Raw genomic sequence first — 72,089 nt, forward strand, 5'->3', positions numbered from 1 at the left:
GGGTGGCTTTGTCTGACAGTCTGCCAGGGATACCCAGGGCAAACACAAAGAAAATGGAAGCATCCTGGGAAACCAAACAAAGCAAAGCTTGTATTTTCTGTTATTTCACTTCCTGGATGGTTTCTTATGCTTGGCAAAGCCTGAGCCAGAAATGGGAGTGTTGGGTGGAGGGGAGGGGGGCAGCGACATCCATAGGGAGATCAGAAAAAACATTACTTAAGCAATTAAGAATTTTAAGTGTCACGCTACAAATGATCACGACAGAAACACTGCGACCGCCGACGCCAGCGGCTGACTCACTGATAGCCGAGGCTGTAAACTACCGTCAGCGTGAGAAGCCGATCAATCTGGAAAACTCCTAAAGCAGAGGCTTTTCCACCGAAGGTGTTTGTGCTGCTGTGGTCTGACCTCAGTCCAGCATGTGTAACCAGCTGGGGGGTTTTATGCTGGCTTCACAGCCTTGCATGGAAAACACACCCGTGGGAAAATCATGACTCCTGTCAGCACAAAATTACAAATGCTAATTTCACTCTTTCAAAAACATAACAGCATAGTTACGCCGCCTTTTTCTTTCTTTTACTTCCCCCCTGAGAGAAATACCTGGTACGCTCCAAAGCGGTCTCAAAGCTGATCACCGTTCACCTCGGAGACGTTGTTTTTGGCTCGGCTGGAACCATGTTTGTCACGCTTCATTTCAGTCAAATCAAAACCCACAGAATCCAAGACATGAGTTGAAACTTTTCCGTGTTCTGCACATCGCTGTGAGCGATGCTGCAGCTAAATGCAGCAAAACGCTGGGAGAACTCACCTCTATGGGCCGATGTGGAGTCGTGGACAGGTCTACCTGCAGGAGGAAACAGGGGGGAGGTTAGAGATGACAAATGACCGGTCCCTCTAAAAGCAAAGGCGTTGAGACGGAGAGAAACTTCAGGAACGCTATCAGCAGGTTCATGTGTGTGAGAAAGAGTGGGAGTTAAATCATTTGCAGCATGTTTTTCCAGATTCCACTGCAAGAAGCAAAAGTCGAACTGATGTTTTCTGTGAAGCGGCCGTGCATGCGGATGCAACAAAGCAGCATTTATCACACCTGTTCAGATTCATCACGGCACTGATTTGCATTCCTGCTTCTCACTAATTCTGTATATTCTGGGGGTGTAAAATGGCCCAGATACGTCTAGAACACGGCCAACATCTGCTGACTCACGGTCAAGAAAGTAAACATGTGCATCAGGGCAAAAACTCAGAGCAGGAGCTTTGGTTGTCCTGTCCTCTGTCTTCTTAAAGTGATTTATGTTATGTTTCATCTGGCTCCCATTCAGGACATAGCAAGCTGCCACTACATGTTTCTGCCAAAGAAATTTAACACGCAAAGCTGCTGATGGAGGCCCTGACAGAGGAAGAGATGCTCCCCCAGGTGAACTCTGAGCATCCTGAGGGTACGGACATGCGGTCTGCTCTCTTGGCTTGTTCAAACACGACAATTATTCACCTGAAAAAAAGGCCACCATAAAGTAAGGAAAACAATACGTGCAGAATGTAAATGTTATTTCACAAGTGAAGGGAAATGCAGTCCAGAAAGAGACAAACATGAGCTGAGGAGAGATTGTTCCAACAGGAGCAACAAGTTCTTGAACTTTGCCAGACCTCTCTGCTGAAAACAGATCTGCTTATGCTCCAGAAGTTTACAACTTGTGACTCATATAAATTACAAATACAAGCCTCAGATGGCATGTAAACACGCGCATGAAAAAGTGCAGCCTCGCAGCCTGAAGTGAAAACATCTGTAAGCTGCAGGCACGTCGCGCGCGCCTGACATTTGTCTCCGAAGAGGAGATGTTATCTCTGCAGAGCTGCGCTTTGATTCCAGCTCCTGGAAAAAGAAGAAAGATGGCAGAAAAAGCTTGAAGGCTTGCTGTGATGCTATCAGTGCTGTTCTGCGCCTGAGCGCGCGGATGCGCCGCGTCTTCAAAGCCTTTGGCGCGCCGCGCACTGCACAAGCTCTCCGTCACATCACACCGATTGCTCAACTTCCACTTGCATAAAGCGCGAGCTGGCTAACTTATCTGGCGCTTTATGACGTTATAAAGTTGCGCAAATAATGTCGGAGAACCTGCACGCGCTCAGCCTGGGAACGTGGACTGGTTGGAAGGAGAACACTCAGCCAGAAGCAAAGTTTGGCTCAAACTTCACACAGAAGAGAAGTGAACGAGCCCGCGCGCGCTGCGCTTACCTCCTGCAGATAACCTGTAAGGTGCAATAAGATGGCCACGCTGGAGGCCACCTGAAGCAATCCCATAACAGCCAGGGTCCCGAATACCAGCGGCCGGTACGTGGACTCCGAGCTGGGCACCGGCTGGAAGCGGTGCTGGCCGGCCTCCATGTCCACCGTGTTCCGCAGGTAGGCTCTGTACTCGCTGTGCGTAGCTGCCATGGCGCGCGCTCTGTGTGCTGTACCGCCCCGGGGCCAGGTCCAAGACTCAATGCAAGGAAGGAAACTGAGTCTGCAAGACTCCCTAAGATCAGTGGGTGGGCTGAGAGAGAGAGAGAGAGAGAGAGAGCTCTGCAGCCAATCACAGCGATCGTCCGGCAGCCGGACTGGAAAGACTGAAGCGGGACCGTCAGAGTGTCGGGTCGACCTGAGAGCCTGGCAGGTGAAGCAGAGCTCTTTATGGCCTCCGATGCTAAAGTGATCAACAGGCGATCCACGCCTCCTGCGCGTCCACACCCCGCGATGACACACACTGCCACGGAGCCGCGGCGGCAGGAGCCGCGCCGCGGGGAGCCTGGAGGGAGGTCACACCTCCGCCTGCAAGCAGGGGGAGAAAATCTGCATCAGGCGGGATAAAAACAACAATAAAGGTTTAATGGGGATTTTAATCCAGTGTTTATTCGTGTTAGGGCTGTGAGATACGCTTTTGTCCTGATTTGATTCCGATTTTTTTGGGTGCCGATTCGATTTAAATTGCGATTCTCACAATTCTTTGATATTGCTGATTTTTGTAGATTAAAAACAAAATAAATCAATCAAACTTTCTCTTTGCTCATCATTTTTCTTGATTTCAATGAGGAAAAAAAACAACACAGCAGCCAGATCATCATTCTGCTGCTATAACGCCCAAGAAGACAAGTTAAAAGATAAATGAAAGCAATAAAAATGACAAAAATTTTATAATGGATTATTTTGATTTATTTGAAAAAAAAAAATCGATTTTCTTTAAACAAAATCTGTTTGAAAATTGTGAAGCAAAAAAATCCTGATTTTTTTATTTTTCAATTAGATTTTCCCACCCCTACTGACTATACACCCCACCCACCACCAGGGTCACATAACCAGGTATTAAAGGAGCATTTCAGAGAAGCAGAGCCTCTCAGATGTAAACATGTTCACCAGTCTCAGACAAACTGGGTCTGAAAACGATGAAACAGTTTTGGAAAATGTTCCCTGAGACATTGTAGATTCTGTCATTTACAGTGTGTCTTACTTTCAAAAGAATCAGAGAATCAGGAGAAATCTCTGTATGATTGGGACAAGGGTGGAGATCTTGGGGCCTTCGGGCAGCACTGCACTAAAACCAAACAGGATACTTTTTTAGAAGTCACTGCGAACACAGTTCAGTATGAAATCCACAACTCCACGTTAAAGGTCAAGCATGCAAAGAAGAAGCCATATGTAATAATGATAATAATATATGGCACTCAAGGTCACCTTACAGTAACACAATGAAGCACAATCAGTTGAGATGCATTAAAACGGGACATTTAGTCCGAACAACATGCAGGGTGATTGATCAGACGGGGTCACTGAGTTTAAACAGATGGGTTTTGATTTAAAAGGTGGGAATGAATCTGTGTTGGATGAATTCCATGACAGAGTGGCTGAATGCTGCTGAGGTGAGCTGAGGGGGAAAGCAAGACAGAAGGAAGAAGAGGCTCTAGAAGGTCTGGAAATGTGGAGGAGGCCAGAGAGGAAAGGAGGGAGGAGGTTGTGGAAAACCTTGTAGATTCTGAAATGAACACGGTGTTTGATACGGAGACCGTGGAGCAGGACGTTAACCACTGCTGTTTTCTCTGGACCAGAAATCGTTTCTAATGGTATGAGGGAAAGTGGAATCCTGCATCAGACCAGAATGGGACAACATTCCTCTCCAAACACTCCAGCAGCTGCTCTCCTCCCTTCCAGATGTTTAAAAGAGGAGATGCTGATGATGCTAAACATCATCCTGGAACGACTTTTCACAGACGTGTCGCTGCACCAGATTCACAATGAGTTCATATTTCTCATTAAAGATCATTTGGATTTTATATGACTTTTCTGTCCATCCATCCATCTATCCATCCATCCATCATCTATCAACCTATCATCCATCCATCCATCCATCGTCTATCACTATCATCCATCCATCCATCGTCTATCAACCTATCATCCATCCATCCATCCATCCATCGTCTATCACTATCATCCATCCATCCATCCATCCATCATCTATCAACCTATCATCCATCCATCCATCCATCCATTCAATCCATCCATTGACCATAATCCATCCATCCATCCATCCATCCATCCATCCATCCATCCATCCATCCATCCATCCATTCAATCCATCCATTGACCATAATCCATCCATCCATCCATCCATCCATCCATCCATCCATCCATCCATCCATCCATCCATCCATCCATCCATTCAATCCATCCATTGACCATAATCCATCCATCCATCCATCCATCCATCCATCCATCCATCCATCCATCCATCCATCCATCCATCCATCCATTCAATCCATCCATTGACCATAATCCATCCATCCATCCATCCATCCATCCATCCATTCATTCATCTGCTAACACTTCAGTGGGTTTTATTAATCCAAAACAAATAAAATAAACCAGACGTTTGTTTGTCCTGTTCTGAGTTGGTGATGGTGGTGTTGGGTGTTGAGATGGTCAGCTGTCAGGGTTCAAACTGGACAGGATGTGGTGGGAATAGAAAGAGGATAAATGGATGTTTTTGTATTTATCTTGTTGAGTCCAAGAGTCTCGGACTCGACCACCATCACCGTACACTGATGTGGTTTCTGATAGGGTTTTCCCTCACACACAGGACATGGCTTGGAGATGAAAACTATCTGTTATATATGTGGAATAACATGCGTGTGTCACATCCCATTTCACAAAAACTGACAAAAAAAAAGTCCCTGGAAGACTTCCAGCTCATTTAAAATGCAACAGCTGGGAGGTAAGGTGGAGTAGGAATGCAAGCATCCGCCCACTCACTGTATTCATAATCCCGATCTAGATAGGATACTCTCACCCAACATGAGATATGTCCATATATGCTTAATGAACAGCTGTTTCCTGACCATTACTAACGCATCAGAATCCACTGAACTCCTTAAAAACCACATGCTTCAAATGATCTAATGCTGATTGTACCCAAGCCATGAAGCTGGAATTTCTGTCAGTTTCTGTTTGCTTATAAAAGGTCATATTTCTTTTTTAATGGTCTTAATGGGATTTCCTACAATCACTATACTTCCTTTATTTGTTTGTATACGAGGAAGTGGTTTGACATGCGAAGAAGCATGATCAAAACTCTGTCAAGACTGTCATATCTCAGATTTAAGAGTGGAAATGATTTTGTGTGCACATATCTTATCTCGTTTCTTTAATCTGGGAAAAATAAATCAAAGTATGAACATGAAAAGTTGTAACAAGCAGGCAGCCGGTAAATACATGGGAGGCTTTTTTTTCTGCATGCTTCCCGGCTGCATGTTTCTGTTTATTCCTTTGTCACAAGAGATATTCATTTCTTCAGCACAAATTTTCCTTAGGAATAATTTTGTTAATGTCAAAAATCTTTTTAAAGTTCATTTTTTACATTTTCATTCACTGCTGCTTAATGTGGTTTATAATTTACGCAGGTTGAAGTAAAGTGTGAGACTCCAGACAAAGAGAAGAAAGCAAAGACAAGCATAGATTTCCACTGTTACAACATGTGAAGAAAATAATGAAAAACCCAACGTCATTGTGTTGTGACTCATGACTCTGGCCACAAATGTCCGTTAAAGGCCCTTCTGCAAGAGCAAGCAGATTTAGAGCTTCCTCTAAACCCTAACTGAATCAGTCTTTTGTCATGTAAAACAGTTGAATGCAGACGGTGATGTAAACGCAGCAGGTTGCATTCCAGGTGGTCCTTTAGCTGCCTCTTCAGTGAGTCTGCCCAGCCAAGGTGTCAGGAGTGACCAAGCACGGATGTTTCATGCAATGCCATTTCACCTCTCTTACAGCTGCTACTGCAACAGTAAACATCATGGACTGACAATGGAACACGCAGCAGAACTGATGGTTTGATGTGAAAATGGATCTTTGTCACAAGGAAATATGGTGTGGCGAGTTTGGAGGCTGCCTGGGAGACTTTGGTGATGACATGTATCAGCAGCCAATGTCACGGTTTGCAGAGATGTGGACCCAAATCCATCCAAAGGAGATGCAGGAGGCAGAGGGAATGCTGAGAATTGTCTTTAATAAAAACGACAGGGAAGAACTAGAAACACTGAAACTAAGAGGTGTAGTCAGTCATTTTCTGAAACGCTTAGTCCGATTATACGGGCCCCGGGAAGCTGGAGCCTATCCCAGGCCGAGAGGCTGGTACACCCTGGACATGTCGCCAGTCCATCGCAGGTGGACCAAAGTGGTATAAATGCAGAGAAAACACAACAAGACACACGTGAAATGGATAAGCTAAATGAATCCACACGTAGCAGGTGTCTCACATAACAAATATTTTTCTCACATTTGGCCTGTCGTCCACATGAAAAGGCAGATTTCTGCAACCAAAAACGATTCTTTAAAAAATCCTCTGACCAAAGTGAAGATGTCTGAAAACTCAGTTTGCACGTCAGCATGAGGCTGAGAAAATGCACTTCACAACTTTTCTTCCAGCCCGGAGAATCAGATTACAGCTGCATTTTGCTATACGGCACAGCGTCGCTAAAGCAGCTGAATGTCGACACACAGGATGCTTTCAGTGTGCACCATGGCTGATTCAGCAAAGAAGTACAAGAGGACGTTGTCAGAGGAAAAGAAAAAAGGAAGGGATCAGGTCACCTTTGGACTGACTTTTAGTGGCTAAAGAGAACTCAGAGAAGAGACAGGAAGCAAGACGGATGCCAAATTAGCCGTCATTAGAGGATGCAAAAGTTCAGTAGTGCTACTTTAAACATTTTTGTTCAGTTGTGCTGCTTTTTAAATGTTCTTTTACAATTTTTGGTTTGAATTTACCATCTCTGTGTGTGATGCTACAAACTGAGCTTTAGATGTTGGTGTTTGCTGACAAAGCCTTTTCTTCTTAGCTGCTTTTACCAGTTAAAAATGTTTGATACCTTTTTATTTTATGAATTTATGTTTTTATTATTATTATTTTTCTATAAATTGTATCAAATGTTTTTTTTTATTTCTAAGGTATTCCTATGTTTATAACTAGTTAATGGTTGCTGCTGTGAAGTTGGCTTGACTTTATATTCCAGAGTAATGAAAAAAAAGAAAAAAATAACATTTACTTAAAGATTAAATGTGTAAGATGCAACGAAAAAAACTGAAAACTGCAACAAAAACTGGCTGTACTACTCAAGTCGTTTTTATGGTCCCTAATGGGAAAGTTGGTGTACAGGCAGGTCCTCCAAACATCACACAGTAAAATACAGTCACACACATCAGCCATGATTGTTCACAGAAACTTTGAATAATAAAACACAGGTTTAAATAAAACCACTAAAAACCTCCAAAATGAAAAACAAACAGGCACAAGGCACCAGATGACCCTTAAATAAGTTGTAAAGCTCAAGATAAAACACTAAAAGGAATAAAAACACTTCAAAAATTATCATTTACTGGAAAACCACAAAAGGAATAAATTAATCAGTAGAGGTTTAAAAACGCTGTGTTGTGTGTTCATCTGTAGTTCGACGTGATTAAATGGGTTCAAGCATGAAATTTCAATGACTTATTCTTTATTTCTGAACATTTTAACACAGTCATCGTTTTGGGACTTTCCTTTAACCCTTTATCGGCACTGAATTACACAGAAAAGTCACATTTCTACCACAAAGAAGAGTCATATTTTGATATTAAGACTTCAAAACCTTTTTTTCTAACATAACGAAACCTCTGCTGGAGGATGTGGCCAGTACTGACAGATTTTTCTAGTATCTGGTACGTAGCCTGATGTTCGATGTACTTCTACGACTTCATAGCATTTTAGAAGTTCAACAAAGAAACCAAACATGGTTCCTCGTCCAGGAGTGGGCTGTTGTCCACCTGTCACATTCACGCTCTGCTTCTTATCCTGTAGCATACACACACTCACACACTGCATCACTAGTTCAGTAAATTACCCAAGGACACTTTGATTTATAGACTGGAGAAGATAAAACCGACTGAATCACCAGCCTTCTGATTGGTGGAAGACTTCTTTACCTCCTGAACCTCTCAGCCTCCCACAGCTGTTGTTTTGGTAAATCCGTTTGCAGGAATGACCTTAATACATATTCAGCGGAGATATACAAACATTAAGATTTATTTCTGGCTGTGTTTTTAACCACTTGATGAATCTAAGTCTAAGGTTAGCCCTTGTTTCTGTCTCAAATAAGCCCCGAGGGACATATCTGGCTCTGGAGACGGTAAGCGTTGCTCTAAATTCATCAGCTAGTTGCTAACTTTGTCTGGTGTTGATGCACGCAGTTTAAAAACGGAGAGGGAAAGGGGTTGAATTGTTCTGCTCTGCTGTATGAAATGGTGATTAATGCAGCTTGAAATGCTACACAGGAAGGTTTAGGTTTGTGTAGTCTGTATCCGTGGAAGCAAGTAACGTCACCACAACTATGTGCCCTAAAAAAGGCTAAAAACAAACACACGATGATGCTATTAATTCCTTCACATTTTCCATCGCAATCCGCGCACATACACGTTCTCTGAGCACATGCATAATGAGGTATTGTTACAGGAGATGGTGCAGGCGGACCACCTCATTAAGGCTGAGTGTCCACAGACGGGCCAGCGGTCGCACATGGTGTCTGTTGCAGCATCTAAACATGGCAGCGGCTCCTGTTGGCCCAGGCACTGACCTCCTTCACCTCTCCAGTTTTTCCCACTGCCAGCAGAACAACGGCGTAGTATTTGAAAAGCCAGCAGAAAACGAGGCTCCTGTAGGAGCTGGAGTTATTTTAGGCCGGACCAGTGACAATGGGAAAGAGGGGTGGTTGTAGTAGGCCGGGTGAGTTTGCGAAATCCAAGTGAATTTCTCGGTGCCAGAGGAGTTCATGGGAGAAAGTTGTCTTTTTATATGTGCCCTCCTCCCCATCTCCTCTAACCATCAAACCTCATGGCGCTGCAATCATTTAATACTCCATCATTATGGGCTTTCTAACTTCATAAAACCGCACACATGATTTTGGTTATGTTGTAGTAGCACCACATCCCCCCCCTCCCCTCTCTCTCTCTGGATTTTACAACGCTTGCGTAGAACTGTTGATGTTTTGCTTCTGAAACGCAGCTCGGGGAGGGGAGGTTCTCTGTGAGGGTGCAGACCTTCTGAACCCTCCTGCGCTTGGCTGAATGTGGGGTCTGGGCGCTGGTTGTGGCTGCAGCTCTGTGAAGTGCTCCTCTCTTGGTCAGGGGTTCTGGTAATACAGCGTGAGAACCTGTGTTTAGCTGCGGGTTTCCTGCGCCCTCTGCCATTTCCTCCAGGAGCCAGGAGCTCGGCGCTGCGGCAGGGAAGAGGCGGCCTTCAGGTTGACTTCTGTTTGTTTAGGTTGTATCACACTTTATTTCGTGTGTGTGCGTGGAAGCGATAGATGTGTGGAAAAACGTGTGTGTCTGCATGCCCTTTGTGTTTCTGTTCCAGAAAGTGGAATCTGAAGCCCTTGCAAACGATGACAAACAGCCAGAAGCCCTGCAGCTGAGCAGAGAAGTGAGCATGAATGAGACATGAGGGGTGAGGAGAGGTAAAGTGGAAGGCAAGTGTTCGTATAATTGCATGCAAAGATTAAACTTGAGACGGCGTGTTTACCCTGCCACAGCCCAACTCCTGCATTGTTATAAGTAATCTATTATCTCTAGTTTAAACAGCATTCCTAGTTAACTATGGCCTTCCTTTCACCCTTTTTGTTAAACTTAGCAACCTCACACTCGGCCGTGGAGTCTGACGCCAGCGTTTTATCCCATCTGAGGTCTCGGAGGGTCAAGGGTGAGGGTTCAGGGTTCACACACAGACTGTGGAGTCACAGTGAGCAGGAGGAGTCCGGTCAGTCTGGTTCTGCCCGGGGCTATTTCAGCTTCAAAGCAACCAGCATGATTCCACTGGATTCAGCCAGTTCTGAAACCGAGAGAGGGAGAGATGCATAAATTAGAGAGGCCAGATAGGAGGAAATGGCTGAGCTGCTGCCTGGCATGTAAATATTTGCATTTGAACGCAGATGTTGCATTAGTATTTGATTAAAGGAGTAATCCAAAACGGACACATCTTCACGAGGCTCCTCTGGGCTCCGAGTCCTGAAGGTAGAACCAGCCTGGAGTTTTCCACTGTTTGTTATTGGTCTCTTTTATCTGACTGCTTTCAGGACTCATGAAGAGCAGAGAATTGTCTCTTTCCCCTCGCTCCCACATCCTCTGCGGTAAGAGGGTCATTCCAAGTCTGCAATGAGACACACACACTGACTGCCGCCTCCATAGCAACCCCAATGTTTACGCCCCGCTCCCCACCTCCACCTCTCCGTCACATCACACCAACCTGCGGTTTTATCAAAACTACACATTTGAAAAGAAAATTGGAGTGATGATCAGCCCGAGCGGGGATATTCCAGACCATTAGGCAGATCCTGTTTCAGCTGATGTGTGTGTGGGTTGCAGAGTGTGGGAGAGTGGAGTGAAGACAATCAAAGCCGGCGTTTCTGGACTGCGTGGAGGGAAACTGTGAAATGACAAGTGACACAGACACAATTGGGCCGCAGAGTCTCGTAAAATCTCAATGCATCATTTATTTCTGAGTACATATCTTCATTTTCAGGCGTTACTGGGGCGAGGAGGTGTCTGGGAACGAGCTGCGGGAGGGGCGTGAGGAGGAGGATGTCCTGTTAGCAGCTGCAGAGAACAGAGCAGCAGCAGCAAAGACATAAATCTGATGTTTATCTGTGTTGAATTATCACAATAATGAGAAAGTTTGGAGGAAATTATAACTACAGGAGTAAGTTATATGGACTGATTTAACCCCTGAGATTACTTAAAATGTCTACAACAGAAAAAACAATGATAAGCTAAATGTATAACATGGTAAAGCAGTGGAGTGACATTTATGTTTATTTAATGTTACATTATATATATATTATGTTATGTTATATTATATATATTATGCATTATATTTTATGTTTATTATATTTATTTCATGTGTATTCCTGGAGCCGCTGTTGTCCAGCAGCATCCCGAAGCTGAGAAACCACCCCTGCCTGGATGCTGCGTCACGTTACAGCAGCATTATGCCACATGGTACCGCTAGCAACTGGATATCAACACACAAGCATGCGAGACTAGATTACCTGAAAAGAAAGAGAGAAAGTTACATGTCAAATCAAATCAAATCAAAGTTTTTTGGTATTGCACCTTTCATATGAGAGCAGCTCAAAGTGCTTTACATTTATTAAAACAACAAGTACAACAAATAGACACATCATGATTCACACACACACGTACTAACACACCCCCAATCACCTGTTGCCTGATAAAGCTTCTAAAATAGTCTTCTGTCTCTTTAATCAACAATAATAATAATAGTAAAAGAATAAACATAAAAGAGATAACATCTGGCTTGGCAAACTGTGAGGAAATGATATCCTTGGATCCCCTCACACCAGGGGCCATCCCACCCAGAACCATAGGGTTCTGGAACGGCGGTACTGGAACGGCCACGTACCGCAGCCAAAAGGCTGCAATGCAGGGGCCAACCTGTCAGATGCCATCCCCATGGCAACGACCCGGCAAAGTGAAAAGGCAAGGCCCCCAGCGTGGTGGATCCCCATGATATATATAACAACATTCATAACTTCTATAAACTGCTTCCTATTCAGATGCATAAGCTTCTGATTGCAACTGTGCCAGGAACATGCGGGCTTCAGACTCAGGGCTGCAGCAGTCCTCCAACTATCATAAGGTTGAGGGTTCGATGGCTCCTCAGCATCTACAAAGCTGAGCCGTATGTTGCACACATTGCTTTCTTATTGGTTTAAGTGTAAAATAAACACTAAATTAAGAATTCATCCCCAAGCATCGAAGGGAAACTACAGTAATCCATGAATGCCTGCAGGTGAGCACGCACAACTGTGAAAAATGGCTCTCAGTCAGCAGCAGAAGAGCTTTTCTTGCTTGAAACATGTGTGAACACACGTTTCTGCCACACACAGAGCTACAACACGGCAGTAAAACAAGCCATCAGTAGCCCTGCAGAGCCCCCCTTCATCTTTTCCCCCCTCTTCTCCTCTTCCTCTCATGTCTCTTTATGACATCAGATAGCCGAGTTCTTTATCTGAACAGGAGATTTTATTTCAGATTCACCACAACGTTGGGAATCAGGAGCGCTGCTGGATCAATGGTTTACATCAAGGTCAGGCTCTGTTTGAGTGTGTGTGTGTGTGTGTGTGAGAAAAGTTTCCATACAAACGTGTAAGGAATGTTGAACATAAATGGTTTATTTAAAGCAATGAAACCTGGAGCGATGACTGAAGGAGTCCAGCAAAATAAAGATTAAAACAGGAAGCGAATAAGTCGAGCATGTCGTGTCAGTCTGACGTCTTTACCGACCTTTCCTCATCTCCAAACCACATCCCTCCTGTGAGGCATTCATTCGTACAATACTAAATGTTTTGCCAATTTCCCTGCCATCAGCGAGGGTGGGGGAGGAAGAAGAGGAGGAGGAGGATGGAGCAAGAGGAAAAGCAGGGCAGGACCAATCAGCAGGAGACATCTTCTATTCATTAAGCCATGTCAGGATCTCCCAGACCTGACCTCCACTTCCTCTCTGCGGTCACATCAAAGTGGTCCAGTCCCAGCCTGAAAACCCAGACCACACTGTCATCTCCAAGGTGGGTGTGGATGTGGAGGAAGTGCTCTGAGGTCACTGAAAAAAAAAAAGAAGCAATGAGTTGCCAAGATGTTTCCTCATTCGTGTGCCGTCTATCAAAGCCAAACTTACGCACACACCTGAATCAACACAGCAGTGGGTGTAAAATGACCAAAGATGAGCAGAGACACAACAAATGATGAGGCAACCTGTCTCAGATCAGGGAGTGAAAGCCTATCCCCCCGCTGTTCTCTCTTCGCCCTGGGTGGGGACAATGCACCGTTCGAGGGGTGTTTGTTACTTTTATGAGTCAGACCGGATCGCTACTCATGTTCACAGATGACACCTAATATTATTTACCACGTTTCCAGGTCCACGCCAAGCGCCGACTGCTGTTTTCAATCTCCAAAGAGTCAAAACACGGTTGTCAGTTTGGGAAACACCGGCAGCCCCTCCTGACAGAGATATTCCCCTTCTGCTCAGATTCCACTCTTGCACTTCGTTTTCAGATAAACACTTATAATTTCAACATGACTCAGCTGTTCCCTCTGACATAAACTCTTATCTCTAGCTAACCCCCACCACCCCCTTTTCTCTGTCTTTCATAACTGCCTCCATCCCTTCGCTCCCACGCTGATAGCTTTCATGGTGCCAGGGTCCGGGTCACCCTGGGAGTTTGAAGTGCCATGACTTATTGTCCGGCTTTCACGCACACACTCACGGCTCAGCTTGGCTGTGTGGTTGTGTGGTCACTCATGGAAACAAGCAGACAAAAGGCTTGTAAATGTTGTGGGTAGCGTTCGCCTGACAAGTTTGAAAGATGAGTGTTTTCCCACTCCACTCTCTGCCGGTGACTCTGTGGGATCTTTCATTTAGCCCTGACCTCACTCGTAAAGTCAAACCAATTAAGGATGTCCATCACAGCCTCTGTTACCGTGACAACGGTAAAAACATTACAGGATCCATTTGGAGAGTCAAACAAGGTGTGTGACACGTGGGGAATAATGAGTTTTTAAAACAGAATCACTGCAGAGAGAGTTGGTGGGAAGAAAACGTGGCGGTCAGAAAAATGTCTTTGACATAACCTGATATTTTAATCCACCGTTCTTTTCACTGTTTCTAGCATCATAAATACAAATCTTGGTTTGGAGGATTTAGTCTGACTTTTCTATCAGCTGTTTGATTCAGTAAAGAATATGCAGTCATAGGCCACTTTATCAGGTACAAGTGTTCCACAGATGTAGCTAATTTTCTGTCATCCATCAACAGAAAACAGTCGGAATTCACACAGACTCACCAGAACTGGACAATAGAAGATGGAGAAACGTTGCTGCTCTGATGAGTCTCCAGTTCAGCTCCACATTCACATGGTAGGATCAGATTTCAGTAGAAACATTGTAAAAACATGGATCCATCCTGCCTCGGATCAATGCTTCAGGCTGCTGTTGATGTGATGGAGAGAGATTTAATTCTCCCACTTTGCACCTCTTGGTACCAACATGACCTGGTTTAACCTCCACAGCCTACCTGAGTCCTGCTGCTGACCATGTCCATCCCTTTCTGAGCACAGTGTAGCATCTTCTGATGGAAACTTCCAGCAGGATGATGCACCATGTCACAAAGCTCACATCATCTCCACCATGACGATGAGTTCACTGTCCTCCAACGGCTCCACAGTCACCAGATCTACATCCAGCAGAGCAGCTTTGGGAGATTCTCATCATGATGAGGTGGAACGGGAGATTCTCATCATGATGAGGTGGAACGGGAGATTCTCATGGTGATGAGGTGGAACGGGAGATTCTCATCATGATGTGGTGGAACGGGAGATTCTCATGGTGATGTGGTGGAACGGGAGATTCTCATGGTGATGTGGTGGAACGGGAGATTCTCATGGTGATGTGGTGGAACGGGAGGTTCTCATGGTGATGAGGTGGAACGGGAGATTCTCATCATGATGTGGTGGAACGGGAGATTCTCATGGTGATGAGGTGGAACGGGAGATTCTCATGGTGATGAGGTGGAACGGGAGATTCTCATCATGATGTGGTGGAACGGGAGATTCTCATGGTGATGAGGTGGAACGGGAGATTCTCATGGTGATGTGGTGGAACGGGAGATTCTCATGGTAATGAGGTGGAACGGGAGATTCTCATCACGATGAGGTGGAACAGGAAGTTCTCATGGTGATGTGGTGGAACGGAAGATTCTCATGGTGATGAGGTGGAACGGGAGATTCTCATGGTGATGAGGTGGAACGGGAGATTCTCATCATGATGAGGTGGAACGGGAGATTCTCATGGTGATGAGGTGGAATGGGAGATTCTCATGGTGATGTGGTGGAACGGGAGATTCTCATCATGATGAGGTGGAACGGGAGATTCTCATGGTGATGAGGTGGAACGGGAGATTCTCATCATGATGAGGTGGAACGGGAGATTCTCATCATGATGAGGTGGAACGGGAGATTCTCATGGTGATGAGGTGGAACGGGAGATTCTCATGGTGATGTGGTGGAACGGGAGATTCTCATCATGATGAGGTGGAACGGGAGATTCTCATGGTGATGAGGTGGAACGGGAGATTCTCATGGTGATGAGGTGGAACGGGAGATTCTCATCATGATGAGGTGGAACGGGAGATTCTCATGGTGATGAGGTGGAACGGGAGATTCTCATCATGATGAGGTGGAACGGGAGATTCTCATGGTGATGTGGTGGAACGGGAGATTCTCATCATGATGAGGTGGAACGGGAGATTCTCATCATGATGAGGTGGAACGGGAGATTCTCATGGTGATGAGGTGGAACGGGAGATTCTCATGGTGATGAGGTGGAACGGGAGATTCTCATCATGATGAGGTGGAACGGGAGATTCTCATGGTGATGAGGTGGAACGGGAGATTCTCATCATGATGAGGTGGAACGGGAGATTCTCATGGTGATGAGGTGGAACGGGAGATTCTCATGGTGATGAGGTGGAACGGGAGATTCTCATCATGATGAGGTGGAACGGGAGATTCTCATGGTGATGTGGTGGAACGGGAGATTCTCATCATGATGAGGTGGAACGGGAGATTCTCATGGTGATGAGGTGGAACGGGAGATTCTCATCATGATGAGGTGGAACGGGAGATTCTCATGGTGATGAGGTGGAACGGGAGATTCTCATCATGATGAGGTGGAACGGGAGATTCTCATGGTGATGTGGTGGAACGGGAGATTCTCATCATGATGAGGTGGAACGGGAGATTCTCATCATGATGAGGTGGAACGGGAGATTCTCATGGTGATGTGGTGGAACGGGAGATTCTCATCATGATGAGGTGGAACGGGAGATTCTCATGGTGATGAGGTGGAACGGGAGATTCTCATCATGATGAGGTGGAATGGGAGATTCTCATCATGATGAGGTGGAATGGGAGATTCTCATGGTGATGAGGTGGAACAGGAGATTCTCATCATGATGAGGTGGAACGGGAGATTCTCATCATGATGTGGTGGAACGGGAGATTCTCATCATGATGAGGTGGAACGGGAGATTCTCATGGTGATGAGGTGGAACGGGAGATTCTCATCATGATGAGGTGGAACGGGAGATTCTCATCATGATGTGGTGGAACGGGAGATTCTCATCATGATGAGGTGGAACGGGAGATTCTCATCATGATGAGGTGGAACGGGAGATTCTCATCATGATGTGGTGGAACGGGAGATTCTCATCATGATGAGGTGGAACGGGAGATTCTCATCATGATGAGGTGGAACGGGAGATTCTCAATCTGAGTCTGCAGCAACTGCGTGAAGCTTAAAGTCAAAATGGAGCTGAATCTCTGAGGAACGTTTCCAGCACCTTGCTGAATCTATCACACCAAGAATTAAGCCAGTTCTGAAGGGTACATTTCCAAGGTGAACAGACATTATACATGTGTATATTGAATACAGCATTGCATTTATTATTTTGAGTTTCATGCAGACTTTTACACTTGAATGATTTTTATTGCACCATCGAGATACTTGTAGTGCATGTAATTTAACTTTGCCATGCATGCACTTTCAGTATGCAGCAACATGTAAATATAATGTGAATTTCTTCAAAATGCTTGTGGTGCATCTCCATCATGCTTTATTTACACAATGGAGATGCAACAAGCACTATTTTTAATAAAACCTGACAGAGGTTTTATCAGGGAAAATGACTGTTTCATCCCAGTTGGATTTTTAGATCACCAAATCCTGCAAAAATGCATTTTCAGTCATCATCTGTGTATGCACGCTAAAGTACATTTGGTCAGCAAGTATGCCCTCAGAGCCAAATCAGTGATTCAGCCCCCTCGGCTAATTAACTGCTCACACCTATTAGTGCACGGTGACGACAGAAAGAGCGCATGGATCAACAAAAGGAACACAACAAAGGACATGTTCTTCTGGCCGGAGTAAACAAAAGACTTGCAGGGATGATGTAGCTGGTTTTCCCCTCTCTCACACAAAGCCCGGTACAGTTTATCATAGATTCCAAGCGCTTGACTCAAACACACACACACACCCCCTATTCTCTTTTCTCATCAAGTGGACTCTTCCTAACAACCCAGCCGTTTGTTGCTGTTGGGAGGGAAGTGATGTTGGGGGAGGTAGCGGGAGGATGCATCAAGCTGGGGCCCGGCCTGTGTGACATCAGAGTCAGTGTGTGTGCGGCGGAGTCATCAGCAACACACACCACTGTGGAGAACACTGAGGGTGGTATGGGGCCGGGCTCCTCTCTGTCTCCTTGTGCTGCACACTGATGATGGTCTGCATCATGCAATCGACTGCTTGTTGTCCTGACAAAGTGCACCTTTGTGTCCGTGTGTCTGTCTGGACAGATTAATGAAAGTGTCTGATTTCATGTGAGCTGCTGTTGTGTTTCAGTGACATTCCTGTGGCTCCACTTCTGCAAAGCTGTTGCAGTCTTCCATTCAGGTTGCTGCGGTCTTGTCTTAGTATGAGTGTTATCCCTGGACGAGTTTCATCCTGACTACTCGCTCTGATGTGGCCAAAGAAAGTATCAGCTGACATGCTTGACCTTTGGTTTGGTCTGCATAACTCAGCCACCTGATCAGGAGGCCACATGAACCGACAACATTCCTACAACTCCTAAAAAGAAAAAGAGTTGAAATGGCTTTAGCCATAAAATTACTCACCCTCAATGCGTTAGAAGTTAGTTATGTGTTCATAAAATCATCTGTTTTGACATTTCCTGTTTCAGGATGACTTATACTCAAAAAATCCCACACGTTGTTTGGTATGTCTCAACCTATGGTCTCAACACACCAGCCTCCCCAATACCTGCTTAGAACAGTTAAATTGACAGTTTTTGCGATATTAAATGGTTTAATGGGAGAAACATTATTCTTAAAGTATCTGTTTATGTTCAAAACCGTTTTAAGTAATTTGAAAAGGACTTTTTGAAAAACAAATACATTTACATTATCTACAACATTATATATTTTGAGGTTTAAAGTATGCAAGTACATAGAAAGCAAAAATAGCTAAATGCTTTAAATGATCAAACTGCTGCTAAACAGTATTAAAATTACTTAAAGAGTAGGAAAAAACCATTTAAATATGTGAAAGTACTAAAGAAACAGCAAGTAGTTTCCTCATTCAAGTAAGCTTACACTAGCAAAATTGTAAAGTGAATTAACTTTAATGGAAATAAGTTTAAATGGTCGAAATATGAGAGACAACTCAATATGAACAACTTAAGAAATAGTTTAAACGTTTGGAAATACAGAACAAATTTCTGAAGTAGCCTAAAGTAAGGGTGGCTAGCTAAGCTAGTTATCTAGCAGTTAGCCAAAAGTTGGCAGTTAAAGTAAACACAAGTAAAACGGTTTAAAAAGATTAAAGTAATGTATAAATGTCCCATTGTACGAGAAGCAGACTAACTAAAAACATTTTTTTTTAAAAACACAAAAGTCTAAAGAAAATACCCAATTTTTAATGGTAATATTTTAATAGTACATATTTGTGGTAAAAATCAACCTGAACTAATGACAAGATTTTCTTTGTTGTCAGCTAATGTGGAAAAATGGCCAAATATAACCAAAACAAGCTTCTTTGAAAATATAAAAGATAAAAGTGAGTTTATGTACGGGATTAAACTTTATCTATTGATTTAATAAAGCATAAGGTAAATTGCACTCTTATGCATCAGCATAAGCAACTGACAAGCCAGAAGTATTTTATTTTTTTAATTTTATTTCCTTGTTTTCTCTTAGGCTACGTCAGCTTCTTGTCGAAGGGATTTTCACAATGTATTCCCTTATATAAATAGTACAGGAAAAGTCATGTCTTTTTTTTAAGTGCTTCTCTCTTCCTGGTAATTTCTTTGAAGCCTATGAATTTACTAGAGATTACAGGAACTAGACGTTCTGTCTCAGTTTAGATCCTAGCTACCCTCCACCCTGACAAATCTGCTGGAAATGACTTCATTCAGTCAGGCCACTTGCTAAGGTGACTGTGTCCTTGCATGGCCAATCTGAGAGCTTTTGTCAGCACTCAAACGATGAAAGATATGCTTGTCAGACACATTCCTTGCCTCCTGTCTCACTGTACAGCCTGCAATTAGGTTTTCCCACCTTCACCTCCTTTTCTCTTTCTTCTTTTCCCCCTCCCTGTAAGTCAGACAGATACCTCCATTCATCTGCCGCACAGAGCTGCATGCTGGCAGGCACCGGCCATTCCATCCATCCATCCATCCATCTTCTGCCGCTTATCCGGGGTCGGGTCGCGGGGGCAGCAGCCTAAGCAGGGAAGCCCAGACTTCCCTCTCCCCAGCCACATTTGCCAACTCTGCGGGGGGATCCCGAGGCGTTCCCAGGCCAGCCGAGAGATGTAATCCCTCCAGCGTGTCCTGGGTCTTCCCCGGGGTCTCCTCCCAGAGGGACGTGCCTGGAACACCTCACCAGGGAGGCGTCCAAGAGGCATCCTGACCAGATGCCCGAGCCACCTCAACTGGTTCCTCTCGATGCGAAGGAGCAGCGGCTCTACTCTGAGCCCCTCCCGGATGACCGAGCTCCTCACCCTATCTCTAAGGGAGAGCCCGGCCACCCTGCAGAGGAAACTCATTTCAGCCGCCTGTATATGAGATCTCGTTCTTTCGGTCACGACCCACAGCTCATGACCATAGGTGAGGGTAGGAACGTAGATCGACTGATAAATCGAGAGCTTCGCCTTCTGGCTCAGCTCCTTCACCACGACAGACCGGCGCAGAGCCCGCATTACTGCAGACGCCGCACCGATCCGTCTGTCGATCTCACGCTCCATCCTTCCCTCACTCGTGAACAAGACCCCGAGATATTTAAACTCCTCCACTTGAGGCAGGACCTCACTCCCGACCCGGAGAGGGCAATCCACCCTATTCCGGCTGAGGACCATGGTCTCAGATTTTGAGGTGCTGATTCTCATCCCAGCCGCTTCACACTCGGCCGCGAATCGCTCAAGTGAGAGCTGGAGATCACGACCAGACGAAGCCAACAGGACCACGTCATCCGCAAAAAGCAGGGACCCAATCCTGAGGCCACCAAGTCGGATCCCCTCAACCCCTCGGCTGCGCCTAGAAATTCTGTCCATATAAGTTATGAACAGAATCGGTGATAAAGGGCAGCCTTGGAGGAGTCCAACCCTCACCGGAAACGAATCCGACTTACTACCGGCAATGCGGACCAAGCTCTGACACCTGTTATACAGGGACCGGACAGCTCGTACAAGGGGGTCCGGTACCCCATACTCCCGGAGTACCCCCCACAGGAGCCCCCGGGGGACACGGTCGAATGCCTTCTCCAGGTCCACAAAGCACATGTAGACTGGTTGGGCAAACTCCCATGCCCCCTCCAGGACCCCAAAGAGGGTATAGAGCTGGTCCACTGTTCCGCGACCAGGACGAAAACCACACTGCTCCTCCTCAATCCTGGATTCGACTATCCGGCGGACCCTCCTCTCCAGGACCCCTGAATAGACCTTACCAGGGAGGCTGAGGAGTGTGATTCCCCTGTAATTGGAACACACCCTCCGGTCCCCCTTCTTAAAAAGGGGGACCACCACCCCAGTCTGCCAATCCAGCGGTACTGCCCCCGATGTCCACGCGATGCTGCAGAGGCGTGTCAGCCAGGACAGCCCCATAGCATCCAGAGCCTTAAGGAACTCCGGGCGGATCTCATCCACCCCCGGGGCCTTGCCGCCAAGGAGCTTTTTGACCACCTCAGCGACTTCAGCCCCAGAGATAGGAAAGTCCACCCCTGAGTCCGCCAGCTCTGCTCCCTCATGGGAAGCCGTGTTGGTAGGATTGAGGAGGTCTTCGAAGTATTCCCTCCACCGACCCACAACGTCCCGAGTTGAGGTCAGCAGCTCCCCATCTCCACTGTACACAGTATTGACGGAGCACTGCTTCCCCCCCCCTGAGCCGCCGGATGGTGGACCAGAATCTCCTCGAAGCCGTCCGGAAGTCTTTCTCCATGGCCTCGCCGAACTCCTCCCATGCCCGAGTTTTTGCCTCGGCAACGGCCGAAGCCGCATGCCGCTTAGCCCGTCGGTACCCATCAGCTGCCTCCAGAGTCCCACAGGCCAAGAAGGCCCGATAGGACTCCTTCTTCAGCTTGACGGCATCCCTCACTACTGGTGTCCACCAACGAGTCCTGGGATTACCGCCACGACAGGCACCAACGACCTTGCAGCCACAGCTCCAGCTGGCCGCCTCAGCAATAGAGGCACGGAACACAGCCCATTCGGACTCAATGTCCCCCGCCTCACCCGGGACATGTTCGAAGCTCTGCTGAAGGTGGGAGTTGAAGCTCGCTCTGACAGGGGACTCAGCCAGACGTTCCCAGCAGACCCTCACAACACGTTTGGGCCTGCCAGCTCTGACCGGCTTCCTCCCCCACCATCTGAGCCAACTCACCACCAGGTGGTGATCAGTTGACAGCTCCGCCCCCCTCTTCACCCGAGTGTCCAAGGCATGTGGCCGCAGGTCCGACGATACGACTACAAAGTCGATCATTGAACTGCGGCCCAGGGAATCCTGATGCCAGGTGTACATATGGACATTCTTATGCTGGAACATGGTGTTCGTTATAGACAATCCATGACGAGCACAGAAGTCCAATAACAAAACACCATTTGGGTTCAGAGGGGGGGGACCATGCCTCCCAATCACTCCCCTCCAGGTCTCACTGTCATTGCCCACGTGAGCATTGAAGTCCCCCAGCAGAACAATGGAGTCCCCAGAAGGAGCACCCTCCAGCACTCCCTCCAAGGACCCCAGAAAGGGTGGGTACTCTGAACTGCTGTTCGGTGCATAAGCACAGACAACAGTCAGGACCCGTCCCCCCACCCGGAGGCGGAGGGAAACTACCCTTTCATCCACCGGGGTAAACCCCAACGTGCAGGCACCAAGCTGGGGGCTGATGAGAATGCCCACACCTGCTCGGCGCCTCTCACCATGAGCAACTCCAGAGTGGAAGAAGGTCCAGCCCCTCTCGAGGGTACTGGTTCCAGAGCCCAAGCCATGCGTCGAGGTGAGTCCAACTATATCTAGTCGGAACCGCTCAACCTCGCGCACAAGCTCAGGCTCCTTCCCCACCAGAGAGGTGACGTTCCACGTCCCTAGAGCCAGCTTCTGCAGCCGGGGATTGGACCGCCAGGGTCCCCGCCCCTTGCTGCCGCCCAGCTCACATTGCACCGGCCATTCCAGCAAACATTATCTAATTATTATACAAATGTGCTTGTGTGGTACGGTCTAATCACACAGCAACAAAGGCTGTTTTGTTCTGCAGTTTCCAGGCATAAGGATTGAAATACTGCTTTTGAAGGCAATCTTAAATAGACAGTGTGTGATATTTTCTGGCACCTGCAGCACAGGTAACACAGACAAGGAGTGGACAAGCTTTGCCTGGTGCAGTGAAAGCTTGTTAAAGAGGAATCTTTGAAACTGTAGCTGTTATCAGCAGGAAATCAGTTTTATAAGTGATCCTATATCAAAGAGAGATACGTTGCTGAGGTGCATTGCTGACATTCAGCCTGGTTTTAATGTAGCTGAGCTCATATTTGTAGTGTAGTTAATGATTACTCCCACTATTGTTCAAACTGGAGCAATTTATTATTTCTATCACAACTTTAGTTTGTGAGCTTAACAACTAAAGTGTTTGAAGAAGTGCAGAGTTTGATATGAAAATATTAGTACAATTTAATTTTTTATCAGAATTCGGATACATTTGTAGGCTTTACTGTAAGGGTTTAATGTCAGGGTTGGAGAACTGAAGGTTCAGGTAGGTTTCTGACACCGGTTCAATGGCACAAATATCTCACCAGCCAATCAGATGGCAGATAAGGTCCATTCAGTCATGTAAACATGGTGAAGACGACTTGCTGAAGTTCAATCTGAGCATCAGAATCAGAAGACAAGGGGGACTTGAGTGACTTTGAACAGACAACTTCTGGGATTTTCCCACACAAGCACCTGCAGGGTTTCACGAGGTCTGAAGAGGAGAAAACATCCAGCAAGCAGCAGTTGTCTGGAACAGAATGACTTCCTGATGCCAGAGGTCAGAGGGGAATGGACAGACTGGTTGGAGAGGATGGAAAGGCAACATGAAGCTCGTTGGTCAGAGAACGGAGCTAAAGATCCGGCTGTTAGTTTGCAAAGTACAGGAAAGGTTCGGGGCCAAAATAGATTTAAGGATCATCAGGTTTATCGTGAAAGTTGAATCTATTGCCAAGATTTAATTCAGTTCCAAAGAAAAAAAGTGGTCCAACCTAGTTCTACTGGTTTTCTTTAATCCCTCTAAAACCTGGAGTGTTATATTAGACAGTTTGAGACATTATGGATAAAAACTTTGCTCAAAATCCTAAACAGCACTTGACTGTCTTCAGGAAGCTGTGGAAACATCACATGGTAATTAATGCTAAATGTACCAAAAAACCTTTATTTACTTTTGTGGCATTTTGTTAGAGGGTCAAATAAATGTTGCACATTTAAAAATGTGCTTTTATTTAACATTTATTCATAGGCTGGACCTTAAAGTGTTAAAATAATCTGAATTAAATAAGGTGTGCATGCAGATCCTTTCACATGCAGGTGACTATATACATGGAAATGAATTAAAAACTTGCAGGCAAATCTTTTTCATTTTGCTGTTTGTGGGCAAATATATAAATAACTTTTAAATGACTACTTTCTGCTATTTATTTTACTAATTCATGTGAGAATAAAATTAAACTGAACAGGATTATTCTAAAATGAAAATTAAAATGCAACTGAACTGATGAGTTTACGTCTAAACGGACAAAACTACAAAAAAAATTCAACATTTCGGTTCGGAAGTTTCACAAACACAAAACATCAGAGCACATAAAAAGCTTTATTGTCACATCAAGCTTCAACATAAACAAAGTTAGAGCTCAGGCGCAGGATGTGGAAACTATTCAGCGATGCCACTAAGGAGAATAAGTCACTCTTATATAAGTTAACATAATTTAATAAATATTTTCATTTGGCAGGATTTTACATGGAAGCAGGAAGTTACACACGAGGAGGGGGAGGGGGGTGAGGTACTTTTCTGTTTGCCTTCCTGTGGCTGGATAGAGGCAGAAAGCAACACTGGGAACAACAGTAGCAAAACAGATTTACAGTAGCTCTGCCGGCGGAGTCTTGGTCCGGGCGGCTTCGTAACACATTCAGCGTTCACTAAAACAACAACGTAGCGCTGCAGCTCATCTGGGATGCAGAGGAATGTGGAGAAAGAAAAGAAACAGGAGGAGCGGGTGCAAGAGAAAACCTGGACAAGTCCTCCTTCACTGACTACAAATACCAGCAGAAAGTTGGACATTTTTTACACCGAGATGCCCCCCCCCACCCCCCCCCCCACCCCAACCCCCACCCCCCCCCCCCACCCACCACCCCCCCCCCACCCCAACCCTTGTGTGCCCTTGACTCTTAATACATTCCTGTAATGTAAACCAATATACTCACACTTTCAGCTTAATACTTCAGTTTCTTCATTTCTGATCCTACTTCTGATGATAACTGGGGCGTCACTCAGGACTTTATTTTATTCAATATATTTCTATATAAATGTCTGTAAACAAATCATACAGAACAAACATTATAAGACCATTTGGCAGCCTAGATATTAAGCAGGAACAAACAAGGCATCTGCAGAGGCCTGAATCATACCAAGAGGCGGCGGGAACTCGTTACCGCAGGCCGGCGCATAAAACACGAGCGTCTGATCGAGCCATGCAGGCGAACACCAGCAACAACCAGTAAAGTTACTGGTGAGAAATGTGAGGCGGTGGTATAGGACAGTGTTTTAACTCAGGAAAACGCAGCATCACGTTAATCCCTCGCCGGTGGAAAAGGAACAAACACGGCGAGGATAAACAGAAACGTGTCCATGGGGGGGTTTTGTGGGTACGGCGGGGTGAAGTCAGACGCAGAAAGGTCCAGAAACACTCCGGACCCCTTCGGCCCCAATCAGACCAATAAAAAACCAAAAAGTGCATGTCAGCGAGTGGCTGGTCGTGCTGTGAGTAATGTGGGTGTGTGGAAGCTGTGGTGTTCGGACCCCCTGATCCCACTAGGTGACTGGGAGCGTGGGTGAGTCCTGGCTTCAGCTATGCAGATGCTGCTAGTTTGTGGTTTTCTTCCTGAATTAGCGTTCGCTGTCTGCGTCACTGGATCTTCCCGACATGTACGTAACCCCCCCTGACCCTCCCCCCAAACACAGCAGCAAATCACCGGAGTGGCCTATCGGCTACATTTGGCAAATTTAAACCAGAACAACAAGCAGCTTTTCACGTTGAAAAAAAATACTTTTTCTTCCTCAGTAAACATCATCCCCTCTTAATATCTTACTAAGTTGGACAACTGTAGCAACTGTTGCTAAGCAAGGAGATAAAAGTAACTCTTCATCCGTCGGCAGACAGCCGGGTTTCCATCTCTCCATGTGCACCGCTCAGAAATCTTACTTCTGCTTTGACACAATAACAGGAGAATTGTTTTCTTACATTGGGAGTGGTAGTGCAAGGGTGTGGTGGTGTGTGTGTGAGTGTGTGTGTGCACAGTTGATCTCTTAACATGTGGAAACACCACCGCAGAGGTGAGCTGTTGATGTGATGACATCATGCAGCCAGCAGCTGTGGGGATTCCCTGACAAAAAGAAAAAAAAACAAAACACACACACACACACATTCTCTTCCTCTCACTTCATTTGTGTGTCTGGAAACACACGGGTTGGGTGTCTCCCCGTCTCCCAGCAGCTGCAGGAGGCTGCAGGAGACGCAGCGTGATATAAGCTGCTGGATAATCTGCAACAACAAAACCGAAGGGAGAAACAAAAACAACAACAAAACAAAAAAAAAGTCAGTACTTGTTGGTCACAGCATGCAATGCAGAACACACACGCCGCCCACATTCATGAGTAAGATGGAGAGGCTGAGCAGTGTGGCGCCCCCTGGGGGCGGTGGACTTCGCAAAAGTGAGGAGAGAAGAAGAAAGCCCTAAGCCCGATCCAGCAGCCACTGGAAGAGAGGGATGCGGTGAGGTTGTCTCCCCGCCTGCAGCGCCTCCTCCCTGGACGGGGGGTGACTGTGGGTCTGGTTCTCCTCACAGTAGCGCAGCAGTGTGTGAAGCAGATCGCCCACCCTCCACCTCCTGTCACGGAGCCTCTGCACCACCACCGGCAGCTGAAACACAAAATGTGTGTCAATAAAGAAAAGCTAATGAAAAACACACACATTTACACTAAATCATTAATTCTTATTATTAATAATAATAATAATAATAATAATGATAGATCATTTATTTACATTTATACAAAAACAAAACAGAAAAAAATCTGAAAAAAATAACACTGGAATAAAATACAGAACAAATAAACATTAAATGCATTAATAAATAAAAAATTACAAATAATTAATAATGAATATGTAAAAACATAAAAAATAAATACGTTGAGTGGAAAAAAAAACATCAGTAAATGAAATGAAATAATTTACTCAATATAACTTACATATAATCATTTTAACAATCGTCTCTCATTTTAAGGATCTTCTGGTTAATGTTTGTTATAAAAACAAATTTCTGATTTATAAATACAAACCAGCTTTACTATATCCATACAGGAAGATGTTTTTATTAGTTTGGTTAGATTTATTTCCCTCCAACATGAGAATCACCAGCAGTTTTCTGGTAATGAAGAGCCTTACATGAACGTTCAGGCAGCTTAGGGAAAAGTTTCTAGAAGCACGAAGAGACAAACCACACAGATATGAAGAGGAATGGAAGAATAACAGTCGGCGATGTTTACACATGCAGCTGAAACTGAACCAATAAACACGACATCAAGTGTGTTTATGTCCACATTTTTATCCCAGTTTTGGATCTTTTCCAACATTTGTTCATTTTCTGGATGTGGTGTTTATATGGAGCAGGACGAACGTGCTTTCCACGTGCACGCGTTCTGGAAGCGGTTACTCTGATCCTTCCCCGCAGGTAACGTTCAGAGACACGTTGCAGGTGTTTACATACCGCAGCATCCTGGAGTCTGTCACACGCATGGCAAGTTGTCCAACAGCCAGAATCAGACCTGATCCAGGGTCAAGGCTCAGTGTGTGTGTGTGTGTGTGTGTGTGTGTGTGTGTGTCTTTTTGCTGCAGACCAGCTACCACCAGCATCAGTAATGACTTTGGTAACATTGTAAACACAAACTAACTTCAACTTAGTTTAAAAAGCAGCTGGAAGGATCTGAGGAGGAAATCAGCTGCTAAATACCGACACACTTCATTACTTTGAGCCTTTCCGACGACATCATCAGATTCAGGCAGGTGACTTTTTTATACCTGGCTCGCAGGAAGTCACAGAGCACACCTGTGTCTATAAGACATCCCCCTAGTGGTAAACGCCAGTATTACAGCATCAGGAAAAAGCTGGAGACCGATGTGAACTTCTGGCAGGGATGTGTGCCTGTAGAACATTCCACATCTTACTTTATTTAATCACTTCACCCGCTGCTGGTTTCCTAACATCTGCCTCCATGACGGGGTTAACTGGTGGAAATCAGACCAGCTGCTGGTTTCCTAACATCTGCCTCCATGACGGGGTTAACTGGTGGAAATCAGGGGTATATAAGCTGTCAAACCAACATGGACGAGCTGAAGATGTTTCTCATCACCTGCTGCAGCTCTCTGTCGGGACTCAGCTGGATCACAGGGATGTCGGCCATGGAGGCCGCCGCCCACTGCAGCATGCTCCTGAGCTGGGGGTCGAAGGTCACGTGTTGAGGGCTGCGGCCGAACTCTCTGACGTCCGAGTTGGCGATGAGCAGCAGGGTCCGGGGGGGCTGCATCGGAGTCCTGTCCACGCAGAGCGTCCCTGCAGCACAGAGACACGTCATTAATCATCCTCGGCACTTACTGAAGCACCGCTGGGGGAAAGATGTGGAACAAGCCTGTTCTGGGTTCCCACCGCTCCACAGACCCAATTAGTCGCCCCCCCCCCCACGCCCTAAACGCTGGGGCCGACACATACTGGTGTGGCTGAGTCTGGGGGTGGTAAAAATCCCCTGCAACAACAGCTCCAGTCTCGCAGCACTAAGAAGAAAGGACATCTTTAATCCATTTCCATGTGTTTAACTGGTTTTTCTTTGCCATAATCCAGCATCACCACAGACGAGACAGTACTGGGAAAGTCTTGACCCAGCCCTCGTTTCTTTACATCTCTACCAAGCAGCCAGACTTGCTCTTTGGACATGTTCAGTATTTCCAGTCCCAGTACATCACTGTTTTCATCACTTTGAATCATTTGAGCATAAAAAAAGGCTCCTAACTCGAGACAAGCAGTGTGGCGGCATTAACAAGACAACTTCTGCAGAGGAGGTTTTAGCTGAATCTTTAGGCTCCTTTATGGCAGACCGCCACAAACAGGCATCATTTCTTCTCATTTTTTTAAGTGGATGAAGCCTGACAGACAGAAAACGAGGATTTTCAAAGCCTCCATAAGAGCTGTGGGACATTTCTCAGCATGGCGGTGGAAACTGAACGCGTGGAGGACAAAAGAAGAAGAATCAGGACTGAATGGCTACAGTTACATGGTGTTTTTTAATTCAGAATCAATAATTCGGAACTAAATAAGTCGGAATTGATTTATTCTTACGAGTTTACATGGAAATAATAATTCCGAATGAAGGTTTACATGAAACACATCTTTACTTAATTCCTCTTCAGAGCGGCGGGTTGGGAAGGGTTCTGATTGGACAGAGGGTGCACGTGACGTATGATGTATACCGGAAATAAACAAAGTTGGCTCCCTGCTTCTCGTCTTTTCAGTCATAACTTGTAAAAACTACACAATAAGTACCACTCTCCACTATTTTTATTATAAATATGAAGTAGCAGCTCAACACCAGCATACTACTTCACTTTCTGCAGCAACTGAGAAGGAGAAGAAAGATAGACCACCGAACACGGGAGGCAAAACAACATCGGGACAGGACAAGGTAACGAGCATGCTCAGAACGACCAAATTAACTTAGAGCGGAATGAAGGTTTACATGACAGAGGAATTAAATAGATCGGAAATAAAATGAGAATAAACCAGACACTTACATCAGAGTTAAGTTTAATTCCGAACAGAAATTAGCATTAGGAATTAAGTGTTTACATGGTCGTTTTTCATCACTTTAAAGCAGAATTAACTTTTATTCGGAATTAAACAGGAATTAAAACTCCCATGTAAACACACGGACTGAGAATCTAGAGCAGATAAACATGATCTGAAAGGGATGTCCTGAAGAAATGGGAACAAATCCAGTGAAGAAACGAACCAGGATGTAAAAAGATTTAGATCTGGACTTACCACTGGACTCCTCCTTCACTTCAGTGTCCTTCTCTTCTGTATTGTCACTGTTGGATGAAACATATCACACAGGTTAGTGAGAAAGGGAAGAGTGGGTTAGATGCAAAGACGTCCACGCGACAGTTAACATGCGCGAAGCCAGCAGCCTTTCACATCATCACAAACACAGCAGTGGAAGCAAACCCAATAAAAAGCTGCTACTGGAAGCATGCTGCAGATTTTCTACATTCCACTTCATTTACTTTTCTGCTTTAATGTCTTTTGTCAGTTAAGTCACAATGACGAAGGAGCATCTTCATTGCAGTGAAAGTTCATTTTTCCCTTCTGAAAAATCATCTCCATATCCTTTTTGTCAATTCTGCAAATATTTGCAGTGTGACGTGCCAACAGGTAAACAGTCATTTCTCCGTTAGAAGACTGTTAATCACAGTCTTGTTGACACAGCCTGCAGCTACAGACAGTCAGACTCTGCTGCTTTTTGCTACAAAGATATCGTGTTCTTTTCAGAGGAAAAATATATGAGGCGGCTTCCCACATTTATCATTCAGGGTCACGAAGCAGTCAGGACAGCAGAGGTACTCAGTAACATGACACACTAACGATACAGAATCCACGCACAACGTTCAAGTTTGATTTATTCTTGCAGAACACAAGCTGGTTAAACGGTTTTCTACCGTTTTATTTCTTCTTGCAGAACACAAGCCGGTTAAATGGTTTTCTACCGTTTTATTTCTTCTTGCAGAACACAAGCCGGTTAAACGGTTTTCTACAGTTTTATTTCTTCCTGCAGAACACAAGCCGGTTAAACGGTTTTCTACCGTTTTATTTCTTCTTGCAGAACACAAGCCGGTTAAACGGTTTTCTACAGTTTTATTTCTTCCTGCAGAACACAAGCCGGTTAAACGGTTTTCTACCGTTTTATTTCTTCTTGCAGAACACAAGCCGGTTAAACGGTTTTCTACAGTTTTATTTCTTCTTGCAGAACACAAGCCGGTTAAACGGTTTTCTACAGTTTTATTTCTTCCTGCAGAACACAAGCCGGTTAAACGGTTTTCTACCGTTTTATTTCTTCTTGCAGAACACAAGCCGGTTAAACGGTTTTCTACAGTTTTATTTCTTCTTGCAGAACACAAGCCGGTTAAACGGTTTTCTACAGTTTTATTTCTTCCTGCAGAACACAAGCCGGTTAAACGGTTTTCTACCGTTTTATTTCTTCTTGCAGAACACAAGCCGGTTAAACGGTTTTCTACAGTTTTATTTCTTCCTGCAGAACACAAGCCGGTTAAACGGTTTTCTACCGTTTTATTTCTTCTTGCAGAACACAAGCCGGTTAAATGGTTTTCTACCGTTTTATTTCTTCCTGCAGAACACAAGCCGGTTAAACGGTTTTCTACAGTTTTATTTCTTCTTGCAGAACACAAGCCGGTTAAACGGTTTTCTACAGTTTTATTTCTTCCTGCAGAACACAAGCCGGTTAAACGGTTTTCTACAGTTTTATTTCTTCTTGCAGAACACAAGCCGGTTAAACGGTTTTCTACCGTTTTATTTCTTCTTGCAGAACACAAGCCGGTTAAACGGTTTTCTACAGTTTTATTTCTTCTTGCAGAACACAAGCCGGTTAAATGGTTTTCTACCGTTTTATTTCTTCCTGCAGAACACAAGCCGGTTAAACAGTTTTCTACAGTTTTATTTCTTCCTGCAGAACACAAGCCGGTTAAACGGTTTTCTACAGTTTTATTTCTTCTTGCAGAACACAAGCCGGTTAAACGGTTTTCTACAGTTTTATTTCTTCTTGCAGAACACAAGCCGGTTAAACGGTTTTCTACAGTTTTATTTCTTCCTGCAGAACACAAGCCGGTTAAACGGTTTTCTACAGTTTTATTTCTTCTTGCAGAACACAAGCTGGTTAAACGGTTTTCTACCGTTTTATTTCTTCCTGCAGAACACAAGCCGGTTAAACGGTTTTCTACAGTTTTATTTCTTCTTGCAGAACACAAGCCGGTTAAATGGTTTTCTACCGTTTTATTTCTTCCTGCAGAACACAAGCCGGTTAAACGGTTTTCTACAGTTTTATTTCTTCTTGCAGAACACAAGCCGGTTAAACAGTTTTCTACCGTTTTATTTCTTCTTGCAGAACACAAGCCGGTTAAACGGTTTTCTACAGTTTTATTTCTTCCTGCAGAACACAAGCTGGTTAAACGGTTTTCTACAGTTTTATTTCTTCTTGCAGAACACAAGCCGGTTAAACAGTTTTCTACCGTTTTATTTCTTCCTGCAGAACACAAGCTGGTTAAACGGTTTTCTACAGTTTTATTTCTTCTTGCATTACACAAGCCGGTTAAACAGTTTTCTACCGTTTTATTTCTTCTTGCAGAACACAAGCCGGTTAAACAGTTTTCTACAGTTTTATTTCTTCCTGCAGAACACAAGCCGGTTAAACGGTTTTCTACAGTTTTATTTCTTCTTGCAGAACACAAGCCGGTTAAACGGTTTTCTACCGTTTTATTTCTTCCTGCAGAACACAAGCCGGTTAAACGGTTTTCTATTTTTTGGTGACAAAAAATATTGAACTTTTTTATAATATTCTAATTTTCTGAGATGTACCTGAACATGTCCAAAGCATAGACTGTATATAAAAAGATGGGCGGAGCCTCCGTGACGTCACCCGTAGGTTTCTGAAGAGCTGAATTAAAGCTCGGTGGGCGGTTCCTACCATCACCATCTTGGCAGAGGCATGCGTCTTGTCTCGCCCGGAAAATACAAATATGGGCAAAGAGGTGGAGCTGAGAGGGGGGCTGTGAGCGTCATGGTGGATGATTGACATCGAGCAAACTCCGAGCTTTCTGTAGCTAATAGCTAACCGAGCTAACCCGGAGATAACAGGAGCTAACCAGCTAACGGAGGTAAGCGGGCTAAAGCTAAGTCACGTTGTTAACCGGCTAAAAACTGCGGTTGTTCTACGTTCTTCTGACGTGAAGCGGGAGATCGGTACCTGTCAATCAAAAGGACACGCCCCTAAATATGCCGAACTTCGAGATTAAATTACTTTTTAACTGGCGAGTTAGAAAAAAAATCACTCCCTCCACAGTTGTCATGAAGGTAAACCTGACCTTATAAATCTAAAATGGATTTTAGAACCAGGCTGTAAACATGTTTATTTCTGCTGTGAAGTTGGTCTGTTTAACATGGGAGTCTATGGGGATTTGCTCTGTTTTGCAGCCCCTAGTGGATGAAGGGGGAACTGCAGTTTTATGCACTTCCACATAGGAAGTGCATAAACCGCCGTAGGCTCCGTCCATCTTTCATATACGGTCTATGGTCCAGACGTGCAAACGGAGCTTTCACACGTCTTCACTTTGGTCAAAGAAGCAGATAGCTTCCTGTCCTGTCGTTCTGCTGAAGGCTCTTAACCTCTTTATTACCACCGCGTCGCTGGCGGGTTTGTAGCACACCTTATCACCATCTGGTGGTAATGAAAAGGGGAGTAGACAGATTTTAAAGACCAGAGTGGTTTATTAAGTGACACTGGGGTTATCAGATAAAACAATATGATGAAGGCTGAGTCTATAGCAGCAGGTACTGAGGACTCCACCACTCGCTTGCCTCAGTCTCCTCCAGCTGGTTATCTGTGAGACGCAGGTACTCGTTCAACGCTGCTTGGATTTAGAGATTAATCAGGCGGGTTAAGGCGTCTGTGTCAGTTTCCACAGAGAGAGAGAGTCCACAGCATCTGCTGCTGTAGACCCAGACTGAGTAATAACACCTTATCACATCAGTGTGGCACACAGCAAACCACAACATTATTGTCTTTAGATTCTATCTACTCCCTTTAAGAGCCTTTTTCACCGTGTCTAAATGTGTTTCCCAAATACAAACTGCAATTATTTGCAAACATTCATTTACATCTGCAAAAATGGCTTCATCTGGAGCCCAAATATCTACGACTAAAAAAAACCCTGCTAATAAACAAGACAATGTGCAGAAAAGAGAAGATTTAAGCAGCAAACTGCATGCAGACGTTAGCATTAACAAGCATTTACCGTGTTCACGCCTGGAACTACTGTGGTCATGCAAGAGGCTGGCGGTTTCTAGCGTGAGACAAAGAACACATTGAGATCCATTTGCACAATTTGCTGAGTCATTTTAATATGATGAAGCAATTCTCCATTTCTGCGCTAGTTTTTGCTCTGACGGATTCTTTTCACCGTGAATTCGACTCATTCTTTGTCCCATTCTAGAAGAACCCCGCCGTAGTTAAAAACCAGTAGCGGACCAACCTGTCAGAGGGGGAGAATGACAAGCGCTCCTCACACACCTCCCCCTCCAGGCCCAGACTGCTCCAGCTACTGCTGTTCCCATTGCTGCTGAGGAGAGAAAGCAGGTAATGCACCACCAGAAAGGTTTACACAGTTCTGTTAAAATGCATGCAGTCCTCAAACCACTTTCCCACCTTTCATGTGACCCAAAACCTGCACAGTTCAGTGGAGAAACAACCAAATATGTCAGGGAAATATATATATATATATATATATATATATATAAAAAGAAAAAGTTCACTAATATGCTGCAGAAGCATTTTACACATCTGTTACACATCTCAACACATCAACTAAACCGACATTGATCAGCTACCAATAAACACCAGCTCACAGGGAGTTTAAAAACATCAGACATCAGTCAGAAATGTACAAAATCTATGTTCACTATGTTGAATACTGCACCAACACAGCTATCGAGTGTTGCCCTGATACTATGCATGTACTCGTACCGTGTTCCGACGCGACACTGCCTGATATTAATGTAGAAATATCTGAATTTAGCACAGTCTTGGAGAGTAAAGTTGACTTGGCAGATGTAAAAAGACTAAATAAATCAGATATATGGAGCTACATGCAAGAAGACATCCGAGCTTTGGAGATAAAAATTTATGTTTGCAAATCTAATTAGACAATGGCAGTTATCTGATGACGGATTTCAGATTTTACGTGAGCAGTTGAATCGACTGAGATTTCCAGAAATCAGGATCAGATTTTTGGTGTGGATGTATAAGAGGCTGCAGGAGTTTCTGGTAGTGCTGGTTGTGTCCTACATGAGCTCCCGTAGTCTCCATACGTCTGCGCCATGAGGTGGGGCGCAAGTGGAAAACGTTTCTGATGAAAAAGATTTAAGACTGTTTACAATTTGTACAAAAAAACAAACAAAAATACATCAAGTCTCCAGAAAATGTGAGGGAAAACGTGTTCTGTTCCCATGGTGCCAAGGCTGAACTTTTTGGTCATGATTCCAAAAGTAAAAAGAAGCCCATGCCCACTGTGAAGCAAGGCGGTGACAGCATCATGCTGTGGGGTTGCTTTTTGTTTTCAGCAGGCACTAAAGGTTGTAGACATGGAGGGGGGGTGGGGGGGGGTTCTAAACAGCTCCAAATATCAGTCACTTTTGTCCTGAAAATTTTCAGACATTGAGTCATTTTTAACTTTCAACATGACAGTGACCCCAATCAAACACCTGTTGCCATGGCAAAGGGGTGTGCGCCATCTTGGAGTTTACGGCCAGTTTTTACGCCATTTTTTTCCACACGCGCATTCTGTTTGAACGAACTAGTCCGAGGGGATTCGTGAGATTAACTCCAAATTTGGCAGGAAGCTTTGTGGCAAGTTGGGGACCAAATGATAAAAAAAAAAAAAAAATAAAAAAAAAAAATCTTTTTAATAGGAGAAACCGTGTTACCGTGGCAACCCATGGAAAAAAGCCTTCTCGCCATTTCTTCATGTCTCCATAGAAATACATGCGATCTGCACCAAAACTGACAGCATTCATATTTTTTATGTCCTTAACATGTTACACCTGGCATTGTGGGGGGTGGGGGGCATGAGGATCAGATCCGAAGATGCCGCTTGCTACTTTAATTGTATTTTCTTCCCCATAATTTCTGCTCCTAATCCATTTGTTCTTTACTGATCAGGATAAAAGGAAATGTTCCTGTTTTCCTGTGATGCCACAAGCCGGAGTGGGAGATTCTTCAAATGATGAAGGTTTTTTTCCACTGCACAGTATATCCCAATGAATCATCCATAATGTTGATGGAGACAATTTGCTGCTAAAAGCCCGAGATGTGAGATCATTGCATTCTTGTCTTCACATAACCGTGTTAATCCCGTGGGATCTGCCAGGAGAACCCGCTGGCAACAGAGGCACAACATACACTATCTCTGTAATTAGTCAATGATTGGCCTGCTGGCTGGGACCTGCAACAAACTCACCGAGTCTGAAGACAAGAACATTTCTGATATCTAAAAATACCTCCATTAATCTGCACTGACTCAGCTTTCTCCCTGCGGTTTCACTGACTGACAAGCCAAGGGCTGATTCAGTCAGTCATCCTTTATCCTCGGCGTCTTAATAAGCTCATGGAGGTGTTTTTCTTTCCTCTGCTCAGCGGAAATGTTTACATCATTGAAGTGTCTAATGAAATACACATGATGGACTTTGTTCATGTCGGAACAGAAAACAGAACAGAGGGGAGTTCTCAAAGACACACCTTTAGAAAATATTATGACAGATGAACTCAGTCCTGATGGCCAATTTAAAAAGGTCCCAGCATGGTGTTGCTGTGGTATGTTGGGAAATGTTGTCAGCTTTGCTTCCATAGAGATAGCAAGCAGAAAGGTAAAGCCAAATGAGAAACAACCTGAGGCTCTAGTTGTTGCTGTTTTTGGTCTTTTCTTTGCCAGAAGTCACAGTGGACATTAGCTGCGATCTCCCAGTGAAGCCATAAAGCAGGTTTCCATCGCTGTTGAAGTTGGAACTGCAGCAAATGTCTGATTATGCAATAAAACCATAACAGACAAGGCTTGCTTATATTGAGTTTGCACTTCTCCTGAGATGTTTTGTGTTTCTGTGGAGCTACCATAGACTGTATATAAAGAAATGGACGGAGCCTCTGTGACGTCACCCGCAGGTTTCTGAAGAGCTGAGTTGAAGCTCGGTGGGCGGTTCCTACCATCACCATCTTGGCAGAGACATGCATGTCATCTCTCCCAGAAAATACAAATATGAGCAAAGAGGTGGAGCTGAGAGGGGGGCTGTGAGCGTCATGGTGGATGATTGACATCGAGCGAACTCTGCGCTTTCTTTAGCTAAAAGCTAACCGAGCTAACCTGGAGTTAACAGGACCTAACCAGCTAACAGAGGTAAGCGGGCTAAAGCTAAAGCTAACTTTGGGGGAGAATGTGACCTATTCTAAACATGAAGCTGGAATGTAACAGGATACTTTTAGTCATATATCTTCAGTGCAATTTCTCTAAAAACTGTGGCTGAATAAAAGCGTGTGTATTCCTGCTGCCTCTGACTGAAACATTAAACCCCTGTGAACACCATCCCCTGATAATTCACCAAGTACACAACTCAGATCCTTGCATGATACTTTGTGAATTGTACATAAAAAGATTCCCTACTTTCTAAAAACAAATCAAGTTTAGACACAATCCTGAGCGATGACTAATCGCAGATGTAATAAAAAAATGTCACTGAATACTTTCTGGGAAAAAACTGGGACTACTTATAAAAATAGCCCAAGGCTGATTCTAATATTTCAAACACTTTAGGACCTCTTTGCTGCATCTAATCACGCTGTCAAGCGTCTGCAGAAACCAACAACGGGACCTCAGGCAACAACTGCTGAGGCTGAAATGATTTAAGGCGACAGATTGAGTAAAAATACTTTGTCTGACTAAAAGTCAGGGGGATGAAGCTTTCACAACATTATTTAAATCCAGATTATCCTGAAGAAGTTTATGTGATTGATGAGTATTTTTTGTTTGCTACTTCAGGGACAGTCAGGAGATCCAGGTTTTGCCTTCCAGCAGGCAAACTGGGTGTCTGTGAAGTGGTTTCTACCTGTCGCTGAGATGGAGGAAGCTGCTGTTGTCGTCTGGGTGATCATCTTCAAAGCTCAGGTTAGACCAGCTGCCCAGACTGTCGTCTCCAACACTCAGCTGCTGGGATACGGTGGACTCGGTGGCTTCCCTGCCCGATGCACTAGAAGAGGTTTCAAAAGAAAACACAGAAAGACAAAAAAATTATGCAAACAGTCGCACTTACAGATACATGACAGCAATAATATGTTGCAGTAAAATGGTAAACCAGCATCTTTTGTGATTATCAAACAAAGCTGCTGTAATGTGACAGAATTCACGCATGGTCTTTGAGATGAGCTAAATCAGGGATCTGCAACTCATCTATCTTCAATTCTTTTGTCCCGGCCGGAGGAGAAGAGTGAGGAATTCTGCAGAAACAAGTTAATTTATGTTCATTGCCAGCGATTCTAACTCACCTGGACACTTTATTTGTGATAAGGAAAATGTAAACAAAAGTTGCTGAAAGACATTTTCAGAACAAATGCAAAGGATCTGCTAACTAAAGCAGAAAAATGTGACCAGACTAGATTATGACAATAATGAAATGTTTGGGAGCTTCTGTGGAAAGTTGAGAAGTGCAAACTCATTAGAAGTAGATCAAACTTCATAAGAGCTCCAGGTTTTGTAACAATGCAACAGATAATGTGGTGCAGAAAGCTGAGGTGTACACATACAGAAGCGTACAGCTGTCATTCTCATAGAGAAAGTTGAGGCCTTATCACGTTATAATGTGATAAGTTTATTGTAAAAATGTATATATAACCACTTGAACGCTGGAGGGATTATATCTCTCGGCTGGCCTGGGAACACCTTGGGATCCCCCGCAGAGGGAAGAGGGAAGTCTGGGCTTCCCTGCTTAGGCTGCTGCCCCCGCGATCACACCCCGGATAAGCGGTAGAAGAGGGATGGATGGATGGATGGATGGATGGATGGATGGATGGCACTTGAATGCAGCTAAGGTGATGTAGTTTGTATTCATAGCTATTCTCGTCCCGCTCAAGTTTCAATCAGAAATGATGCCATGTCAAGAGGACTGGACTCATTCTTCCTTCTGTACAGACCCATGCCTTTTACAACTGTCCAATTTCCTCATCTGAAGTGGAAAATGAACAAGTTCACGTTTTCACAAATGTGATATGTTTCATCTTTTTACAATAAAATATCAAGTTATAACATGAGTTTATTGTAAAAACATACAATAAACTATCCTTCGATGAAACTATCACATTAAAATGTGATATGTTTATTGTAAAAACATGAAACTATCATGTTTTAACATGATAAGGCCCAAACTTTCTTCATTAGGATGACAGCTCTATGCCTCCGCATACACGAAAGATAAATGATCTTGGACTTGAATAAGAAATGAGTAACAGCTGCTAAAGTAGAGACATGTCTATCTGCAAAGGCCACGTTAGACGGATCATAGAAATGACAACATACATCATGACTCAGCAAATTAATTAAGCTCCAGCTGATTCAGCAAGCAGTGATGAGTCAAGCAATGCAAGTGATACTGAGCAGACAATGCAGTTGTGTAAATATATGATCTCTGATGGTGTGCAACTTGGTTATCTTGTGTCAAATAAAAATCATTAAAACGTTGTTTTGTCAGATATGTTTTCCTGCTGCAAAGTGTTAATTTGGTCTTCTAGTAGCAAACTTTGCAGAGCCCTGATCTACGCTGGCAGGTGTGACTGTGTGTGCGTTAGGGCTGGGATATGCTTTTGGCCGGATTCGATTCAATTCCGATTTTTTTGTAGATTAAAAACCAAAGAATAAATTTATAAGACTTTTTTTTTGCTAGTAATTTTTCTTGATTTCAGTTAGGAGAAAACAACACAGCAGGCAGACCCTCATTCTGCTGCTATAATGCCCAAGAAGACAAGTAAAAAGATAAATAAAACCAATAAAAATGATTTTAAAAAAATTATAGTAGATTAATTTTATTTAATTGAAATAAAATCGATTTTTTAACAAAAAAAAAAAATCGATTTTAAAATTGTGAAACAAAAAAATCCAGATTTTTTTCGATTTTCCCACCCCTAGTGTGCGTACCTGATGCCGGCAGCCTGACAGATGTTGGACAGCGCCGACGTCATGATCTCTGCGGTCAGGCTCTCGGCGTAGCTGGTGCCATCGTGGCCGATGCCGCTGTCGGCGTTTAGGCTGGTGTTACTGAGCTCTCGTTTAGCCTTCTCCATCGCCATAGAGACCATCTCATCTGCGAAAACTGCCCTGTGGTCCAGGTCGATGTGGATCTTTGGAATCTCCACACTGGGGAGTCGCTCGACTCCTGAGTGACCCTCCACCCCCCTTTGCCTCCTCTGTAATATGGGCTGGTAATGATGCTGGCTAAGTTTGGTGCAGTACGGACACTCCTGGGCCTGACAGTAACGGCAGGTCCTCTCTCCCAAAGCGCGGACCCTTGCCGGCCCCTGAGACAGCCTCTGGGTGTGTGAATGTCTGTCTTGGCCTTGCGTCCGAAGATGCTCCCAGGCTGAATTTCCAACCGAAGCCAGGCTGATCTTCAGCGTGTCGTCCACGATCTTCCTGGCGTAATGCTCAATGACCTGCATGACCCTGCTGCTGTAGCCGCCGTCGTACAGGCTCCCTGTGCTGCGGTAGAGTCGGCTCTTACCCTCCTTTGACAGCAGAGGGCACGACAAGGAGTTCCTGATGAGATTATCTGCCACGTCTTCAAGTTTGGATTTCTTATAAAGACAGGAGTCGGTGAGCGACTTGGGAAGTCGAACGGACGACAGACGGAGCTTTCGTGTGACATCGCAGGTGATGTTGTAAGCTAATGACTCCGCAAAGTTGACCAAATCCGTGTAGTCCCTCTTGTTCTGCGCTTCAGAGCCCCTGCAACAACACTGAGCATCGTCACCTGGCTGAACTCCCGCTGACTCCGCCCTGCGTTTGGGCGAGGACGTCCCAGCCGAGGCTTTCCACTCTGCTGGCAGAGACTTGGAGGAGTGAAGGCGGGAACTAGAAGATCTTTGCTTTATCTTGCGACTGGCGTGAGCCAAGCCTAGTTTTATAGAGCGGTAAGCTAGGCGGCTTGCATACTGGTCCAGGACCAACTCCCTGCTTCCACCTTCCTTTTTCAGCACCTTGATAAGATAGCCGGCATATTCGTCCGTCACGCTCTCGCAGCTGGGATACTCCGAGGACAGGCCGGAGCTGGAGCTGGAGATGGCGCTGGAAGTGGAGGTGGGAGACCAGGAAACCGAGGCTATCAGGTCGTTGGACCACAGTTCAGCCAGCCTTCCTAACCTCCAGTCTCTGTTTTGCTCCGTGCTGGGATGAGACTGGTGTCGGTTGTGGCGATGCAAACATTCAGAGCCAGATCCGTTGAAGCTCCTCCTCCTCCTCTTGAGAGCTCTGTGATACGGACACAGCTGTCCAGAGCTCACCATCTTCTTCACGTCGTTTATGACCTCTCCCGCCACCTCGCCAGCGTACACCCACAACGTGTTCAGGGTCTGCTCCGAGAACTGAGCCACGCTGTCTCTCCTCCTTTCGCTGCCTTTTCTCGTCTCCGCCTCTTCCTCTGCTCCTCCCAGGGTATCCATCTCCGTTGCCATGGAGACGATGTGACACGCCAACCGCTCAGCGTAGTGAAGCGCTTCCTTGTTGGACATCTTTCGAGAGGACGGCTGGGTCGGATCATGAATGCCACTCCCGGCCTCTATGCCTCTGTTGCCTTCTTCTTCTGGCTCTTCCTCCTCTACATCCTCAGTGCCGTCCGCCTCCTCGGAGAGAGACCTCATCAGGCGGAGCACAAACTCCGCCTTTTCCGCCTCGGGAACGTCGTCCTTCAGCCCGGGACCCGGCTCAGGCTGGTAGTGAGGCGTTGGAGGTGGCGTTGCAGGGGAAAACTCCTTGGCCAGTTTGCTCTTCAGCTTCTTAGAAAACTGCTTTATTTGTTTCTCTTTGGAGACCTCAGTGGGCTGCTGAGGGGTGGAGGGAGGCGTACCAGGAGTCCCACCAGATTTCCTGCGAGAGCTCACAGCAGAGTCATCCACCGGAACAGATATCCTGTTTTGTCCACCTCCAGCTGTACCGGGCACATCAAGAGTATCCATCATTACAGGATGGCTTTCAACCACACCTCTCCCTCTGGGATCCACCTCACACTGGACCCTACCCTGCTTGAAAGATCCCATCTGGAACGAAACCGGAGCCACCTGCTCCAAAGGGACGCCCTGCCCAACGCAGCCGTCGTATCTGAAAGCCTCTCTGCCAGTTCCCAGGGATGACGGGGAATCTGCAGAGCCATGCTTTGAAGTGGAATCCCTTCGGCTTCCGATTGTCTTCGTAAGGAAATCGGCACAGTCGCCGAAACTCTTCTTCATCTTCGAGGCGGTTATAAGCTCACAAGCCTCGGTTACGATCATATCTACCATGTTGCCAGAAAAGTTCTGAAACGGAGACTTTTGTTGGGATGGCTCCCCTCCAGGTAGGAAGGCATGAGCATCGTGACTGCAGGGGGGAGCGTGTGAAGAGGATGATACTCTTTTGGGGCTTTCTGGCATCCCGGAGTTCTGCTGACATGCATCCTCTGTTTCCTGGAAGTGGGAGAGGGCTTGGCCTGCCTGGGGCACAGGAATACAGCTGGCCATGCCTGACACAGTGAACAAAGCATTCTTCACCGTGCATGTGGCATCCTCTCCTGATGGGCCCGGGGCTGCTGCACTTAAAACCTGCCGGTTGGCGAAGGTGCTGCAGGTGCCGGTGCCGGTATTCTCGGCGCTGACGTAGCAGATGTTGTCCAGAGACACGCTGATAGCTGCTTGGCTGGTGAAGGCAACATCAGTTTGAGATAGTTCTATGAATGCTTCCTGGATGACGGACTCAGACAAGTCTGAAGCATAAGAGGACACCACTTCCTCCTCCTCTTCCTCCTCTTCTTCTCGCCTGTGGCCAAAAGACCAATCGCTCGGTGTGAGAGGGGTTGAGGGATGAGAGAACTGACACACTTCCATGATGCCTTCGAACACCAGCTCCTCAGCCAGATCGGCAGCGAACCGCGTCACCGTGCTGTGGAAAATCTGCTTTTTCACCGTCAGGAACTCTTTCAGCGCCCCGGAAATGGCCTCGCCGACCAGGAAACCGGCCAATCCGTTGATGGCTCGTTCCTTCAGCACGCAGGCGCGCCGCATGCCGATCTCATGGAAGGCCATCTGGAAAACTGAGGAGGTAATTCTGGCAGCCAGGTGACACAAGGTGGTGGTACAGGAGGAGACGCCTTTCTGGAGGTCTCGTAGGGCGCTTCCCAGACTCATCTCCACCAGGTCAGAGGCAAACCTCTGAATGCCGTCCTTCAGAGACTGGGACTTCTTCTGCAGCTTGGCCACAGTTACGGTCTCCTGGATGTCCGAGAGCTTCATCAGATAGCCTGAAGGGTTTTGAAACTCCTTGTGGCAAACGCAGCTGAGGTTCTTATTGTCACTGATGTCGACGGCAGACTGGTAGCCGCACACGGATCCCAGAATTTCTTTAGACAGATTGCTGGCAAAATCTGAGTAGGTCTTGTACAGGGAGCAGAGATCCTGCGGTTTACGTAACTCTGAGCTGTCCTGCCAGTCCTCGTCTGTCTTCCAGAAGTATTCCAGAGGCCCACTAGAGTCCCCAAGAGGACTAAAGGCAGAGGAGCTTACAGGACTGAAGAGTGGGCCGCCGTTCTCCTCGGAGGGCGTCTGCACTGGCCGAGGGGAGTCTGGCACCTCAGAGGGAAGGGAGTAAGGAGAGCCTGGTTTCAGAGGAGTGGGTTTCTTCACATTGGCAGGGAGAGTTGGCTGGTCAAAGCGGTGTGGATTCATACCCTTGGTTGAGCAGCCTCTGGAAACATATTTAGGAGATGAGCCGCTGGGATTAGCCTCGTTGACAGCGTCCACGGGAAGAGTGAGCGTGCAGCTCTCGGAGCTCAGCTCCTCCAGGTCATCGAACTGGTCAAAACTATCAAAGAATTCACTGACTTCTGAGTCGGAGTCTTCAACTGGCTCTCTGGGCCCTCCTGGCACCTGGGGTATGTCCAGCTTGGCCAGCAGGCTCTTCTGGTAGCCCACCTCATCCAGGAAAATGATAGGGCTGGGGCTGGAGCAGTCAGACTCTTCGGATTCGCTGACGTGAGTCGATGGGGAGGGCAGACGAGCTCCGGGACTGCAGAACGTCCACTGCGATTCAACGTCTGATGACGACTTCTGCACTGTGACAGATACATCTGGGCCTGACTTCTTCTTGGAAGATGAACTTATGATGACACGGGAGCCTGACAGCTCCTTTTTCCTCTTGTGGGCCGGAACCGTCTGTGATGCCACGTCGCGTTTATTAAAAGAGCAATAAGGAGCTGCAGCTGTGGAGAAGGACAGGAAGGAGACAGAAGGAAAAAAAACCTCCATAAACATCATCTACTTCACATTGTCCAGGTAGACACACAAAATGATCCATAAATCTTTTTAAAATTCAGGTTTCCAAACCCACAGGGACTGTCTCCAGGGTCTTCCTCCTCCAGATGCTCCAGGGCCGTGACAAAGTCATCCTCAATCGATGAGACCGACTGGTTGGTGTCATCCTCCTCTGGCTGGTTGGGATCCATGCCCCTCTGAAGAGCCTGCAGCTCCAGCACATAGCGAACGCCTGCCGTGTAGCACCCCAACAAGCCCACCAGAGACGCCACAGTGGCCTGAGGGTAGACACTCATGTTGGGATTATGCCTGTGCACACACAGAGCCCTTAGCAAGCACTGCAAGAAGAAAAAGCACAAAAAAGGAAGAGAAATATGAAACTTTTGGTCCATCTAGCAGGTGGTTTGGAGAGAACCAGGTGTCTCCAAACCGGTAAGTCAACCGGTACATCTTGTGGCGTCTCGGTCAGGCCAGCTGTTGTTGTGAAAGATCTTTACTTTAACTAAATACACTCAATTCCCACAGATTTTTTTTTTTTTTATCTTACAAGATGGAGGAGGTGGGCAGGAGGAAGATTGTTATGTCTGTGCTCTGATTGCAACTCGTCAGAATATGTGCGTAATAATTCAAAACGGTGGGAGGTCTTGCTATCTGAACTGGAAAGCAAACCCACAGAATGAGCTGCAGGGACTCTGTGAACCCAAACAAGACGCACAGCACCAGGAAGGACAAGGACAAGGCGGCAGGCGTGGGCTGCGAAAACAACATCTGGATATCCCACCTGCGTTTCCTCACAAGTGTGAGAAACACTTGCTGTGTCTGCTGGACAGAGAAGGCCAAGAGAACGGAAAACAGCTCAAACAACAGCAAGAACGTACTTCTGCTGGTGGGAATGAGTGATATATACTCTGTTACCATGTTTATATGTGTTTTTGGTGTAAATGAACCGGAATTTTTCATGACTAAATTGTTTAATGGAGTGGTGTAGTTATATATTTTTTATTTTTTATTGTTATTTAAGCAGGCAAAATGGATTTTCTGGATGCTGTGTTCTGCTGGGCAAATTTACTTTGCCAAGGGAGGCATCATAGATACAATGTTTGATATTCTGGATTTTTTATTTTATTTTTCTATTTATTTTGCATTTGTGTTACAAAGTTTGTACTTTGAGAAAGTTTGAGAATAGAAAAGAAGAGAAACCAGAAAACACCTCGTAGAGAGAAAAAGAGAGAGAGAAAGTTAGATAGTTTTGTTTTTATTTTACATAAACTTGTATAAATATGTGCATAAGTGGCTCTAAATAATGTCTTATGTTGTTTTAAATAGCCACGGTCAGACACTTTAAACATACTGAATGTCAAAGACAAATACTGAATATGTATGAAAGTTTTAAATTGCTTTATTAGTGAAGTCTGGCTTGTGTGTTGTCCAGTCACACATTCTTACAGTTTTAATCTCCCCTTCCTTCCCATGTTTCCTTCTGCTTTCCTCAGCATGCTGACTGAGAGAATTCCTTTAAAATGGGAGGTGTGACACCCACCTGGATGCCAGCGTCCCTGTGCTCTGCCAGCCTGCGGGAGTCTTTCAGCAGCAGAACTTCTTCATTCTTCAGGCTGTGAACATGGAGAGACCGGAGGAGCTCACACAGCCCCCCAGGCAGAGAGGACAGAGCCTGGGGGAGAAAAAAGTCAACATGGAGTCTTCTTAGATTCAGACAAATGAAGAACTTCATGCAAAAAAACAGTAAAGTTTGTTGTATCTAAACGTCCAGATATCACCAGCATGGATTCCTGGCATGTTAGTGTACAAGTTATTGATGAAAACATACCTGCTGGGTGGCGTCATCTCCTTCACATTGTCCAGGCAGGCACACAAAATGAATCTGGAAGGGAAGCTCAGCATTAACGTGGCACTGAGTGTATCTGATGTGCATTTGTGAGGGCTGCAGCGCCGTTTGTGTGACAAACCTCCGTCAGCCTTGTGGTGTCTCTGGTTGGCAGCTCCAGGCAAACGCTGCACAGCTCCTTTTTATTCCTGAAGAGGCTTTTGGCAGACTGCGCTCCACCGTCACGCACAGTCTGCAAACACACAAATGCCACATGGTTAGTCCTCATGAGAAATTGAGAGTCCATGCATTTGTTTGTTATAGTTCATGTCGAGCAGGGCTCCGTGTCTCTAATCCTACGGAGATGGTGTAACACCAGGGCTGGGCGATACGACCGAAACCTCATATCCTGTGTTATAGCCATGTTGTTTATTTGTATGTTTTTGTACATAACATTATAATGGAACCATTTTTTATTGTTATAAGTGATGTATTATTTATCCTGCTATGGAAAATTTTGCTAGGTTTTGTATAGTTTTAATAATATTTTTGTCTTTATATGTTATAGTTAAATTGTTGGAAACCTCACGTCCTGCAACAGTGGCCAGAACAGGTTCTATTATGTTTAAGTTACGTTGCCACTACATCCTGTTATAGCTCATTTTACATCCCCATAATGATATAAAACTGTGTAATGTTGTGTCAGACATCAGTTATGTGTCAGATGTTGCTAGGCAACAGCAGCAGGGATCTCCTTCCATCTGGGGGAACTATGGCCGTATGACGTTCCACAGGTAAATACCTGCTGCAGCGTTTGGTCTGGAGTTTATTATGAGCTTTCGTCTCCACTTGACGCTGCTTTTGCTGCTTTTACTCGTTGCGTCTATTCTTTATTCTGTATTCTTTATCCTGATTCCTGCAGGTGATAAAATTAGTTAATTGTGTCGGAGTCCGTTGTTGGGACTGTGAGCTAGTCTGTTGTCGGTTCCACGTCGGTCTTTTTATATATAAACTGCATCCAGACAGAAATTTCCTTCTTTTAGGAACAAAGTCATCAGGTTGGGTTGGCTGCTCATCTGTTATCTTCCTCCATGTTTGTTTATATATTGCAGCCGTAAAGCGCATCTTGATGTAAAATACTGCAGTAAAGCAGCTTATTGTGGTGTAAACGATGGAGCCTCATATGACATAATAAACATTTTCTATATTCCAAACGATACAGCTGTGCTCATATGTCTTCATCCCCTTTCTTTAAAGAAAAGGTTGAATTTACAACAGTCACTCAAATAACTGGAGACTTAAAAAAGGAACAATAACTAAAAATGTAAAAAAATATCATTTAGTAATATAAGACACTTTTTTCATTTAATTGAGTTGAAGAAAGAAGAAAAACAAAAAACAAATGTGTCCTGGACAAATGAGAGACTTTTCTGTTGAACAGTGGGACAAAATACCTGTCAACAGGTGCAGAAGTCTGACTGAGAGGAACAGAAAACACCTGACTGGAGCGGAAACATTAAAGGATTCTTCAACTAAATATTACTTTATGACTGATGGAATATGTAATAAATTATCTTAATTATTTGCTTTTTTTTTAAAAAATATTTCTATTGAACCAGAATTAGTAAATAATGTCATGATTTTCATACATTTTTTATTTATTACTTTAGTCAATTTCAGCTTATTTTACAGGCAGCTGTTTTTTTTCCTTCTTTAATGAAAGGGTATGAATAAATATGAGCACAACTGTACATATTGTCATATCGCCCAGCCTTAAGTCACACTGCTGCAAAGAAGACGTGTCAGCATGTTGCATTTCTTCATCCGTTTCACATTTAGAAGAATAACATACAGGAATGGAAACAGTGTGAAAGTATTTACAAGTGCAGGAAAAAGTTTCTAAGCTTACTTGCAGTCGTTTCTGTTGCTCTGAGGGCTCAACGCACTTTGCAGGGAATGCTAACAGTCTTCTTGCAGCACAAAGCTTCCTAGCTTGACCCTGAGCTGATTTCTGCCTGTTAGGTTAACTGGAGAGTCCAAACTGACTCTGGGAATGTGTGTGACCATACACAGCTACTTGTCTTAGTGATCTCTGTAATAAACTGGCAACCTGACAACTGCGGTGGTCTTCTGCCACCTTCAACAACCTGAACGGGACGAAGTGAGCACATGTGGACACATGCACGGTGGAGCAAATGTAAAAGGCGCGTTTTCTTTCTGTTAAGTTTCCCCCAACCTCCAGGGGGTTGTGTTACATTTTGTTGTGCAAACTGGAGTCATTTAAGGTCAGTGTTGTCAGAAGGCATCTTTCTATGGTGCTTCTAGCATCGCTCTATTGCAGAGGTCGCCCAAGTTCGGTCCACAAGATCTACCATCCTGCAATCCTTCTCCAACACGCCAGAATCAAACAGTTGATTTCCCTCCGCAGCAGGTCATCCAGCTCTGCAGAGGCCTCATTTGATTCAGGTGTGTTGGAGAAGAGTTGCATCTAAAAGTTGAAGGATAGTGGACCTTAGGGCTGCTCGACTACGACAAAAATTATAATCACGATTATTTTGACTGAAACTGAGATCTGGATTATTTAACACGATTATCCAGTATTTATAAACAACGCTGCGTGTCGTGGTGTTCTAGACTCCGTGTTGTGCATTATAACCGTCTAATGGACGGTTCCGAGTTGTTTAATCCGCTTTTACCGCTTATATAGGAACTATTTTATACGTTTTATACCAAACAACCGCTGTCAGGCTGCAGCGCGTTTCTCTCATTCACCTGTTAAAAGACGGCTGATCTGAACCAGCTGGTTAACGCGTTGCTATGGTAACGCCCCGTAACGGAGGGACATTACAGTGTTTAACTGACCGAACTATGTATAGGAAAATAATGCAGCCAGTTGTCACTGACAATGGTATAAACTATGTTTAGGTGAACTTCCACAACCTACTGCAGTTATTCTACATTGACCTGCAGCCGGAGCCGACTGAGACTGGCCGCCTGGGAGTGCTTTAGGACGGGAGAGGCTCCCGCTGCTCCTTCCTTACAGTAACTGCAGAACAATATGTGCCTTCAAGTCAGTCGCCAAAACACCAGAAAAGTCTCTAATAACTCCAGTAAAAGCTGCTAGATTTGTCGCTTTTAACAAAAAAAGTCTCCAGATTTAGCGAGAAAGTCGCCAAGTTGGCAACAGTGTCTGAATGAAAGCAAAGCGGCTGTGGGAGGAGTTTACAGCACAGCGCTGCAACGCCAGAGACGCTCGATTAGCAGCTGAAGACAGCAGGAGAGGAAACTGCAGAGAGAAAAATAATCGCTGGAATCCCAGATCGTACTGAGATTAAAATCTGATTAATCACCCAGACCTATTAGACCTCGAGGACTGAATTTGATCACTTCTAATGTACTTCTATTGTGTTTCGTGGGAGGCTTTGGTGTTTTGTTTGATAGAAATGATGTTTAATGGCAATGGAAAGAAATCCACTACCTGATTTTACAACAAAGTAGGAAGAGTGACGGTTAGTCCAACCCATGTTCATGCAGTAACAAGGCCAAGCTAGTGACGACCAGTAGCGTCGTGCTGGACGCAGTTGCCACGGCAACCTTAAAGAGTTCAGTCAGAATATATCATGTTGCCTGTCCGTCCTGCAGTTGGAATGAGCTTTTTAACCAATCAGACATCGCTGCTACAGACATTATCAACTGCAGATGCTAAAAGATCTGAACCAGAGTCCCTCCTTGAAAGCAGGGGTGTAGATGCAGCTGAATGAGAAACAGAACAAAAAGCGTCCCAGTGGACAGACCTCTTTCCGGACTGAAGCCCTGGACCTCACCGGGACTCCTCTGATTCGGGCACAGGCATCCATGGCAACGGAGAGCCGCACCGCAGCTGGCTGGCAGCTCACCTGGAAACCGTCAGGAAACAGAGAGAGAGTTTTAAAGTACAAGGTCTGGCTGAGCTTATTTTCTAACATCATATATAAACAGTAAACCTCCTGGTGCTGCTGCTCTGACAGCGCCACACGGTTCAGACAGTCTCACAACAATTACCTTTGTTTTATATACATCAGCTGTTAAACACACACAGAGGGAGAAGACACACATTATAGGAAGAGTTAAAAAGCCGTTCCTGCACCTGCGTAGCCCAGATGGACGTCAGACCTGCGTGAAGGCATCATGAATCATGCTTTTAAAGGAGGCCTAAACTTGTCCCGCTGGTAAGGATAAGCTAGCATAGGTCATGCTACTTTGATATTTTGAACCCAGCCCAGCCTGCATCGAAGATCAAACAGTGTGGTGAGCGGATTGGGGTGTGTGTGTGTGTGTATGTGAATATGTGTGTGTTTGCTCTGAGCAGGGGAATCAGACTTGGTAAGCAGCATGAGAGTCCAAATAGAGGAGGCAAAATATTTACAGTGTACAAGAAGAAAAAGTTTCCCAAGAAACCCGAACCTTTCCTTTGAGGTGTGATCCAAGGCGGCTAGCCGAGTCTAGATGTAGGCAGGTGGTCCGATTGATCAGCCCATCCTGCATCCTGAGGAGCACAGGGGCAGAATGCATGCCACTGCTTTCCACTGGTGATCCAGGACCTCCTGGCTTCTCGCGGGTCGTACAAGAACAACACAAGCAGACACTGCTGCCAAACCTCAGCTATGCAGAGCGTCCGGATTTAATCACGAGGAGAAGCACAATGACATCTTTTATAGCTGAGACTCACTGAAAAATCAATCAGTTCCTTTCTTTTTTTATGATAAGCCAGAGATGTTTAATGTTTAGCTCTACGTTGGTGAGAACCAACAGCAGAAGGCTGTGGCCTCATAATGACATGTGTATTTAGTTTTAGCCCCGCTTCTGAGAAACTACAATTAAGTGCAGCTAAGTTCAGGCTTACTGACATCTTCAGAAAGTTCTCATCCTTTGCACAAAAAGTCAAACAAAGCTCAGCAGATCCAGCCAAAGGACCGTGGAGGTGATCGTCTCAGACAGAACAACAACCTGTCAGAGGCAGGGTCTGTGTAGTCTGAATCCTGTCTGGTTGGGGGCCGGTGTGGGTGGCCGGAAAACGAGATAAACAGAGACTAAAGGAAAGGAGCAAAGTCGGGAGAACATGAGAAACCATCACGGCTTACGACGACAACAAACACAAAGCTCTAAGGGGCAGGATGACTGTACAAGAAGTGTACAGAACATTTAGAAGATAAAAACGAGGCTGAACACTCAGAATATTATTGTTTTGGGGGATTTTTCTAAAATAAATTGTTCGTGTTTTAACAAAAACACCTAATTGGACATCTGTTGACTTGATGAAACTAATAAATACACTGCTTGTCCCCAACAGGAGTCCTCAGCTGGATTTAACTAATGCTGGGCGGACACTGTGCGATTTTAGAAATCTGACTGTCGGGGAAATGCTCCCGCTGCACGAGCGGGTTCGTCCCTCCTACTCTATCTGACTCTACGACATGTGTACTCACACTGTACGACTGCTGTCAGCCACCATTATTGACAACCACGACTGGTTGTCGGCGTCAGTCGGCGTGTGACGGCACGACGTGCTCGAGTGTGAACAACGAAAAACAAAGGTTCCTAGTTCCTATGACAACCACAGCGTGGCGAGCAACAAGATGGCGAGCAGGCAGCAAGAAACAAAATAAAAAAAGAAAACCTGGTGTTCTCTCCATCGCTCTACTAATCTCTCTTCTAGCAGCTGTGTCCACCGCACACGTCTGAAGTTGGGGTTGCCCGCCATTGTTTAAAGCTCCACCGGTGTCTTCTGCGCAGGTGCGAACGTAGAATGGTGACGTAACACCGCTCACACTGTACGAGCGACGGCGAACATTTCTGACATGCCAGAAGTTTGATCGGGAGGTCGCAGCATCATCGTTAGAACGTAGCAGCAATTAATCCTGAGTGTTCTCACACTGTACGGCTCACGACCTCCCGACCGGACATCCCGACGCCACGATGTTTCCACCATGACGCAGCGTGGTCTGCGACAGCAAAGTCGTGCTGAAATCCCCATCACAGTGTCCGCCCGGCATAAGATAAGGATGTTTCGGTCGGTAACAAGTTACTGAACCGTAACTGGTGCCGTGGGGAGTTTCTCATTTCTTACACTAACATACCAAAGATGGTTATAAGCAGCAAGTCAAAGAAAAGATGTGAAATTTATCAGTCCCCAAAGAGAAATGTAAGGTTTTCTTGTTAAATGAGTCCATAATGAGTAATGTAAGTTCTGAATGTGATGGCTGCTGGCAGGAAGGGCCTCCTGTTTATGTTAAAGCGTGTAGAAATGCTCAGTATGTTCAGCGGCTTGCGCAACATGCATTTAAAGAACAGTCCACACAGAACACAGAACCAGAACATATTGGTCAGTTTCTTTAGGTCTCTGGTGCTGATCCTTCAACACTGCAAAGTCCACAACATCCTTATAGAAGACGTGCAACACCTTTGTGCAGACAGAACAATCTCAGCTTTCTCAAGACGCAAAGTCTGTCCGTCTCAGTAAGAACTTGTCATACATGTCCAGTCTGATCTCGTGCTAGCAGAATGTACTTATATTCCTCCACTTCCAGGAGATAAACAGTGTTTTATTTCTTCCAGTCATCTCTTCTGTCGTCGCTAATCATTTCTGCACCATCTTACCAACTGATCGAACAGTTTTCTCTGTTCTTGTCCATCACTGATGCACCCACAACTGCAGAGTAATCAGAGTATTTCTGCAGATGACAGGAGTCAAAGAGAGATCAATGAGCTACATCTCAGACTCTCCAGGCATAGACATAATATACGTAGACACCCCATAGTATCACGCTGTCTATACGTCTCATCGTGTCGCCATCTTGGATGGCTCTCCCATGCGCCTCCAAGGTATCTGTAAGGTGTAGGTCCAACCACAACAGGAACTTTTACCTGATTTATCTCACTGTTTGGCTTGTTACAAAGGTCAGAGGTCACTGTAAAACATTAAAAACTATTTTTTATAACGCTATTTAACTAAGACATAAGGTAGCTATAATGTAAATAAATGTATAAATGAATTTGATACTAACCTGTTTGATTGTTTATTGATGCATTTGGATTTATCTGTTTTTATTTTGTCAAGTAACAAATTATTATTCAGCCTTGTGAAATGTAATTCCACATGATCTACTCAATATTTCGCCGGTTATAATAACCGTATGCTAAACAAAATACGGGAATAGTTGCTGGCTTTTCTCTTGACTACGGTTGACAGGGGTGGGAAAATCAGATAATAAAAAAAAAAAAAAAGAATCGAATATCTAGATTTTTTGCTTCACAATTTTAAAAATGATTTTTTTTTTTTTTTTTTGGTTAAAAAAATTGTTGTTGTTTTTTTTTTAAATTAAAAAAAAAATCCATTATAAAATTTTTGTCATTTTTATCGTTTTTATTGATCTTTTTATTTGTCTTCTTGGGCCATATAGCAGCAGAAGGATGATTTGGCTACTGGGCGTTTTCCAAATTGAAATCAAGCTAAATGACGAGCAAAAAAAATGTGGGGGTTTTTTTGTTTTTGGTCTTAAAAAAAAAAAAATCAGCAATATCGAGGAATCTTAAGAATCGCAATTTAAATTGAATTGGCACCCAAAATATCGTCACAGCCTTAACGGTTGACTCTTTCTTTTTTACATTTATTAATTTGTCAATACAGAGATACAGTTGAACAAAGTCTGAAAATAAAGTATTTTATCAAAACTGTTCAATATAGAAGAAACAAGAACAAAAACAGAAAGAAAGAAAAGAGACATTAAATAAATAGAATCACATCAAACAACTAGAAAAGCAGTCTGAGAGTAGGGCTGGGCGATATATCGAATATACTCCAGATATGGTGGCTAGTCCCCTGTGCGATATAGAAAATGCTTATATTCCTCATATTGGAGTATCCTGTTGTCACGCAGGTGTTTTTAGCTGCGGGGTTTTCTCCCTCCTCCTCGACTCTGCACCGCTTTGCACAGAGAGTTAAAACGAGCGCACCTCGTTACGTACATAACGTGAGCTACGTGCTACGTCATGAGAGGCAGCGTGGAGCCACTTTCTCGCTAAATTTGGCGACTTTTTGTGAAAAGCGACAAATCTAGCGACTTTTACTGGAGTTATTGGAGACTTTCCTGGTGTTTTGGCGTCTGACTTTAAAGCGCATATTGTAAAGTTATTGTCAGAAGGAGAGTCTCTCCCCGTCCTAAAGTCGCTCCGGCTCTGGCTCCAGCCAGTCAGAGGAGCAGAGAGGACACCTGCACGACTCCACCTACAGTCACAATGAACAGCCAAATCCACCTCTGATCCCGCTCTGGATTACAGAGTGGGACGTAAATTACAAAGTTTTTCACGTCACGCAAAAATAAATCATTATATTTGATTACATTCACAGCCTCTGTCACTTACTCACCTCATCCACTGTGTGTGTGACACAAGCATATTTATCTAGCTCCTCATGTCTCTAGAAAGTACAGAAAGCAGTGGGAATCAAACCCTGAATTAAAAACTGGCTGAAGCCGTTTATTGGAGACGATACGAGGACATTCTGCCTGGATTATAAGACTGATTTCTATGCTAAACTCTGCGATTAAAAAAATACAGGACAACTCAAAAACGTGTCCATAAAGCAAAGCCTTATAATAGTTCATTTGAAAAGTCACTCCTAGAGCACCTATTTTCATACGTTGCATTTATTACATCATGCAAAGTCACTTTATTTTGTTTTAAAATGACATGTTTCTGCCACTGCTTTAACTGTTCAATAAATACGGTTTTGATCAGTTTGCTTCCTTACAATTTCATCCTTTTGGCATAAATGTTTAAAATCAGCATATCTTAATGCAGTATGAACAATTATGTTTTAATGGAGACACAAAATCATCTTACTGATGTGATTGTATGCACCAAAGCATTAATTCAAGGCTGAGGTAAATATCGAGATATATATCGTATATCGTGACATGCCATAAAAATATCGGGATATTACTAAAAGGTCGTATCGCCCAGCCCTATCTGAGAGCACAAACCTCCGCCAAGCGCCACATTTCTCCCCATATTGTAATTATTTCTTCTCCTCCTATGATGAAAACTCTAAAGGCCCCCTATTTATTCATATTCTGGATCATAGTATCTGGAATGATTCCTTTACCTGGATCAGTCTGCGATATGTTTTACAACCTGTTGGAAGCTTGTCCTGTGTTTTCACCTTCGCCAAGGAGGTCATGTTTTTACGTTTAATCTGTTTATTTGTCTGTTTGTGTTTAAGATAACTGAAAAAGTCTGCCAAACATCGAACGTTTGCAAAAGACCAGGATGTGACGTCACCACACACACACGTCCTCTGAAATAAGTCATATAATGGACTGGTAAATGTAGGCCACGATCTTTCAAACATCGTATTCCAGAAGTACGTCTTAATGCATCGGATCGCATCTGATTACTGCTGGAGATCAGATTTTAAAGCTAAGCAGACTCAACACTTTATAAAAAATAAAGCTATCTGAGAATGACTTTAATGTTCCAGAGAAATTGGCGTTGTCGCCTGAATATCTAAATGAATCGATAACAGATTGAATCATACTTTAAACCAAATCAAATGTAGTTGAATGGTTTTAGTAGTGACAGCCAGCTATTTCAGAGAGCTGTGAGGAAACAAACGAACTGAGCAAACGACGGAAAGAAAAGTAAAAACAAGATTCCTTCATAATGATGGAAGAGACACAGAAAGCCATTCCTTCAATCTATTGCTCCAAAAACTGCTTCTGCAAGCTGCTGAATCATGAGGTGGACTTAGTCCTGGTTTTTTTTGTTCAGTAAATAATGACAGCATATGGACTCACATGCTCATGTTAATCTGATGTGTTACTTCTCCTAAATCCTACCTGGTGTGGATCAGATTAATCTACATATGTAGATACTTGACACCTTGTAACTGAAGTTGATGCTTTTTTTCCTCTCTAAAGTGATTTTAAAAGCCAATACGGCAAGATCTACAGCAGTAAAAACTAGGGGAGGGGTAGGGTTAAAAATCGAATATTGGGAATTTTTGCTTCACAATTTTAAAATCAATTTTTTTTAAACAAAAAAAAAAGTTTTTTTTAAATAAATACAAATAATCCATTATAAAATTTTTGTAATTTTAATTATTTTTATTGATCTTTTTATTTGTCTTACTGGGCATTATAGCAGCAGAATGATGATCTGGCTATTGTGTTGTTTTTTCTTATAGAAATCAAGAAAAATGACGAGCAACAAAAAAAAAAAAGTTTTGTACATTTTTTTCTGTTTTTAATCTACGAAAATCAGCAATATCAAAGAAATGTGAGAATCACAATTTAAATCGAATCAGTGCCCAAAAAAAATCAGAATTGATCGAATTGGAACAAAATCATATCGTCCCAGCCCTAGTAAAAACAGTGTCTTTTCTACGATGAAGTAAAACGGCTATGTATGCATAACATCATCCACAGGAAATAAATAAATAAAACAATAAAGAATATTTGTAAATTACATGAAGCAAATGTCTTTGGCTAAAAAAATTTTAAAAAAAAGATTAAAGGGAGATCCAACAAAGTTCGTTATGTAGCTGGAAAAAAACATAAATATAAGAAAATATATTGACAGCGATACAAATAAACACTCATAATTTACAAATAAATTATTCATAGGTAATTTCTGTCCATCTCAAATGGGGACCTTGTTTTGGTGTGAATTGTAAAACATCACAACACAATTTTCTTCAGAATGTTTTTATGTACAATACGACTGTAAGACATATAGTCCATGGGCCAAAGCTCAAAATTTTACAAGACGAAACTTACTTCTGATTTTTAAAAAGATCCATGTCTGTCGATGATATTTTGGTATGATAACCCTTTCTAACTGGAAGCTGTATCATTATTATCAGCACATGAAGTTACCCGACCCCCATTAGAAAATTACATGTATCCTGGTGCATATCCTGATTTACACTTTGGTATCGTACACCTGTCAATGTTCAACAATATTGTCTTTGGTATCATTTTAAAGGGGGGGTATTTCAGTTTTCATTCAAGCAAAGAAGTGAATCCCTAGGACCAATACAGAGGCAACTGCAGCTCTTTAAAGGTGGAGTATGTAAGATTTTCAATATTTTCAAAATAAATTAACTAAAAAAATAACTACAATCATAATTAGATAGTTTGTTTTTTTTTTTAAACATGTAGGCTCCAGTCTGTCCATATTTTATGCGTTATTGAATTACAAGTTTAATTAATGACAAAAAACCTTCTTAAATGTTTGCCTACCAGTTAAAAAAAAAAAAAAAAAAAAAAGTGCTTTTTGTCATTTGTCATTAATTAAACTTGTAATTGAATAACGCATCAAATATGGACAGACTGGAACCCACATGTTCAAAAAACTATCTAATTATGATTGTAGTTATTTTATTAGTTAATTTATTTTGAAAATATTGAAACTCTTACATACTCCACCTTTAAACAATAGACAACACTCATTTTTACACAGTTTTCGCCTAAATTATATACCATCTTTAAGCCCTGTGTCATCTGAGAAAAACAATAATAATAATAATGATAAAAAAAACAAAAACAATAACAATAATAATACTGTCACAAAAACACCTGAAACGAAAATATAATGTCACACACACATCTGCATCAGCCCTGCTACTGACAAAATGCACCGTGGCTTCTGACAACAGTCGTTTCTGATTGATACAAACCTCTAAGATAGATGTTAGAAATGATTTAAGATTTTAATTCCTACGCCCACCATCCAGGCTGGGTGTTGGGAGGAGAGACTGGCTGGTACCCCGCCGCAGCCAGCAGGCCACAGAGGAGCCTCTCACCGTGGATGCTGATGGACAGTCAAGACCATATATGCTCTATGCAGTAAAAACCCAAACACGCAGACGGCTAACTAGCTGGATAGATGTTATATCTTTGCACAATTACACGCACAGACCAAAAACTTAGGGAGTAAATTAAAGGACAGGCGTTCACAGCAACGTAAAGCCTCCATGCTGGTTGACAAGCTGTCAATCACTGAGCTAGCAGCAGAATCAGGCCGCAGACGCATCGCTCTGTTTTCACCCCATGCTAGCCAGCTAGCGCCTAACACACCAACATAACCGTGACATTGGGGTGAATTCAAATAGCAATCTCAAAACTGTATGCTGTCACAAGCCGTTTATTTAAAATATCGCTTTTAGCTGTTATAAAATCATTTCTCCTCACCTTTTCGTGTCGGACTCTGCAGCTGCAGCGACGGGAGCTGCAGTGTTTGATGGGCGATGAAGGAACGATTCGGCTGTTTGGAATTGGCTCGCGGAATCCAAAACTATGGACAAATATCTTCATATAAAAAGCAAAGCAGCCCATAGTATATAGAAAATATGTCAGTAGTAAGTAGTAATTGTGTTTTTCATGACGCAAAATTGATAATAAATGTGAAGGTTAACAAGTCGTTCATTTAGGATCGATTTGATTAACTCCCAAAAGTAAACCGAGCTTTCCATCCACGGCCTATCGTTGAGCTTCCAAAGTCTCCCATGAAAACAGGAGTCAGGCATCACTCGTCGCACACAGATTCGACGAAACAAATCGAACTAGGAAGAACAATCAAACTCTGGAAAAAAATAAACGTTCTACACAGCCAAATTTTACATTGTTAATTTTCTTTAGTTCAGTCAACTCCATTTATTAAACAGAAAAGTCCATAAATACATACATAAGACAGACGAAATATTGAAACAAATTTATTTAGCTTTTGTATATTTACACAACTTGGTTACAATGTGTTTTAAGATAACTAGACTGGTGACGTAACTTCAGCTAATATGGTTTTAATAAGCCCAAATGTGAAAAGAGGAAAAAGAAAAGGTAGATTATGGGTTATAGAACTACCTATATTTTATTTATATATTATAAAACTGGGCTGCATAACCTCAGAACTCATGTTAACATACTTTTGTACGGGTTATTACATTGTGAATGAATTAATGAAAAATTATTCCTATTTTAATTGTAATTGAATATGCATTGTAGGACCAGATTTAAGACAACTGAGTTCCTGTTCTTTTTAATATGAAAAATGTGAGATGAACAATTTGAGATTCCAATCCATACAATGCAAACAAGGGAAACTGACTGGGAGGAACATGGAAAAGTGCAAAAGTTTGGCATAGAAATCTGTCTTGACCAGTTTAATCCTCAAATTGCTTGATCCCTTGATAGCAGATATGTGAAGGCCAACAAACTCATTAGGACTATCACTGGGACTGATAGGGTCACTAGCCCAAAAAAAAAAAAAAAATTTTTATAACCTTTGAATTACTAAAATATAGATGGAAAAGTGCTGCAGAAAACCACAGTGTGACGGTTTCTGAATTAGAAGGGTAGGTGCTCTTCTGTTTACCCGACAGACCACCAATAAACGTGTCTAAAGATCTTCAGGTCATGATTGTTTTGTTTTTTTTTAATCTCTGAAACAAGATAAAGGTCATTTGCATGTTTCCTAAACTCTTCCTCAGTTTATTTTTCAGTAGTTGTAACAAGCTTTACAACCAACACAGAAGACAACTGGAATATCATAAATAGTTTGGATCAATTCTAATTTTATTTGCACATCAAACAAAAGACATACTGTACTCTTTTTCTCATTAAATGTAATTGCCAGTAAACTCTGAGATATTTTAGAAATATTTTCCAACATTTGCCAGTAAACGCAGAAGTTATTGATTGTTATGTCAAACAAAATCCATGGCCATTTTACTTCAGACACAACTGAGCATTGTGTATGTAAAAGTTTTGTCAGGAAAATCAGGAGTATCCTGACAAAAACCTTTGTCTTGCCAGAAAAAAAAATCCAGACTTTAATAAACACAGCTGCCTAAATGGACTCTATTGCTCCATTTAGCATCAAAATAATATAAGGCCTCTTATCCAAGTATATAAACTAATCCTATTCACATCAGGGAACCCCAGCCAAGATGTTGTAGGTGAGGGGCTAGTAGGATCCAAAGAGCGGACACTTTCTGAGTACAGAGAGAGGTTTATTGATTTTCCACAGATTCCTGTGAATTCTTCCAGCGGAGCTTTCAGAGACTGGCGGGCACCAGGAGGAAGGCAGGCAGGGGAGCAAGCGAACGAACAGGCAGGCTGGCTTTCTCTGCCAGGAGGAAGACAGGACAGGTTACAATCAAGGTCAAGCACAAGCAACGTGAGCTGAGGCCGAGAGCTGTTTTACCGCAGGGCAATCAACAATCTGGCGCTGGATAGCAGGCAGAGCTGGTCTTAAATAGGTGGTTCGTTGATTGCTGAGATGTGGATCAGCTGTGCCTCCAGTTGTCAGCTGACCGCGCCCACCAGGAAACAGGAATCACCACAGTACCCCCCCCTCAACGGGAGCCACCCGGCGACCGGAACTTCTCGGGATGGGCCCGACGGAAATCCCTGACCAGGGAAGGATCAAGGATGAAAGAGCGGGGGACCCAGGCCCGCTCCTCAGGGCCATAACCCTCCCAGTCCACCAGAAACTGGAAGCCCCGGCGGCGCACATCCAGAAGACGCCGGAGGGTGTACGCCGGGTGACCAGCCACAAGCCGGGCAGGAGGAGGGGGCCTGGAAGGAGGGACCAGAGGACTGGAAGACACATGCTTCAACTGGGAGACATGGAAGGAGGGATGAATCCGCATAGATCGGGGGAGCTGCAGGCGAACCACCGTGGGATTGATGACCCGCTGGATCTCAAAGGGTCCCAGGTAGCGGGGAGCCAACTTCTTGGCGTCAGTGCACAAGGGAATGTTCTTTGAAGATAACCAGACCTTCTGACCAGGAGCATATTTGGGCTCAGCTGTGCGATGGCGATCGGCCTGGCGTCGACTCCGTTCCCCAGCCCGAAGCAGAGCAGTCCGGGTCGTCCTCCAGGCCCGACGACAACGGCGGATGTGGTACTGAACTGATGGAACAGCTACTTCAACCTCTTGGACAGGGAACAGGGGCGGCTGGTACCCAAGAGAGCCTTCAGGAGATAAACCAGAAGCTGAGGATGTGAGGGAGTTGTGTGAGTACTCAACCCAGTCCAGATGGTCGCTCCACGATGACGGGTTGGATTCAGCCACACAACGAAGGACGGTCTCCAGGTCCTGGTTGGCTCTCTCGGCTTGACCGTTAGTCTGGGGGTGGAAACCGGAGGACAAACTGACCGTGGCACCGATGGATAGACAAAAAGCCTTCCACACCTGGGAAGTGAACTGGGGTCCCCGGTCAGATACTATGTCAGTGGGCAAGCCATGGAGTCGGAAGACATGGTGCACCAACAGGTCGGCAGTTTCCTTGGCTGAGGGGAGCTTGGGAAGAGCGACGAAATGCACAGCCTTGGAAAAACGGTCCACTATAGTCAGGATGGTGTCTTTACCTTTTGAAACAGGTAGGCCGGTAACAAAATCCACTGCAATGTGCGACCAGGGTCTGCTAGGGACAGGCAGAGGACGTAGAAGACCAGCTGGGGGTCGATGCAAAGCCTTACTCCTAGCACAAGTGGTACAGGCAGCCACGAACTCCTGCGCATCCTTCTCCATGGTTGGCCACCAAAACCTGCGTCTGATAAGGGAGAGAGTGCGTGAAGAACCAGGATGACAAGCCAAACGGGAGGAGTGACCCCACTGGAGAACCAGGGATCGGGCGGTGTCGGGAACAAACAGTCGATCTGGGGGACCAGTACCCGGGTCAGGCTGATGTTGCTGATCAGCTATGACTTGGTTCTCGACCTCCCATGAGACTGCAGCCATGATGCAGGAGGCTGGCAGGATGGTTTCTTCCACAGAGGTGGTGGTTTCAGGTGCAAACTGACGGGACAGGGAATCGGGTTTCTGGTTCTTGGAGCCTGGTCTGTATGACAGTGTGAAATGGAACCGGTTGAAAAATAGAGACCAACGGGCTTGGCGGGGATTCAATTGTTTAGCCGACTGCAAATACTCCAGGTTCCTGTGATCGGTCCAAATGAGGAATGGAACTCTGGATCCTTCCAGCCAGTGCCGCCATTGCTCTAGAGCCAGCTTGATGGCAAGGAGTTCTCGGTCCCCAACATGATAATTGTGTTCCGCAGGGGTAAGACGTCGGGAAAAGTAGGCACAGGGGTGTAATTTCTGGGTCTCAGGAGATCTCTGGGACAACACGGCTCCTTACCCGGTGTCCGAGGCATCCACCTCCACTACAAATTGGCGGTTCAGGTCCGGATGGAGAAGAACTGGAGCTGAGGTGAACAGTTCCTTAAGTTTGTCGAAAGCTTGGGCTGCTGCGTCTGACCAGAAAAAGGGAACTGATGGGGAAGTGAGACGTGTTAGGGGGAGAGCTGTACGGCTGAAGTTGCGGATAAAGCGTTGATAAAAGTTCGCAAAACCCAGAAAGCGCTGCAGTTGTTTTACTGAAGTAGGAGTCGGCCACTCCACAACAGCCTTGATCTTATCAGGGTCAGCTCTGACCTGTCCACGCTCAAAGATATAGCCCAGAAATGAGATGGTATCTTTATGAAAGTCACTTTTCTGCCTTTACAAATAAGCGGTTTTCCATCAGTCTCTGAAGTACCTGTTTGACATGTTGCTCATGTTCCGAGAGAAAATGAGGATGTCATCCAAACAAACAAACACAAAACGGTTAATAAGGTCTCTTAGCACGTCGTTAACCATGGTCTGAAATACTGCAGGAGCGTTACATAATCCAAAAGGCATGACCAGATATTCGAAGTGGCCGAGAGGGGTTCTGAAAGCAGTCTTCCATTCATCACCCTCCTTTATTCTCACCAAATGATATGCGTTGGAGGTCTAATTTAGTGAAGATTGTGGCGCCATGAAGGGAGTTGAATACAGAGTCAAGCAGAGGTAAAGGGTACTTATTCTTCACAGTGATAGCGTTTAAACCACGATAATCTATACAAGGCCTGAGTGAACCATCCTTCTTCGAGACGAAGAAAAATCCAGCCCCTACGGGTGACGAAGAGGGCCTGATTAGTCCTGCCGCGAGAGAATCTGAGATATATTTCTCCATAGCCTCAGTCTCTGGTCGGGAGATGTTATATAGACGGCAGGTTGGTAATGGCGCCCCCGGGAGCAGATCAATGGAACAGTCATAAGGTCTATGTGGGGGAAGAGCTGAAGCGTTGTCCTTGCTAAAGACCTCCCTTAAGTCATGATAGACTGGGGGAACGGTGGACAGGTCAAGGGGAACAGGTTGGCAGCTGGAAACAAGGGTAGCAGGAACAGCTGAAAGAAGGCAGGTGGCATGACAGAAGGAACTCCAGTTAACAATCCTCCCACTCTGCCAGTCCAGGTGGGGGTTGTGCTGAGCCAGCCAAGGGTGGCCTAAAACCAGAGGGGATTTAGGTGAGTCGACGATGTAAAACGAGATAAGTTCTTGATGATTACCCGAAACAATCATTTTTATAGGAAGGGATTGCAGTGTGATGGTGTAAAGAAGACTGCCATCCAGGGCCTGCGCAGATATGGGGGATGAGAGGGTCTTCAAGCCAACATGTAGCGAGCTAGCTAAGGATCTATCCAAAAAATTAGCCTCTGCACCAGAGTCAACCAAGGCATCAACAGAATGGGGGACATTATCGCTGAACAGGACTGCTGGGATGAGAGTTTTAGTGTGGGGAAGTACCTCAGAGGATGTGGTCGTCAGTACCCCCACTGCTGCTGACGACCCTGGTCTTTTGATCGGTTGGGACAGAAAGAAATACGATGTCCAGGTAGTCCACAGTAGTAACAGTCACCCGAGGTCCTTCTCTGCCGCTCCCCTGGGGAAACGTGCGCTCTTCCCAGCTGCATAGGCTCCTCTGAGGGAGTGGCTGTGTGAGGGAAGGATGATATGGCTCCAGAGGAATACTCCTGCTTGTCACGAGATTGGGATCTCCGTTCCCGGTCCCTCTCCCGCAGTCGGTTGTCCACCCGGATGGCGAGGGAAATTAGTCCCTCCAGGGACTCAGGCATGTCACGGGTTGCTAGTTCATCCTTCAACCGGCTGTTCAGACTGTTAGCAAAAACGTCACGGAGAGCGTCCTCATTCCACCCAGAATCTGCGGCGGCTGTCCTGAAATCAATAGCAAAGTTAGCCACACTCGTACCTCCTTGACGGAGGCTGAGGAGACGTGTAGCAGACCCTCTGCCTCTTACAGGATGGTCAAAAACCTTCATCTCATGGACAAATGATGAAAATGACTGCTGCCTGAAACCCTGCTTCAGCCCAATCCAGAGCTCTCCCTTCAAGGAGTCCGATCACAAAAGAAATCTTAGATCGATCCGTGGCGTAGGTGAATGGTTTCTGATCGAATACCAGTGAACATTGAAGCAAGAATCCTCTACATTTGCCTAAATCACCAGCATACGGCTTGGGATCTGGAATATGCGTCTCTCTTACGGGGTGTGCTGAGTCAGGTTGGTGAGCGGGCGGATCAGGAGCAGGCGGCTGAGTCGGTGCAGGACGGCCCAAGCCGGCGACGTGTGTAGTAAGCTGGGTTAGCTGAGAGAGGATCGCATGATACTTCTGATCCAGGGTTAGCATCATTTGCTCATGTCGAGCGAGACGTGCATTCTGACCTGAAATGGTGCGCCGAAGGCTGTCAGCGGTGGTTTCCGGGTTCGCGTCCGTCGGATCCATTCAGTGGCCAGATTGTTCTGTTGTAGGTGAGGGGCTAGTAGGATCCAAAGAGCAGACACTTTCTGAGTACAGAGAGAGGTTTAATGATTTTCCACAGATTCCTGTGAATTCTTCCAGCGGAGCTTTCAGAGACTGGCAGACTGGCGGGCATCAGGAGGAAGGCAGGCAGGGGAGCAAGCGAACGAACAGGCAGGCAGGCAGGCTTTCTCTGGCAGGAGGAAGACAGGACAGGTTACAATCAAGGTCAAGCACAAGCAACGTGAGCTGAGGCCGAGAGCTGTTTTACCGCAGGGCAATCAACAATCTAGCGCTGGATAGCAGGCAGAGCTGGTCTTAAATAGGTGGTTCGTTGATTGCTGAGATGTGGATCAGCTGTGCCTCCAGTTGTCAGCTGACCGCGCCCACCAGGGAACAGGAATCACCACACAAGATTCATAACAACATATTTCACCACACAGTTAAATGTCTGCAGGAACGTAATATCTAGCAGATATCAATAACTTAAACATTTAACTCTAGCATTCAATATTCTCACATTATTAGAGATGTTTAGATCAAACCTGAATGCCAAAATAATTTAATTTTGCCTCCATAACTTCTTTAATTCTTGCTGTCACATTTTCACCGAGGTGTTGGAAACATTGCACATGTTGGCATGATAGCATCACACAGTTGTCAGCTGCACATCCATGATGAATATCTTCATCTGTGGACCGTGGAGCCCATTGAAGTACAGTAAACCCTATTTGGTTATTTGTCTTCCTGTTGGTTTCCTGTCATCTCTAACCAGTTGGTTTCTTCACAGACTTTTCAAGTGTTCTTCTTTGTGTGATCCAGATTCAGGTTCTGGATCCAGTGGTAGACTGTGTTGTGTAGTTTCCCCAGGTCTTCCATAGTCCCTGTGTCTGTATTGATCATGCTGCCAGTTTCTGTCTTTGCCTTTCCTATATTAAGATTTCTCCAGACTTGCTGAATCATTTCCCGATAATCATTTCTATATTCGCCAAGAAACTAAAGTTCTTTACAATCTGTCATTGAGAGACGGTTGTTGGGCTTACTGGTGATTCTCTGATGGAGTTTGGCATAAAGTGGTTAGTAACGACTCATTCTGCTTAGGAAAGACTGAAACTATGACGTAGGCTTCTTTTATACCCAATTGTGACACCCTCACTTCCTATCCACTAATCTGTTAATAAAACATTCCATTTTGCTTTTACTGCATATTCTATCGAGTTTTATGTCTTTCTTTGTCCCAGTCCTATTTTTTAAAATATGTTGCCCAAAAAGTTTAGATTTTTTCTGAATACAGTGATGTTTGTTTGTGAAAATCTTAATTTCTTTTAACACATTTCTGTTCAATTAAAATTTGAATTAATTGAAAAAAAGGCAACAGTAATTTAAATTATGTTGCATTTTTAGAAAACTACTCAACTTTGCTCTACATGGGATTGTTGGTTTTGTCTGTCTTTAATAAATCTTCAGAAAAATGCCCCTCTTGTTAAACACCTGCTTATTCTGGAGACTTTTGCTTACTGCGGGTGCTTTGACGGCCGCAGTGTTTAAAGTTTGGACAGATTCCTTGTGGGTTTTTGCTTCCTGGAGATTTGAAAAAAAAAAAAAAGTTTAGACGACTCATTCCTGACAAGTACTGAAGACAAAAGTGAGGCATAAGAGAATGAACAGGTCAAAAACAGTTTCACAATATGTCAATCAGGGAATATTTAAAGTATGTTACTAGAATAAATGGGTCGTCGTGCGTCATAACTAGAAAAAAAAAAAAGAGACTGGATATAGAAATATTTTACCAGAAGAGAGGATGTGGAGAGAAGTGCTCAGAAAGGTGGGTGTTAAATGTCACAGAGGGCAAATTCTATAAGTTTTGGTTTGCCACATTTGCAGTTCATTGGAAACGGACAATTAATATTAGCTGTTAAAAAAAAACCATGTGAGTCAGGCCCTCAGCTCCTGCTGAGAAGATCAGAGACTGAACAGATAGTGTCTGCCATGGTTGATGGAGGAAGACTTAAAGTGGTGCTATTCTGGTATTTGGAGTTTTCTGAGCTTTCTACAGTGTTACAGTGTTGAATCCTCATCAGACATGTGAACGGCACTGTTTTTCATCACCTAAACGCATGTTTGAGTTTGAGTTTGAGTTCCAGCGCTCTCTCTGTTCGGTTTCCATGGCGACGAAAAACGCGTCGTTTTAGAGAGTTTTTTCTACTTGGAAATCCTTGTGACGTCCCGGGGGATAAGGTTGGGTGATTGGTTACCTTCTACTGGTTAACAAGGGCATGTACAAATACATCAGGCGGGTGGAAAACGTGGGATAAAGTTATTTCCAACGATGGCTGGTGAGTTTACCAAAGAGAGACATCCTGCTGCATTCGTTGCTGTGGGTTGCTGTTTTCCACTTCGTTTTCAGGCTCTGATTCAGGTTCCAACATGTAGGGCTGGATGCTATGTGTTGACATTGTAGTTTGTTTTTTATTGAGTTCATATTAGCCTAATCCTTCTGTTTATGAGATGTTACAATGACGGCGAAAGCAGGTGCGGTGCGCGCTCCCGATGTAGTGCAGTGGCGGGAGGCGGGGCTTAATGCGGAAGAGTCTCAATCCACTCGTTTTGCCCGCAGGCTGATCTGACAGCCTACGGAGAGGGTCGGTCTGAAGTAAATAAAGCCATTTGTGACAATAACTCCATCAATCCCAGCCCTTCTGGTCTCAGAAATAAAAATAAATTAGCCTGAAATGCACAGAATAGTTCCACTTTAAACATTAAGCCTCATGGTTTCACTGCACCCTGTAACGATGCACATCCCATCAATGTGGAGTTTGGTGGGACCATTATTGATTTGTCAGCTGGGCAATGAGCCAGAAAAGCTCCAGGGTGATGGAGCACTGCATCACATGACCTGGCCTGCACATTCAGCCACCAGCTGATGGTTTGGGATGGGTTGGAGAGCAGTGTCAAGTCCAAGCTGAAACTCAGCTCACGGTTCAGCTGGAACAGCTGTAGCTCAGGAGGAGGAGTGGACAGTTCAGTTCCTGACTTCCCCAGGTAGGTTTGCAGCATTGCAGTCAGGTTGGGGTCTGGACTCTGACTGGATCATGATTCTTTTCTTTTTCAGTCATCCTGTGGTAGATCTGCTGCCGTGTTTGGGATCATTGTCCTGCTGCACGAGGCTGTTTCAGCAGTCAGACAGATGTCTTCATGTGTGATGCTGGAATACTTTGGTGTCTGGAGGTGTTCATGGTCCACTCAGTGACTGCAACATGTGCACCATCATACCTTCACTACTGTAGTGGCACTTAGTTTTTCTTCTTTACCATCACTTTGAAGTCAGTCTAGCAACTTTGTATTTGAAATGGGAGTAGACCAGTTCTTCTTTCTTTTAGTTTTAATAAGAACATTATAACAAAACAGGATTACACGGTCAAAAAACTATGTTGCTTCTAACGTCTCTGGCTTCAATCTGACTAATCAGCAACTTCCCAGTGACGTATGGTAACTTAAGAAACATGAAATTATGCATTTTAGCAAATATAAACTTTCAGAGATCCTTTTATACATTTTTATCTTTCCTTTAAATTAAATTATAATATGTGAAATAATGAATTTGACTCCAACAACTACCATTCAGCTGGTATGAAGTGTTCATGTCGATATGTCATTTCTCTACTTGGGTCTGGTCTGTTCTGGTCTTTAAGAAGTCTTATGGTTTGCAGACCTAAGTCCTGCTGCCATGTTGTTTGTAGACAGCAGAGGCATTCTCCTTCCAAACAAGCCGTGCTTGTTCAGGCTTTTTCTTACTGGACTGTCATGAGCTTTAACATTTAACATGCTAACTGAGGCTCGGAGAGTCTGAGATGTGGCTGCTGGGGTTTTAGTTTCTCAGAGGTGTTACATGGTCTTGAACTGAAATAGCGGGGAATTCCACTCCTCCCAGGGAGGTTTCCCATCTTCTGAATAATCTCTCTCGCTGTAGTCTGATGGACTCCGAATAGAAATGAGTTTCTAACTCTTCCCATATTGATGGGTAGCAACAGCTACTGATGTCTTTCCTCCTTGGCATCATGTTAACACAAATGCTGCAGACCAAGAAATAGAGAGAACATCTACTTATGTGCTCACATTAATGACGGGCACTTACTGGAGGGTATCAACCAGCAGCACATGGCTGCTACGCACCTTCTACATTCTGCTTTCTCTTTAGCCTTATTAGCTCCACCGAGGCTTTCTGGCTTAAAACAGAATATTCTGGTAGGAATAAAGCAAAAAAAAACAAAAACAAACAAGCCTGAAAATAAATTAGAGTGAAGTTGAAGGTGGAAACAAAGATGCAGGTCAAATCAAACTCTATTTGTATAGCACTTTTCACAAAGATGCATAACAAAGCGTTTATCGACATAAAAACAGTTTCATATTTACACACACATGCAACCCAAACACAACCCAACCCTTCCCCTGACCGTAAAAACTACCTTCAGGATTCTATCTCTGAATCTGGCTCGACACTGCTGAGAGGAAACAATATCGTGGAGATCCATCCGCATCAGGAGCCGACCCAGGAGCGACCACCGCAGACACAGCCACAGGAGAAACCCAGGTCGGGGGCCAGACCAGTCAAAAAGCTGCAGTGTAGAACCCCTACTAACAACCTCCGCCAGGGCAAACCCTGCCACAACAACCCCACAAGGATCCCCATGAGGAAAAACACTGAAGCTAAAAAGGTAAAGTAAGACATACAAGATAAAATAACTAAATAAAAATAAACCTATAATTCTGTAAAACAGTCATTAGAACAACAAGATTAAACCAAAGTAACATATAATTACATAAAAAGTAAATATGATATGTCATAAAATTAGGTAAGCCCCATGACATATAAAAGATAAATAATAAATCAATCATTAATAAATATGTGAATAAATAAACAAATAAATAAATAAGAAAAATTCAAGTAAAAGCTAAGCTAAAAAGATGGATCTTTAGTGTCTTTTTTTAAAACATCTGCAGAAGCTGGTTAATTCTACTCTGAGCTGGTATTGTGTGTATCCTGCAAACTGGAACCAATCGAATGGCATTGAGACAACAAGCAAAATGATCTGTGATGGTTTATTTCCATATGTGTCCATCAGGTTAAATCAAAACAAGAGGCACAGCTTACATATCTGGTTTTTATTGAAGAAGAGAGATATGAATCGGTAGCCTGTTTTAAGGCACCTTAAAATGTACAACAAAAGCTGAACCATTTATTTATTCAGAATACAAAAATACGCATCTCAGTGACTCCAAATCGTAATAAATAGTTAACCATGCATTCTAACCATAAAAAGGCACAGAAAACAGTCACTTATAGTAGTCATAAAAATGATCAACTACTTTACCAAAATCATCCAGATAGTAATACAGGTGACCACTGTAACATTATATTCCAAATGTGAAAACACAATACACATCATATCATTTAACCTTAGGCAATAAATATGCAAATATTGTCTATAGCTACATATATATCCTTAAGAATTAAAACTGTGCCATTGTAAACACAATGTAAACAAATGAAAGTCACTTTTCTCCCATCTCTCTGATAAACCATGACAAAGTTAGTCTGTCTTTTAGAAATCCTTGCAAGGGTTTTAATTGGTTGTTGGAAACCAGGCAGTTTGCAGCATTATTTACAGACCACTGGAAACGTAGCATGGGAGAAAAAGTGGCAGTTTCCATCCTGCATGGAAAGATGAAGCTCTCTCTAGTCTGGCAGACACTTTAGACACAGAGTGCAGATGGAAAGGCTTCAGCGGTTAAACCTATGCCATAAATCCCAATGTAGCAGCGGATGAGGAGAAGTCTGATCTGTGGCATGAATGATTAGCTTTAACGCCGGTCTTTGGCTGCAGGGTGAACTGTAGCACATGTGCAAACATCAGGGATAAAAACTGATATTTGATTGGAACTTCATTAGAGAATTCTTATGAGCTACTAAACTGTTTGAAAATAAGCTGAACTGATTGTCTGCATGAGCAACTGGAACAGCAGCACTTTGCAAAGTGAGATGTGTTAGATCGCCCTCCTCTGGAACATCAGAGAATAACACATGATTATGTACAACTAACTTCTTATCTGAAACCCCAAAGCACAAGAAGTTGGGAAGATATTAAAATAATAATGTTAAAAATGGATAAAGGAGTAATTATTATTTTTAATAATATTTTCATTTGACCAAAGATTATAAAAAACCAAGTTATTTTATGTTTTTATTGTGAACTGAATCTCATTTTTGATCTACTTTTCCATTTCAGGCCTGCAAAAGGACGGATCAGGGTTCTGATGGTACGGGGTCGGGTCAGGGTTCTGATGGTACGGGGTCGGGTCAGGGTTCTGATGGTACGGGGTCGGATCAGGGTTCTGATGGTACGGGGACGGATCAGGGTTCTGATGGTACGGGGTCGGATCAGGGTTCTGATGGTACGGGGTCGGGTCAGGGTTCTGATGGTACGGGGTCGGATCAGGGTTCTGATGGTACGGGGTCGGGTCAGGGTTCTGATGGTACGGGGTCGGGTCAGGGTTCTGATGGTACGGGGTCGGATCAGGGTTCTGATGGTACGGGGTCGGATCAGGGTTCTGATGGTACGGGGACGGATCAGGGTTCTGATGGTACGGGGACGGATCAGGGTTCTGATGGTACGGGGTCGGGTCAGGGTTCTGATGGTACGGGGTCGGATCAGGGTTCTGATGGTACGGGGACGGATCAGGGTTCTGATGGTACGGGGTCGGGTCAGGGTTCTGATGGTACGGGGTCGGGTCAGGGTTCTGATGGTACGGGGTCGGATCAGGGTTCTGATGGTACGGGGACGGATCAGGGTTCTGATGGTACGGGGACGGGTCAGGGTTCTGATGGTACGGGGTCGGATCAGGGTTCTGATGGTACGGGGACGGGTCAGGGTTCTGATGGTACGGGGACAGATCAGGGTTCTGATGGTACGGGGTCGGGTCAGGGTTCTGATGGTACGGGGTCGGGTCAGGGTTCTGATGGTACGGGGTCGGATCAGGGTTCTGATGGTACGGGGACGGATCAGGGTTCTGATGGTACGGGGACGGATCAGGGTTCTGATGGTACGGGGACGGGTCAGGGTTCTGATGGTACGGGGTCGGGTCAGGGTTCTGATGGTACGGGGACGGATCAGGGTTCTGATGGTACGGGGACGGATCAGGGTTCTGATGGTACGGGGACGGATCAGGGTTCTGATGGTACGGGGTCGGGTCAGGGTTCTGATGGTACGGGG

The 72,089-nt window shown here is 44.5% G+C and overlaps 2 protein-coding genes across 4 annotated transcripts in view; both read right to left on the reverse strand.

Annotated features, from left to right (window-relative positions):
* Positions 1–2,431, reverse strand: part of tnfsf11 (TNF superfamily member 11) — a gene marked incomplete at its 5' end in the record, with an annotated part of 6,827 nt that extends 4,396 nt beyond the window's left edge. Inside the window, 2 exons of one of the 2 annotated variants that reach the window (XM_079254860.1) lie at positions 809–844; positions 2,231–2,431. In XM_079254860.1, coding sequence (XP_079110986.1) covers positions 809–844; positions 2,231–2,431 — 237 coding nt within the window. The remainder of the gene's footprint in view (positions 1–808; positions 845–2,230) is intronic. The other variant, XM_079254861.1, reaches the window with a different exon arrangement.
* A 22,648-nt stretch (positions 2,432–25,079) lies between these two features.
* akap11 (A kinase (PRKA) anchor protein 11) lies at positions 25,080–58,426 on the reverse strand. Of its 2 annotated transcripts, none has more exons than XM_079254611.1 (12): positions 58,384–58,426; positions 49,948–50,049; positions 46,296–46,406; positions 46,157–46,210; positions 45,869–46,000; positions 44,405–44,666; positions 39,974–44,276; positions 37,896–38,036; positions 34,277–34,360; positions 30,000–30,046; positions 28,318–28,517; positions 25,080–26,830 (listed from the first exon to the last, which is right to left on the reverse strand). In XM_079254611.1, the coding sequence occupies exons 2-12, from the start codon at positions 50,008–50,010 to the stop codon at positions 26,645–26,647; spliced, it is 5,583 nt and encodes a 1,860-aa protein (XP_079110737.1). In that variant the 5' UTR covers positions 50,011–50,049; positions 58,384–58,426; the 3' UTR covers positions 25,080–26,644. The 2 variants fall into 2 exon arrangements, with proteins under 2 accessions (XP_079110737.1, XP_079110736.1); XM_079254610.1 differs by having other exon boundaries at positions 34,277–34,363.
* Positions 58,427–72,089: the final 13,663 nt, after the last annotated feature.

The sequence above is a fragment of the Telmatherina bonti genome, assembly GCF_933228915.1.
Source record: "Telmatherina bonti genome assembly, chromosome: 15".
Taxonomy (NCBI): Eukaryota; Metazoa; Chordata; class Actinopteri; order Atheriniformes; family Telmatherinidae; genus Telmatherina; species Telmatherina bonti.

What these genes read in the sequence shown, in the direction of transcription:
- akap11 (XM_079254610.1), bottom strand. Translation starts at nt 50,010, where the DNA reads ATGGATGCCTGTGCCCGAATCAGAGGAGTCCCGGTGAGGTCCAGGGCT. An exon ending in TGTCAGGCTGCCGGCATCAG is followed by an intron (nt 38,037 to 39,973) that starts GTACGCACACTA and finishes AACCTCTTCTAG; the next exon opens with TGCATCGGGCAGGGAAGCCA. An exon ending in CCGACAGAGAGCTGCAGCAG is followed by an intron (nt 26,831 to 28,317) that starts GTGATGAGAAAC and finishes TTTGTGTTTCAG; the next exon opens with CTGCCGGTGGTGGTGCAGAG.